Below are 72089 nucleotides of genomic sequence, written 5' to 3' on the forward strand. Positions count from 1 at the left end.
GCCGCGTGGACAGTCAAACGGCTATCAGCATCGGCCGCCGGCTTCATGGGCGTCCGCATAACTTTTTTCAAGGGGGGGCAAAATTTTAGGGTCACCCATGCGCCGCCCCTTTTCGACAATGTCATTATCAGATTATCATGGTCAGAGACTGCAGACTTAGTACAATCCCTAGGATAGGTAATGGATAATGGCCAACAGGCCCTCTTACCAGACCCAGCGAAACAACACCAGTGATCCCTCTGGCTGGAAGATCGCTCACGCGCCACGGGGGCGACTCTGGTCAGTAGTGTAGCATGTATGTACCCTGGCAGTGACTTAGTCTTTCTCTCTCTGGTGGTGCTGGGCAGCATGGCTCTCTCTGGTGGCATGGGGCAGTGTAGTTCTCTCTCTGGTGGCGCTGGGCAGCGTGTCTCTCTCTCTCTCTCTCTCTCTGGCTTCTGCCCAGCACAATCCTTGTTCTTTTTCCCGTAGCACTCTCTCCCTTAGCTTTTTTCCCAGGCTACAGTCTCTCAATCTCTCGATCAAGCTGTATCCTCCTCCCTGTGGAAAATGGGACCGCCAATCTTTGGGACTACATGTCCTATGATTCTCTCCTCTCCTAGTCTCTTTTGATTGGCCCTCAGTTATGGCCAATAGGGAAGGAACAGAGCGGGCAGGAAGCTGGGTGAGGAACCTGGTGAGAGCCGTCGTCTCTTCTCCCTGACAAGAAAAAGGAGGGGGTGACCGGGGTAAACCTGATAGCACCGCTGCCGAGTTGTCTGCTGGACTGAGCATGGAAAAGAGCCCGCAGTCACGCTACACTGATGGGGGGGCTTGGCAGAACCTTGATGGTGTCACGCAACTGGCGGGTTGCACATGGGTGTGGGCTGCCCACACCCCGATAGGGATGGAACTGTGTTGAATTTAAGATCTCATCCCTGATTCCAGGGGGGGGCACTTGACCCCCCTTGCCCCTACCTGCGGACGCCCATGGCCGGCTTCCGCCCACACACCGATGCCCTCGCCGGACCTCCTCCATCTCCTCGGCTCAGCTATGCCTCATTCCGCGGCGCTCCACAGGATGGCTCCACAAGCTGGCTCTACAGGCAGGCTCAGATCTCCTCACTCCACTCCGCCAGAGCCCGCAATGATCCACCACAGGAAGGCACAAGCATCCACAGCAGGTCTACAGGTATGGCAGCGTTCGGATTAGCTCTTTCTCTACATGCTTTCCCCCGCCTGGATACAAGCTAGGGCAGCGTCCTAATCCATCCAGCAATATGCTCCAAGCCAAAGCAGCAGCAGCAGCATTAGGTCCACTCTACGGAATAGCCATCTCCACCAGCAGCTCTGTCCCCCTCCTTGGCTCTATGATTCCTTCTGATCGTATCTTAGCTACGGTTTGCACCAGTCTTACTTCTCCTTTGGGTGACAAGATTCTTGCTGCTCAGGTCCATGCTCCTCCTGATAAACCTTGTGACTTCTGCTTTGTCCCAGAGAGTCTTCCTACTGCAGTACTCCAGACTTAACATTCTCCCAAGGCAGCTGGCCATCCTGGGAAGAATCAACTCATTTGGGCCATCTCCCAACAATTCTGGTGGCCTAGTCTACGGGCTGATGTTACTGCTTTCGTAGCTGCCTGTCCCGTGTGTGCTCAGAGTAAGACTCCACGACACCTTCCAGTGGGCCTCCTACAACCCATACCCAATACATACATTACATTTGTATGCTGTACATACATACAACACATGATCGGAGTAATGAATATGCAGATTGATACAAGGGGGTGTGCACGTGCCAATAGCACCAAGCCTAATGCTGGCATATGTGCCCACATGGTATATGTACGTCTGTCAAAGAATATAAAAACATCATAGAGTCTAGTAGTGGTGAATAGATAAATATAAGTTCATATGAGGTACAACTGTGGCATCAAGTAAAGCTCTACGCCTTTCAAGGGTATTCCCAATCGTCAGGAGCAGATGTAGCAGACATTCCTATGGAATATATATAAAGGGAATAGTTGACCAACAACACTCACCAAACCGGACAACAACCACAGTGCGGAGTGGCCGGCCAAGGGCTTTATATGAGTCAATAGCTACGATTTACCTCCATCCCCGATAATTTGGAATAAGAAGAGAGATTTGGGATTTTATATGAGGCACACTGCTACATAACATAATTAGAGCCAATCAATGTAAACATTATTTATTTAGTACACATGGCATACATAACATTGTATAAATAGATTAAAATTGCATAATCAATAATAGGTCACATATAGAACTTGTATGTAAAATCGGTAAATATTACATATTAAACTCAAGACAATAAACATAATAATGGACCTAGGGTATGTAAACCAGATTATGATGGTAACATATAAATATATAAACAATGATGAATTGGTTCATAATATTATTGTGATGATAATCAGGTAAGAAGGTAAAACATGGGAAACTGTGACATTGCATCATAGGAAAGCTCTACGCGTTTCGTGATAATTATATCAATCGTCAGGAGCAGATGCAGATTTTGGGAATGTCTAGAAAAAATTACCAAAAATGATATAGTAAGAAACAAAATGTAAAACATAAAAGGAAGAGAGGGAGGAAAAAAGATCCCAACCATTCTTACCTAGTTGTAGTAAATGAGTAAAAATATTGTAAAGCGTGGCCATAATGGAATATCGCTAGATAAAACGTCATCCCCGGGAACTGAGGTGGTAGATCCCCGAGACACCGCGGTGGCACCAAAGGCCAGAAGGAAAGCATGTAGAAAGGGATCTCCAGTACTTCAGCTGTAATCTTTATAGTAGGTAATATATAGTGTTCAAAATGTAGATAATTACAAAGAGTTTCTATAAAGATAGGTAATTGAACGATCAGCCGATGGTATAGCTGAAAGCTGGACGTTGAGAAAGCAAGTGAGATGGAAAAATGGGTGTGAAAGTGACATAAATCAGACCAAAGGGTGTGACTGAGAATCATTGTGTATTGAGGTAACTAAACAGGATAGCCAATGTGATAAAGAAGTAGCTGTAAAGGAGGGATAAAAACCACAACCAAATGTGCTTGATATATAATGAAATGGTTTGATAGGTAGTATGGTGGCAAACAAGTCAGGTGAAAGAATTGTAATGAGTGATAAAGTATAGGATACCTGGAACGGTAAAAAAGAGGAATGTCTAGCGGTGCAACAGTGAAGGGGAGATAAACAAACCAAGGATGATGGCACAGTGCACTTTCATATATATTTCCTTTATAACAAAGTTCTTAGATCATCAGATACTAATTATAATTATCTCTGTGACCTACAATATCATACATACTTCAATGACTTATAATCACCATATAGGTACTTTTAATATATCTCTGACTTGCACAAACTTCAAATCTTTTCCACCATGTGTTGAGATGGTCTTTGAACAGTTTCAAAAGATGTTTATAGATGGATTGGCTATTCACACAGCTCTTAATTCTAACACAATGGGTTATGTTAGCCAAGGTATTAGCTATATGATAACAGTCCGAATAACCTTTTTGTCTCTATCGCTGTATTTGTCGTTTGTGTTTATCCATTAAAACCAGGTAAATATCTCCTTGTTTTGTGATGAGGGGCTACGAAGTTTGTAAAAACCTTAAATAGTTGATATATTGGAGACTTAAGCTCATTTGTTTTTCTCTGAAATGTTTTCAAGAGCAATAGTTCACTTAATTTTTGAGGCCTACTGGAATTTGACATCTCTGCCAGTAAATATGAAATTTATTATTATTTTTTTTTCTTAATGAATTCACAACAGCACTGATCACTGTATAATTGTCAATCATCCCAAAAATGTGTCAAAAGTGTTCGCCATAATGTCGCAGTCTCGATAAAAATCGCAGATTGCCGCCATTACTATTGAAAAAAAAAAAATAATAATAATAATAAAAATGCCATAAATCTATAACTTTTGAACAAACCAGTCAATATACGCTTATTACAATTTTTATTACCAAAAATATGTAGAAGAATACATATCAGCCTAAACTGAGAAAAAAATTGCTTTTTTTTAAAAAAAAGTGGGGATATTTATTATAGCAAAAAGTACAAAATATTGTGTTTTTTTCCAAAATCGTCGCTCTTTTTTTGTTTATAGCGCAAAAAATAAAAACCACAGAGATGATCAAATACCACCAAAGAAAGCTCTATTTGTGGGAAAAAAAGGAAGTCAATTTTATTTGGGTTCAGCGCCACATGACCACGCAATTCTCAGTTAAAGCGACAAAGTGCCATATTGCAAAAAACAGTCTTGTAGGGGGTTAATGTGTATTTGAAATCTCCTTACATAACAGATTTATATACTGCTAACTTATTTATTGATGACTGCTAAGGAAGGATGCATTCACACTACAGTGCTTTTAATTGTGGGCAGATTTGCCGTGAACCTTCCCATGATTTGACAGCGCCAATGTGTGAATAACAAATCACGAGATGCGCATTCGAGATGCCGTTCGTTGTGAGTTGCCGCAATTGCAGCACAAATTATTGTGCAACAATTGTGGCAGACCCACCCCTTGATTTGAGGAGTAATTCAAATGAATGGAATCTCAAATGGCATCTCGAATCCGCAAACCGTAATTTGGCATTCACACATCAGTGCTGTCAAATTGGCAAATCTGTCTGCGATTCAAAACACTGTAGTGTGAATGCAGCCTAAGGGTAAATGCTGAGAGAGACGTTAGGCAAGATTTTAATTTTTTTTATTTAAAATCAAGGTCATTTAAATGACACCAAATTATCGTACAATAACTTATACCGAAAGCGCCAGAAGTTATCCTTCCAAAACTTTATACACCATATTCTATATAGTCTTGGTAAAAATAACACAACTGTACACAATTCATTGAATAAAGTTTATTGATTAGAGAATAAAGATAGAGTTAAGAGTTTTGTGGCACATGGAAATGTAAGAAATTCAGAAAAAAATTATTGATTTAATTTTTTTTTTTTTTTTGGATTTTTCATTCATGCTGTCCTATTTGTTACGTTTGAAGTTCAAAATGCACCTAAAAAATAAATTTAAATTAGCCATATCAATAAACAAATAAATATAATGCATTCAGTAGTGCAGCATTAAGAATACTTTATGTGTATCTCTTATATGCACATAAAAACATGACAAGAAGAATATACAGAGTTGGAGATATGACTCTGGGAAGTGTTTTGATCAGTAATTGGATTAAATTCAATACATTTAAAAGTGTATGTCTTGTTAACAATATACAGTAATATGTATGAGAAAGAACCTCTTAGTCTTATAACACTGCATCTATTCATATGAGATATTATTGAAATATTTGCTCCTCTGGAAATTCATGAATATTGAATCCAAAACCCTCTTCATCATCAATCTCCCAAAAAAATAAATACCTTGTCAGAAAAGACAGTGGAGGCTGTACATCAAAGTACTGAACTGACAATTTAGCACGGTTCTCCAGCCTACAGACCTAGTAAGTGACGGAGTCATTGTCTATGGAGGCAATGAAGTCTATGCATTTTGTTGTAGAATGTGGTGTTGGTGACCACAAGTGTGATGGTGTCTAAAGTGTTGTGTACCGGAGCTTATAAAAGACACGAAACTGAAAATCTTTATGGTCAATGGCATCACTGATGGGATCCAAGAAGAAAATCATGAGTATTTATTACCCTACTCCATCTCTGCTCTACTCATCCCCTGCTGTGGTTCTCCTATTCTGGCCACCACTCACTCATCAGATTTGTGTCACTTTCTCTATCCTATGAAATTACCAGGCCTTTTGGCCTCCCCTTTCCTTTCTTTTATCATATACATCACTGTACGTGTTTCTCTTCCTTTTACCCCCAGATGTCCCCTCTTCCTCCTCAATACCATGAGGCATTTCCAAGGCATTAGTAATTGTCTCATATTTTGTGCCACCCTGCTTAGAAACCAAATCTGATTTACACTGAGTAGGTCAACCTGTTTGACCAGGTGCAATGCTCTCACCCAAATCCAGCACAACCCCAAGTCCTGTGATACTGGCATCACCTAGAGGAATTAATCTTTTTTTTGCTTTCTGGTTTCAAATGACTCTTCTTTTGGAAGCTGCCCTGGCTTGATGTCACAATGTCATAGTCTGGTGGCTTCCCTGCAACTGTAAGCACGAATATGTGATGTGCTGAACAAAGATGACTATTGTGGAAGTATGAGACTATTCAATGTCTGGAAATAAGAAGAAAGAGCTACTATGTGCTGCATGTGCAGTCTGCTCATCAATACTGCTCCTACTACCTCCCTCACCATTTTTGGTCGTTTGGATTGTAAGTAGCGTGAACATTGGCTTAACCTCTGAAGTGGTAATGTCAAAAATATATTTTTGGGCAGCATAGTAACTAGCACTGATCTCACAAACTCTAGCAGAACAATGAGTGCAAATTCTACTACAAAGTGTTTTAAAGACAATGTCAGAACCTGAATATAAAACAGTCACATGGGGGTTGATTTAATAAAACTGGAGTGTACAGAATCTGGTGAAACTGTGCGTGGTAGCCAATCAGCTTCTAACTTCAGCTTGTTCAATTAAGCTTTGAAAAAATTTAAGCTGATTGGTTTCTAGTGCTGCACCAGATTTTGCACTCTCCGGTTTTAGTAAATCAACTCCATCGTTTTTAGATATAAAGAACCCTTTTTGCCAATCAGTGCTGCTTCAAATACACTAAGATCTTATGAAAAGTGTCAGCAACGGGCTCTAATACAGCATGCAATGCAAGAGGAACAACTATTTTTGCATGAATAGTTGATTTTTTTACAGCAATGAGTTCAAAAAGATGATATCAGCTTTTAGCTATAAAACAACCAGCTCAGGACAGCCCATGGTGGTATACTATGCATGAGAGTACTGGGTGGAGAGAACTAGTGCTAGACTGGAACTCAGTTGGCCAGGAGAAATACCAGAAATCAACAGTTTAGATCATTAATACAAACTCAGACATCTAAGTCATGCACCTAAAGGTATCACTTTAAAAAGTTGTTTGTACAAAGTTACTGCATTGCTAACTGCATAAATACAGGTATCATTTCACATTTATTGATGGAATCTGAGAGTAAGCATTCATTAAAATAAAGTTTCAAACCTTATCATGTTCTGATATTGGAATCTTTGTTAAAGGGAACTTATGTCTCCAATACTTACCTCTGCTCCAATGTTGTCCAGGAACTCCCTCACCAGCAATGACATCCTCACCTGGTCTTCTACAATGTTTGCCATCTTCAATCACGTGATTGGCTGGGCCAGGATGATGTAATTCCCACACACATGCACAGGCATGAATTATTTTCAGCACTGAGGAATGCTGAGGAAGTACACTGAGCTGTACATTCAAAGGAAGTTTGTGAGCAGGCAGGAATGTTTTATAGAAGAAGAGACATAGTGGGGGAAATTTACTAAAATTGCTGTACACAGAATCTGGTGCAGCTGTGCATAGCAACCAATCAGCTTCTAAGTTTTATTGTCAAAGCTTAAAGAGTAACTCCCCTTTTGTTGAGGAAAAAAAAAACATTTCCCTCTGGGTGATCTATGTATATTGCAGGGATTTTAACAAACTTTGTTGCAGATTCCTACCTTTTGTTGTTCTGAGTAAATTGCTATTTGTTTGTGTCTGTATGAAATCTGTATGGAAGCAGTTTTGTAAATGTCAATCAGCTGCTGCACCTGCAGAACTCTAATGAGGAAGGCTGCAGGGTCTACATCCCTTTAACACAATTTCCCTTTGAGAGTTTCACACAGAAAATTACCTATCTGTTGCAGGGAATGCTCATAATCTAACTTGTGTCTTAGAACAGATGTCTGGTAAAGTCAGTGAGCCAATCACACAATCAGGAAATTACATTTCTTGGGGGCGTTCTGTACACCATCTGTGCACAGAACACCTCCAGGTAGCCATATTGCATTTTACAGAAAATTTCAGTGCTGTAGATTGAAAGGGAAAGGTCAGTTTTAATAACATTCAATTACAACATGACTTGTGTCACAACTATATATGCTATATTATTTTTTTTATCTGTTTTTTCCCCCAAAAAGTGGAGCTACCCTTTAAATGAACATGCTTAAATTAGAAGCTGATTACTATGCACAGCTGCACCAGATTATGTGTGTCCCAGTTTAGTAAATCTCCCCCCAGTATGTCTCTGCAATAAAAAGTCTGGATGCTGGCAAATATTTATTCAGGGTAAAGAGATAGATGACCTCTCTGATGCATTGTTACTTACCTTCATCACTCCACCTACCCTCAACCACTTAAGCTGCTATCAGCCAGTGAAAATCTCCTGTGCTTATGGGTATGAGGGATGTGACCTTCTACAGCAGGCATATACAATTAGCGGACCTCCAGCTGTTGCATAACTACAAGTTTCATCATGCCTCTGCCTCTGGGTGTCATGCTTGTGGTTGTCAGAATCTTGCTATGCCACGTGGGAATTGTAGTTCTGCAACAGCTGGAGGTCCGCTAATTGCATATCCCTGTTCTACAGTTACAGTGCTTGGGTCTAGCAATGAATCATTACAGAGGAGTGATGTCACTGCTCCCCCTAGTGTCAGACATGGAGGATTGCGGAGCCAGCTGTGATAGAGGAAGAAGTGGAGAGGGAGGCAAGGTGAGTATCAGTGTGTTGGGGAAGTCCCTTTGCATAGCAAATGTCACTTTGCCCTGAATGGATATTGTGACAGTTTGTCTTTAAGTATATTATTTTATTAGGGTTTGAGGGGAACAATTAGATGATGATAGGAACTTCCGCTGATCAGAACCCCCCCCCCCCCCCCCCCCGGTGTCACAACTGGCACCTTTCAGGGGGGAGGGGGGTGCAGATACCTGTCAAAGACATGTACCCACAGGAGTCTATGCCTCTTCCTGTCCCTGCGCGCTGTCTGCTGGGAAACACACGGGTCCCAGAGACAGCGCGGACAATTCCTATTGCACTACACGACTCGCGCATGCGCAGTAGGGAACCGGGAAGTGAAGCCGCTTCGCTTTACTTCCTGATTCCCTCACCTAGAATGGTGGCGGCAGCAGCTGAGAGCCGAGCGATCGATCGGCCTCGGCTGCCGGCATCGCTGGACCCTTGGACAGGTAAGTGTCCATTTATTAAAAGTCAGCAGCTGCAGTATTTGTAGCTGCTGGCTTTTAATATTTTTTTTCCGCAGTGCAGTCCCGCTTTAAATACCAAGTCAGCATTAGCAGTCCTCATATTTCTGACCTCACAGGTTCCCGTAAGATGAAATGTCTGATTTAATTATTAAGTCCATTTCTCTTATTTCCTTGCAGTAAAATCCTGGTAGATGTATTAAATAATATATATAATAATAAACCTACCACATGGTAATTAATTCAGTACGTAGTTTCCAGCCTAAATTCCTATAGGGATTGGTGGAGGTTCGATCTTGGGAAGAAAAAAAAAATATATATATATAAACATTAACTGTTGATAGAAAACCATATTTCTTCATGTCCGGCTTGCAAAATATGGGCTGTTAAAATATACATAGTTTAAGCAAACAGTTTTTTTCCCTTTGGGATAAAGGTTCTACATAAATAAAAATGTGATCATTGCATGCACCCCTGTCAGTGTTATATGGGTTGTTTCAATCCTCTAACTGCTACATCTGTAGGATAGCTTGTTATGTTGAAAATTAACAGATTTACTAGCAAGATCACCTGATGAAAATAAAGGAAAGAAATTCTAAAAAAAAAAACGAATGCAACCATTACATTTGGGAATTGGTAAGCTGCAATACAATATATGTTTTCTTTTGCGTTTAATAGCACTTTAATTCAGAATACTAGATGTTACTGAAAGATTTTGGCAGAATGATAGCATGGTCAGTTAAATAGCAAATTAATGTTATTATAGCATTAAGCACATAAACCAAGGGAATTGCATTGCCCTTTATTGATTAAGGCAGTAGTTATGCTTTATGATCACATTTTAGGTACTATTGTTTAATAAAGACAAGAAACTGAATACAGAGGCAGGCAACAAAACACATAAAGGTTTTGCACTGGTGGCAGTGCATACTGCCCTCTGAAAAGCGATTTGCAGTGGATCACTTTTCCAAGGGTGGTATAGCAGTGACTGGCAGGCAATCCTGCTACCTCCCGAATGTCTGTTTTTTTATATCAAAGGAGGGTAGTTGTATTAAAAACTGCACAGCAATCATAAGTAAAGCATTGGGCCCACGATTGCAGAGGGCTCACATTGACCTCAACAGTACAGTTCACAGGCGATGTCAACTGTAAGCTGAGTTAAAATGGCCACAGCCACAGCATGTGTACACCCCCTATTTGGCTACAATGTTATTATTTAGGTGGGAGGCCAGGGGAGTGGTTAAACCGCAGCTTAACATTCTATTTTTACTGCCGCCCGGATAAAAAAGCTCTAAAAGATATGGAAAATTGTACCGTGAACTAGACTAGAAAATGCATTTCCTGGAGAAAATGCGTGGGAATGCTGAATAGCATCAAAACTGCCCTATCATATTGCCCCCATCAAAACTGCCCATCATATTCCTCTATTATAAATCAGGTCATGGTGCGTCTGTGCTCTCCTCCACTGCCCATCACTGTGTATAAGAAGTGTTGGTAACCATGGAAACAAAATAGACAACAAAAGTCTGGATGCCCTAAATTTAATGATATTTTCTGAAATGATCACTAAACTTAAACAGCTTTTTCACAAAAACTGTAAAAGATATCAAATTGAAAAGATATAGCCAGATAGCCGAATATGTTGTGAACATTTAAAGTTTGTTTGGCGTCTGTAGGTGAAAGTATAAAGGAGCTGAAACTTTTGGCAGCGGAAGATTTTAAGGATTAAGAGCATGCTCTCATTGACTTAAATGTTAAAAAAAAGTGTTAAAAAGCTTAATATTTTAAAAAGTATAAATAGTAGGAAAAAAGTTGAAGAAGTGCACACATCAGCTGAAAGAGCTGAACATTTTAAAAGTTGAATGGCTTTAATAGCTGAAAGTATGCAGATGTTACGCAGAGCCAAAATTAAAAAGATGATGATGATGATTAATAAATATAAAAAACGAATAACAATAGTGGGACTGCTGAAGCATTCCCCCTAAATATTGGACACTTGAGTATCCTTGGCTTGAAAAAAATGTTGGGAGTAATTTAAGTAAAACATTTATATATGTCAAAAGTGAAAAAAAACACATTGGTGAATTCCTTTTTTATTATAAGGACTTTACAATGTACAAGGGGACATCCGTTGTGTATGGAGGAAAGGAGATTTTATCATTCGTTTATAAAGAATTTCTTTACAGTAAGGGTGTAAGCTGTGTAATGCTTTACTGTATGAATAATAATGACATGAAAATTGAATTTAAAAAAAGAATAAATGATATTCTTGCAACTACAAAAGTCAAAACTAACGGCAGTAATATTTTGGCCCAGGGATTTGATCCAACTCTGAACCAATTCTGTAGGAGCTGATAAAGTTTGTATTTGATAGGCATCAGGTTTGTTTCATTTAATCCAGGGCCAGAGCTGTTTTTGCACTTTTTTGCACACATTTAAAAAATTTTAGGCCTTAAGATTAGTTAAAACCCCCAAAGAATTTTCTATAAACAGAGAATCTGGAGAACAAAATAGTGGTAGCTCCAATTTTTTATGTCACACAACATTAGCACAAAGGTTTATCAAATGCAAATTTTCCGTAAAAATACATATATAAAGTTGTACACTACAGTTAAGTATTCTCTGCATTAAGGTAAAAAGCATTTCATGATCATGTCCCCCCAGTCCCATGAAATACCTGAATTCTATCTTGATCCAGCACTGCTCTCTCTCTCTCTCTTTTATTTTAGTTCACACAAATGCAATATATTACCCAATCTTCTGGTAAAATATAAAAGATTTGATGTGTGTATGTGTGTGTGTGTGTGTGTGTGTGTGTGTATACAAAACCCCCTGCTGATACCAACATATGCCACATGTTGTTGGCAGTAAAGGGGTTAAACATGAATGTAAAATGAATCTGAATTTATATATTGAATGCTGTCGTTATGTATAATAAAGCCAAATGTTAGCCTTCTGTCACTTTAAATCAGGATGGTCCAAACAAACTATCACCTTCACTAAGAGATGGACCAGCTGGAAGTCCTGTATAAACTGTATGTGGCATCAGATTCATATAGTATATAGCGTTGTGTTCAGGCAGTGCAAAAGGGACTTTCCATCAGGCTCCTGGAACAAAATTGAATTTAGCTGAGCATTGCTTTGTATTTTCTGAGTACAAAGCTCCCTGAGATTGGTTGGGGTGAAGATCATGACATCATCAGCCTGCCTCTCCACCACTGGCAATCAGAGGAAGCCTTCTATTCATTCAGAAAATACAAAGTTTCATGTGAATAGCTGAGCAGCACTCATCCAAACTCAATTTTGTTCCGGGAGTGGGATAGGAAGTCCTAGCACTGCTGCTGGAACACAGCGCTGTATACTGTATATAACTGATGCTTCATACAGTTTATACAGCGCTGACAGTGTGTGGATCTGTTAGTTAAGATAATGGTTTGCTTAGGCCTGCTTGATCCAAACTAATTATTTTAAAGTGAGAGAAAGCTGGGGTTAGGCTTTAACACTTTGCTGGTTTCAATATAAGTCATTTTCATGACAGTATTCTTTTCATGACCCTAAGGCTGCATTCACACTAAAAAGTTTTGAATGACGGGCAGATTTGCCATGAATCTGCCTGGGATTTGAAAGTGCTGATGTGTGAATGACAAAATTTGCAGAGTCGCACCACGATTTGAGGTGTCATTCAAATGAATGGCAACTCAAATGCGAGTCCCACAATTTGTCATCCACAAATCGGCCCTTTTAAATCGCAGGCAGATTCGTGGCAAATGCGCCCGCAATTCAAAATGCTGTAGTGTGAATGCAGCCTTAAGCAGGGCAGACACAGACAATAAACCCTTGTGAGGGGTCTGATTTAGGAGATCAGCATATTTGTGTATTAGTAGCTAGTGTATCTTTAGAAATTAGAATTATTGACAGATTAGATTTAGAGATTTCTACAGAGTTATGGAGAAGATTTGGTTTAGACCAGAGTAGTTCTGTGTAGGTGTAGTGGAATGTAATAGTTAACATAAAGGTTGAACAAAATACATTTTTCACCCTCACTTATAACGCAATTGTTATTGTTAGAGTGAACTTTATCTTTGATCACTACTTACTGTTGCTGTAGATAATTTGCACTTAAAGAAATGATTATACTTTGTATATGTATATGATATAGCCAAACCCAAAAGAATCTCAAAATACTGGAAATACTATTTGAAAGACAGCATATTGAAAACCCGTATTTACAAAGGAATGCATTCCAAACTTACCAGGAGACATAATGCACTGCTAACCACTGGGACTTTCTATAATAAATATCAAACAAGATAAAATAAATATCAAATAAATATCAAACAAACAATATCAAACACACTGTGGTAAAGCTATTTAATAAGAGAAATATTGTATTTATACTGTTACATTTTTGCAGCTGTAAACAACATAATAAAGAGGTTACAAGTTTCTTTTTCCTTTAGCTGTAAAGTAGTTTAATTTTTATTCAGGAAGGTGAAATTTTTATTCAGGAAAATATAACTTAAAAAGTGTTCTTCGATTCCTGGCTGCTTTTCTCAATCCCACTATACAGTTCACCCAATGTAATTAGCTGTATACAGCAGAATGAGGAATGAATATACAGTATAAATCACAAACCAACAAAACATTTTACCCCAGTAAGAAGGAGTAGCTCTCCAACCAGTCCCTGAAGATGTTCCTGACTGAGTGCTCCCAGGGATAGTTCCTTAAATAAAACAAATAAATTAGTGAAATCCTAAAACTGTTTTAGAGGTTAATACAAAGTATAATATTTTAACATGTTTACAGCTTTACATCTTTGCTGTATATTTAAAAAAAAATTTTAATATTTAATTATAATTGCTATGATTTTTTGGAGAATTATTTACGGCATTAACTTTGGCATTGTTAGTGCAGTGGTGCTCTGTCTTGGAGCTTTTACTAATTCTTGTTGTGACAGTAGGAAAAAGGTTGTTAAAGAATGACTAATGAAGGTAAAGATATTTCCATTTACTCTACTGAAAAGTACCAAGGGGGAATGAAAAAGACAGTTATGTAATTTACAGAGACATCCGAAAACTGTAATTTTAACAATCTGCTGGAGGGAGCAGTTAAGTCTTTTTCAAAGCTTTCTTGCCATAAGCAATTTGCTAAATTTTCCTCCTTAAACTGCCCATGCCATTCAAAAACAATAGTTTTTTTTCATGGAATTATCACCATAAGCTTGTTGTAACAAAGCTAAATTTTTATTTGCACTTTTGCCAATTTCCATGCAAAATTTGATGTTAAAGCGGGATTCCACCCTAAAGTGGAACCTCCGCTGATCGGAACCCTCCCCCCCTCCGGTGTCACAATTGACACCTTTCAGGGGGGAGGGGGGTGGAGATACCTGTCAAAGACAGGTATTTACACCCACTTCCGGGCATAGACTCCCGTGGGAGTCTACGCCATTTCCTGCCCTGCCGCGCTGTCTGCTGGGACACACACGGGACCCAGTGACAGCGCAGAGATTTCCTATTGCGCGGCGCAACTCGCGCATGCGCAGTAGGGAACCGGGAAGTGAAGCCGATTCGCTTCACTTCCTGATTCCCTCACCTAGAATGGTGGCAGCAGCAGCCGAGGGCCGAACGATCGATCGGCCTCGGCTGCCGGCATCGCTGGAACCCGGGACAGGTGAGTGTCCATTTATTAAAAGTCAGCAGCTGTAGTATTTATAGCTGCTGGCTTTTAATTTTTTTTTTTTTGGTGGAATCCCTCTTTAATCCACTGCTCCAGATTCCTGCAACTCATTTTCTGCCAACAGCGCAATGCACACAAGTACCGTATATATTCACGTATAGGCTGACCCGAATATAAGCTGGGGCACCTACTTTTACCACAAAAAACTGGGAAAATTTATTGACTCGAGTATAAGCCTAGGGTGGCTCATAATATACATTCTACCAGTGCCCATGACATGCAGCCTGCCAGTGGCCATCATGCACAGTCTACCAGTGGCCATCATGTACAGCCTACCAGTGCCCATCATGTACAGCCTACCAGTTCCCATCATGTATAGCCTACCAGTGCCCATCATGTACAACCTGCCAGTGTTCATGAGGTACAGCCTGCCAGTGCCTATCATGTACAGTCTACCAGTCCCCATCAGGTACAGCTTACCAGTGCCCATGAGGTACAGCCTGCCAGTGCCTGGTAGGTGTGATGTCATGCTGTGTGTGTTAGAGCTGGATCTGAATTGCCGTGCTACTGATGTAAGGATGTCCCGCCTCCTATGACACATGGCACAAGGATTCTTAGCATTGGATCAGTGTGCCGTCCATCACAAGAGGCTGTCTAGGAGGCAGGACATCAGTGGCTGCATGGCAATTCAGATCTCTGACACACAGCATGACATCACACTACCAGGCACTGCAGAGGCTGCACATGACACTTGTGAGAGGAGCAGGAGGGAGAGGAAACTGACAGGGGCAGGTCTGGATGATACATGTGTGGCACCCAGCGGGACGGGCCAGTCCCTTTTTCGGCTCCATATTCAGGACTTTTTTTTTCCTAGGTGGGACCCTCACTCGAGTATACGCTGGGGGATGGGTTTCAGCATAAAAAATGTGCTGAAAAACTTGGCTTATACTCGAGTATATATGGTATTATTTCTTCTACTACTCTGAGTGAACTGGTCTAAAACCCAGGTGAGTGCAAGTTAGATCATGTCAGAACAAGCCATGGGAATTTTTGGGAATTTTAGTGCCACATTTCATACTGTGTGCTTACAATTCATCCACATTGGGTCTGTACACCTAAAACTGAACTGCTAGCAGAGCAGGGTGAGAATTTGCCTTATCCTCTAATCATCAGTGTTAGGTGTACTGTCTGAGGATCTGTCTTGTTCATCTTCTCCACTCCTACCCTCAGTATGACTTGTATGGCTATGAGGTCAGGTCTTGTTGGCATAATACTAAGGTTAATCAGTCATTTGCAGTAAGTGGGCACAAGGTAGTTGGCTTAGGGTGGCAGGAAGTATAAATCTCATTCTGGCTCTTAGAATAATTTAAAAAGATATAATTTCCTCAGTTTAGGGCACAGCTTATGAACCAGTTCCATATGTACTCCAATATGTACTTCAAGCATTTTTAAGGAGATGCACCCGATTGGAAAAAATAATCCATTAATAAAGCGGAGTTCCACCCAAAAATGGAACTTCCACTTTAAGTGCAGGTGACTCCCTGACATGCCACATTTTTTTGGGGGGGAGGGCGGATACCGTCTTTTTAGAGGCATCCAACTCACACTTTCTCCGGGGGCTCCGCAGCACTGGAAGGAAGTTCACCTCTCCCCCCTCCCTTCCTGCAATCATCTGGGACACATCACAGAGGGTCTTCTTGCGCTTGCATCTCTGGACCATGGGACAGGTGAGTTTCCGATTATTAAAAGTCAGCAGCTACACTTTTTGTAGCTGCTGACTTTTAATTATTTTTTTTTCACCAGAACTCCACTTCAACAGTGCAATATTTAGCAAATCAAGTCAGATATAAAACAGACCTTACCTTGTTTTTTCTAAAAACACAAGTTATTGTTTGTAAACATTTATACACAAAGGGTACTAATGATCAATGTATACTTGTCAAGGGGTGCAGTACAGGATACAGTGTTCACGGGAAGCAGGATAGGTAAGTATTTTGTTTTCTTCTTTGCAAGCACAGATCTCTTTAAGCAGCTTTTTCTTAAAGTAGAACTAAAGGCAACATTTTTTTGCATTTTGGATAGACTGAGTGAGGATTATAAACCCTGCCAGTTTTTTGCCATATGTGTCCCATTTGGGGGATTTCCCTTCAATTCCTGTCCCATAGCCAGAACAGGAAGTGAGCAGAAATCCCTCCAAAGTGAAGGAATCCCAGAATGTCAGCAGAACTAGTGTCCTCATTGGAAGAGTACCCATATTTTTCTGTTCTGATGTCAAGCCAAAATTTTAAGATTTCTTTTACTTTCGCTTTCGATGATAATGATAAAAAGGGCAAATAGAGAAAGGGGGATATCCCTGATGGGGGTACACACAGCAATAAAATCCTGACAAAACAAAAAAAAAGTTGCGTCATTAAATACTTTGTCACTTTAAGCTGAATTTTGTTAGTGCAGTTCCTATAAAGCCAGAGAAAATGTTCATTGCTTATATGCTTATGATTTTTTAATCTATAGTTTAATTCCAACAGAACCTGCTGGAGAGGTTTCAATAATTAAATTGTAAGAATGAACATTAATTTAAATACATTTTGGAGAACACTCTTACCAGAGATTCCCAATCTGTCAGTCCAAAATCACTCAAGACACATGGAAGGCGTTTCTGTTTTAAAATAGGTAAAAAGGGGTTTCATACATGTATTTTGTATCATATTATAAATATAAATTAAGCTCAAATGTGACACAGTCCAAAGGAAGTATGGTAAAACAGAAAAACAGTAAAATATATAAAAAAAAAATATTATAGCAACTTGCAGAAAAGTATACATGTTGCTATAATATATGGTCTCTGGACCCTATCTGGTAAACAGTCACAATTCAATCTCATGACTAGGGATGAGCCCGATGCTCGAATCGAACAGACGGGTGTCTGTTTGTTCTAAACTGAACCAAACATATGGGGCGTTCGTGGCAAATTTGAGCGTCGCAGAATGCCCCATAATGTACTGCGAGTTTACAGTGAATTGACATCTGATGATTGGCCAAAGCATGCACTTGACCTGCATGCTTTGGCCAATCACAGCACGCTCTGCTGTGAGAGCCATAATTGGTCAAAGGCAGGGTGCCTTTGGCCAATCATGGCTCAGGGGGCTAAGTCCACACCCTGCACTATATACAGTAAGGCTGTAAAGTGTACAGTATATAATACAGTGTATTGAAGTGGTTAAAGAGAACCCTATGACAGAATTAAGAAAATAAATGGCATGGGATCCCCCTCAAAATCCCTACCAGGCCCTTTGGGTCTGGTATATATTTTAAGGGGAACTTCACACCAATTAAAAAAAAAATGGTCCCCCCCTTCACTATCCATACCAGACCCTTATCCGAGCAAGAAGCCTGGCAGGCCAGGAAAGGGGGAATGAGCGAGTGCCTCCCTCCTCCTGAACCTTACAAGGTCACTTGCCCTCAACATGGGGAGGGGGTCAAGGGCCTCATCCCAACAACCCTGGCCTGGTGGTTGTGGGGATCTGCGGGTGGGGGGCTTATCAGAATCTGAAAGCCCCCTTAAACAAGGGGGCCCCCAGATCCCACCTCGCTATGTGAATGGGTAGGGGTACCCCGAAACATTCACCAAAAAAAGTGTCAAAAATGTAAAAAACACAAAAGACAGTTTTTTAACAACTCCTTTATTAACAAAAAAAAAAAGTGTCCCACGATGTCCACCTATCTTCAATCACGCTGCCCGACTTATCCGAAAAAATGGAAGAAAAAAAAGCTTCTCTTCGATGGGAGGTGTCCGCTGACTTCTGTCTCTTGACCATAAGCCGGTGATGTAACCGTTTAAGTCATCGGGTGGCCCCGCCCTTGCCTATGTAACAGCTGTCACAGTGAAAAAGACACCAGTTGGCGGGAGCCCTCTCATTGAGGCAGAGTTTTTTCATTTTTTTTGTTTCCTATTTTTTCTTTTTTGTGTCTGTTGGGTGGCGTGATTGAAGATGGATGGGCATCATGGAACACCTTTTTTTTTCTTTTTTAATAAGGCAATTGTCAAAAACTGTATTTTGTGTTTTTTTACGTTTTGACACTTTTTTTTGGTGAATGGCTAGGGGTACAATGTACCCCATACAAATTCGCATGGGGGAGCGGGATCTGGGGACTCCCTTGTTAAAGGGAGCTTCCAGATTCCGATAAGCCCCCACTCGCAGACCCCCACAACCACCGGGTAAGGGTTGTGGGAATGAGGCCCTTGTCCTCAAGCTGCCTGGTGTGTTCGGATAAGGGTCTGGTATGGATTTTGGGGGGGACCCCACGCCATTTTTTTTTTTACATTTTAGTGTTGAGGTACCCTTAAAATCCATACCAGACCCGAAGGGATTGATAGCAATAAAGTTAGTATGAAAAAGAAAAAGTGTAAAAACAAATTGTATAAAATTAATTTTAAAAAAACATCCCACCATGCTTATGTGCAAATGTGAATGCATACATTACTCCCACATGCATATGTAAATGGTGATTGCACCACACATGAGAGGTATTGTCGCAAACATCAAAGTGAGAGCAATAATTCTAGCACCAGACCTCCTGTGCAACTCTAAATTGGTAACCTGTAAAGGCGTTTAAAGTGTCACCTATGGAGATTTTTAAGTACCGTAGTCTGCTGCCATTCCATAGGCAGACGCTATTTTAAAGCGTGACATGTTAGGTATCTATTTATTTGACATAAGATCATCTTTCACATTATACAAAAAAATTAGGCTAACTTTACTGTTTTGTTTCCCCCCCCCCCAAAAAAATGTGTTTGAAAAAACGCTGCACAAATATTGTGTGACATAAAATATTGCAACACCCACCATTTTATTCTATAGTCTCTGCTAAAAAAAAATATATAATGCTTGGGGGTTCTAAGTAATTTTCTAGCACAAAAAGTATATTTTTACATGTAGGAGCAAAGTGTCAGAAAAGACCTGGGAAGGAGGTTGTTAAACTTAAAAGAGACATTTCAAGTAGAGCAAACTGTATATACAAAATGTATCTACACCTAGCAATCAGATTTCAACTTATTCCCATCAGTTAAGAAATGATTGTTAATTGGTTTCCATTCTTTACAATACTTTGCATTTACATTACAAAATGTTCTTACCAATATGTTTACTATGTTAGCAGCAGCACCAGTTGCACCATCTTTGTTTAACTATAAAACAGAAAATAATGACTGCAAATTAATATTTTATCCAACACAGTGCTAATAACATTCAAAAAACTTAATTATAAGATTTCTATTTTGTTTGCTGGATTTACAAAGCAAATCGATGTTAAATCTAACCCTAACCAACACATGCCTTTAAGCACCAGTGGCACTATGATCTCTATGTCTTTATTTTGAGCCAAGTCTGGCACATCCTTTTCTGGTGGATACTGTAGCTGCTACCTATTTAAAGGGAAAGAGGAAAAGAAGGATTCTGAAAGGAGACCAGTGGTGTCGAGACCCGTTAAAGGGGCAGATGAACAATAAGACCTACAAATGAGATTTTATGGGTCAAAAATAGAGGCGAGCGTGGTGTGAGCACAGAAGGTGATACACGTTTATACTTGAAGCATGAGAGTACTTTTACTTGATGAGGAGCACCAGAGCCGGACTGATCTATTGTATTTTTATAATTTTTTTAATGTTTGTTCTGCATACACTCATTTTTTAGTGATATTTATTAATATTGGTAGACAGAAAAAAAATGACAGCATATGGGACAATTGTATGTTATTGCATATATTTGAATTTGATTTTTTTTTTGTTATTTATAGCAGCACTGTACTTTATGAATTAGCATTTAACAGCCAGAATCCCTAATTCTCTGAGGATTTCATTGGAAAGATTTCTAAGCTGATGTTGCAGGGCTTTACATATGCTGTGGCCGTTGTGAGCTGGTTTGAAAACAACTCCCTTAGCTATTGAATTACAATTTTTCTTTTTTTTTTATATATGAAATGCAGTAGGGGTTTTAGGGACACACAAGGGATTTGGAAACACAATGGGATAGAATGAGTTTGGATTTAAAAAAAAAATATGTAAATAAAAAAAATTGCAGTTTCAGATAGTTTTCAATATTACCTGACAATAAAGTGCTGTCAGATCCTTTACTGCGCCCGTAGCATCAGTCTGAAATGAAATACAGCAGTTCACATAACAACTCATATCCACATGACAAACATTTATTGACAAATCACAAACAATAGCAAAACTGTTTATACCTTCATATACTGTATTCATATACTGTACTTCTCTGAATATTTTATGGCATGCTTTAGAGCTAAGCTCCAGATAAATCTATATACGTTTTCATCTGTCAAGAAGTTTGTCATTGTGTTCATGAAGTTTTGAGATGAAGGCAACCTTAGCAGACCTGACTTTTCTCATCTGTTGGTCACTAACTTTCTACTATTCTGCAGCTCTCTCTGTCAAGAAAATATTTATGAATTGTATTGACTGAATACCTGGATCAAAAAGTGTTTGTTATATCTGCATGGGATTCATCTTGATTAAAATATCATGAAGATGTATTATAATGCTCATTACCCTCTGTGATAAACCTGTAAAGCCCCGTACACACGACCGGACTTTTCAACATCCGAAGTCTGACGGAATGATTCCGGCAGACTATTCGATCGTGTGTGGGCTGCAACGGACTTTTGATTCGCAAAAGTCTGACAGACTTTAGAAATGGAACATGCTTCAAATTTTTCGGCCAGAACTCTGCCGGACCCAGTTCCTACCGAGAAATTCGCTCGTGTGTATGCTATTCCGACGGACTAAAACCGACGCTAGTGCAGCTATTGGCTACTGGCTATGAACTTCCTTATTCGAGTCGAGTCGTACGTCATCACGTTCGAATCCGTCGGAGTTTGGTGTGATTGTGTGTGGCCAAGTCCGCTCATTCGGAAAGTCCGTCAAAACTCTGCCAGAACTCCATCAGAACTCCTTCGAAAGTCTGTCGGACATAAGTCTGGTCGTGTGTACGCGGCATAAAAGTCTCTTCAGTAAAAATCTTAGGCTGTGTTTAGTATTAAACAAATATCCAAATGGTATAAAAGTTCAGATTCTGGTCCCGTAGCAAGCAATAAGTCTAAGGCCGCGTACACACGAGAGGATTGTCCGTCCAACTTAGTCCGCTGAAACGTGTTTCAGCGGACAATCCGCTCGTGTGTGGGCTTCAGCGGACTTTTTCAGCGGACAGTCTGGCGGACTAAGTCTTTCGGAATTTCCGTAATTTTGTCCGTCCAAACTTGGTTTCAGCGGACAGTCCGCTCGTGTGTAGGCAAGTTGGACGGACTAAGTATGGCGCATGCTCAGAAAGGATTTACACGGCCGAAGGTTGCATTGCAGTGTATTGGACGTCGTATTTCTAGTCCCGTCGTACGTGCTGTACACGTCATCGCGCAAGCTTTCAGCGGACTGTCTGTTCATCGTGTGTGGTCAAGTCCGTTCATTCAAAAGTTGGACGGACTGTCTGTCGGATTGTCTGATGAACTTAGTTGGCCAGACAATCCGCCCGTGTGTACGCGGCCTAAGTGTCATTATACAATCTATTATGTCTGCCATTTCTAATTTACAGGTGATATTATATATACATACCCTAAGGGCTTCCTCCAGGCATTTCGATTTTAAAAGTTTCCCTCCCTGTTGAAGAATATTATTTCTAATTAGTATATATGGCTAATTAAAGTTTATACATAAATAAATCATGTACATTTTCATATAATACAGGAAACAGAGAAAAGCATAGGTAAAACACCATTTATTTAATATAATATAAGAAAACATAGTGCTTCCTCATATTGTTGTGTTTAATAAATGATATATGTTTTACATGAGCAGCGTGGCTGATTTCTTCTTCAAAGGGTTGTGATGGTCTCATAGATAAAAGGCTAATTTTTGTTATAGTCACACATATTTCAGTGAGATAATATACTACATTTTATAAATGGTTCTTGTTACTTGCCTAATTAATTAATCTTAATTTACTCAGCAATACACTGGTAAATTTTGCTTAACATAGTAAACAAAATAAAATGTTTTGATCTTACCACTGTACAAACAGCCGTAAACGTGGTTTGATCTAGTTTGAGTGATGCCTAAAAAACAAAAGACCAAAAAAGATCATTAGTATATTTCTTTACAAACATTATAGTGAGGCTTGTACTCTGTCCTCATAGGCTTCAATGGGCTGTCTGCATGCTCCCCCTAGTGGCTCAATCTGCATCAACACACATCCCATTCAGAGACTGCTGGTCTAAATGCCATGTGAATGAGACTTAAAGCGGAGTTCCATCGAAAAAAAAAAAATTAAAGTCAGCAGCTACAAGAAGTGTAGCTACTGACTTTTAATAATCGGACACTCACCTGCCCCATGGTCTAGCGATGCGTACGTACGAAGCCCCGCTCCTCCCCCCTTCTCTGCGCGGTGCCAGCATCACTACTGTGGGCAGGAGCCGCGCTGCACACTGTGATTGGCCAGGCAATCTTCTGGGACCTGTCCCAGAAGATTGCAGGGAGGGAGGGGGGAGAGGTGACTTCCAGTGCCGCGGAGCCCCGGGAGGAAGAGCAGGATGCCTCTAAAAAGAGGGTACCCACTCCCCCCTCCCCAAAACTTGAGATGCCAAATGTGGCATGTCAGGGAGTCACCGTCACTTAAAGCGGAAATTCCATTTTTGGGTGGGACTCCTCTTTAAAACAGAAAAAAATATTCTTTCCCAGGGACAATAATATTACAGTTGGCTTTGTACCCCGATCATCGATTTGTCCCCCTTTGCAAGAGTATGTCAGCTACGTGGCTCTTTCTCATCAGTCTCAGATTTGTTATCTTACTTTCTTCAGACAGGTTGTCTTTATATTGGATTTACTAATGGAATAGAGACGGTTTACATAGCAAATTAAATGTTGCCTCAGCTTAACCCCCCTGACGGTATTCCCGAGTCTGGCTCGGGGTGGAATTTTTATACCAAAAGCGGTAACCCCGAGCCAGACTCGGGACTGCATCGCTGGATCCAGGAGGAGGTTTACTTACCTTCTCCCTCGGATCCAGCGTTGTCTCCCCGCTGTACGAGCGAGCCGTGTCTCGCTCGATCTATCACATCGCCGATCTCCGTTCCCTGTGAGCGTTGCGACGCACGGGGACGGAGATCGGCGCCAAATTCAAAAAGTGAAACACACAGTATACATACAGTATAATGTAATCTTACAGATTACATTGCTGTATGTAAATATTTCACACCCCCTTTGTCCCTAGTGGTCTGCCCAGTGTCCTGCATGCAGTTTTATATTATAAAAACTGTTCTTTATGCCTGGAAACTGGAGATTGTCCATAGCAACCAAAACTGTCCCTTTACATCCAAAATGATTTTAGACCAGCTAGAAAACAGCGATAATAAATTAGAATCACTCGTAGAATTGAGGGATAGCGATTTGTGGGAAGATCCGTCATCAAATACTGAAAAGTAATGACAGTGACAATTCTGCAACTGAGCAAATTTCAGTGTTTTTGATTTGATTACACTATTGAATAATTTTTATTATTGTTATATTATTATTTGGTACAATTATTTATAATTATTTATTATATTATAATTTATGATTTCATTTTTCAAACTTTATTATACCCGGGATATCTGCTAGACTCTGGTTTGGACAGATTTAAGCGAGTTATTTCTAAGAATTGCAGGACTACAATATAAAACGCCAAATTTTCATGCAAAATAATGGTACCGCTTTTAGCACCTAAAATCCGAAATAATCGTACCGCCAGGGAGGTTAAAGTGGTTGTAAAGGTTACTTTTTTTTAGATTAAAATAACAAAAAATACTTACCTGCTCTGTGCAGTGGTTTTGCCCAGAAACATTCCCAATCCTCCTCTTCTCAGGCCCCCCCAATGGTGCTTCTGGCCCCAAATGATTCCTGACAAATTTTCCAAAATTCAAGCCATATGTGGCCTTGCAAGTACAACCCAGATAAAAAAAAAGTAAATGTAAAATTCAACGGAGTCAAGTAGAAAATTATCAGCCCAGCAGTCTTTGCATTGCTAGATGCAGTCACTGTTTGGGTATTCAGGTAGCCGCATGACTGCTGAATACAATAGCCAGCAATGGAGATTCCTTGGAGCAATAGATTGATTTCTTTATTACAGCCTTACATGCCCAATCATGTGCAATGGAAATAAACAAACAACATTTTTGCCTGCATGTGATTGGATGATTAACCACTTCAGCCCCAAAAGAATTTACCCCCTTCCTGACCAGGCCATTTTTTGCGACACTGCACTAACTGACAATTGAGTGATTGTGCGATGTTGTACTCAAACAAAATTGATGTTGTTTTTTTTACCACCAATTTTCTTTTGGTGGTATTTGATTACCTCTGCGTTTTTAATTTTTTGCGCTATTAACAAAAAAAGAGCCACAATTTTGAAAAAAAAACAACACATTTTTTCCTCAGTTTAGGCCGATATGTATTCTTCTACATATTTTTAGTAAAAAAAAATCGCAATAAGCATATATTGATTGGTTTGCGCAAAAGTTATAGCGCCCACAATATAGGTTATTGATTTATGGATTTTATTATATTTATTTTTATTTATTTTAAAATCTGCGATTTTGATTGGTGGACATTGTGGTGGACAAATCGGACACTTAACTTTTTTTTTTTTTTTTTAAACCATTGATATTTATATCAATGGCCACTGATTACTGTATAAATGGCAGTGGCAAGGAAAGGGTTAACACTAGGGGTGATCAAGGGGTTAAATGTGTTCCCTCACTGTGTGTTCTGTGGGGGGATGGGACTGACTGGGGAGGAGAACAATTGGTGTTCCTATATACTAGGAACACAAGCTCTGTCTCCTCGCCCCTGACAGTATGTGGATTTGTGCGTTTACACACACAGATCCACGTTCCTGCTCTTTCATGAGCGATCACGGATGCACATTGGACATCGTTGCCACCGGGTACAAGCATCGGCTCTTCAGTGTCGCGGCGGGTGCACGCGCCTCTATATCCCTTAAAGCGCCCGCCGTACAGCTACGGCGATTCGCGCAGGGTAGCCATTTTGGCAGCGGGCGGTTGGCACGTGGGTAAAGTAAAAACAACTTCACCTTATTCACTAAGCTAAGTGAATAATCTTAATTCCTTTAGTAAATAAAGGATTAGCTTTTACTGTAGTAGAAACAAATCTTACCAGAAATCGTGTTTTGTTTCGATTGGTTATTTACATAAATTAATTTAGTTCAATTTGTTTGATACTTTTATTTCATTTTCAGAAATTTGTTTTATTTATCCATATTCAAATCGATTAGAATTTTCAGAATTCAGAGTCATATCGATTTGAATAGTTTTCGCATTCGAAAACTTTTAGAATGCAAAAGGTTATCAAATTCAAATAGTTTTTTAATTTCCAAAGAGAATAAGATAGAATAGAAAATAAAGGAATAGAACAGAAAAAAATATAATAGAATAGAAAATAATATAACAGAAAATAAAATAATATAATATAATAGAGTAAAACAGAACAAAAAAGAATAGAAAATAAAAGAACAGAATAGAATAGAAATGAATAGACTAGGATAAAAAAGAAGAGAATAAAATAGAAAGAATATAACCATCTTCTGAGAAATCTTTTGAGAAATGGTTATATTCTTTTTATTCTTTTCTATTATTTTTTAATTCTATTTTTTTTTTTATTTGTTTATTCTATTCTATTCTTTTCTATTCTATTCTTTAGGGTGAGTTCAGGGGGTGGTGATAAATGGGGAATACTCAAAATGGTCAGGTGTGGGTAGTGGGGTCCCACAGGGTTCTGTGCTGGGACCAATCCTATTTAAATTATTTATAAACGACCTGGAGGATGGGGTAAACTGTTCAATCTCGGTATTTGCGGACAATACTAAGCTAAGCAGGGCAATAACTTCTCTGTGGGATGTGGAAACCTTGCAAGAAGATCTGAACAAATGAATGGGGTGGGCAACTACATGGCAAATGAGGTTTAATGTAGAAAAATGTAAAATAATGCATTTGGGTGGCAAAAATATGAATGCAATCTATACACCGGGGAGAGAACCTCTGAGGTAATCTAGGATGGAAAAGGACCTGGGGGTCCTAGTAGATGATAGGCTCAGGATGTGTAATTTAAAAAAACTATTAGATAAGCACCAGAACAACCAAAACATACAGGGATATACAAGGTAATACTGACTTATAATCAATCACACACATAGATTGGACTTGATGGACTTTTTTTCAACCTCACCTATAATATAGCTATGTAATTCTTTATTTTCTATTCTTTTTTTTTCTTATGTATTTGAATTCAAATGTATTCTATTTGAAATTGAAAAGATGGTTATATTATTCCTATTTTATTATTTTTTTATTCTATTCTATTTTATTCTGTGTTTTTTTATTTTCTATTTTGTTCTGTTTTACTCTATTCTATTCAATTATTTTATTTTTGTTATATTCTTTTCTATTCTATTCAATTCTTTTTTCTATTCTATTCCTTTATTTTCCATTCTATTTTATTCTCTTTGGAAACTGGAAAACTATTTGAATTCAAAAACATTTGAAACTATTCACATTCAAATTTGAAACTATTCAAATTCGAAAGCTATTTGAAAACTATTAGACAACTATTCAAGTTGATTTGAAATTCAAATTTTATCCAAATGTTTTTGTTTTTTTTCGTTATTTTGGATTCGTTTCAATTCGGTGCTATTGTAATTAATAAATTCAAATACTTCTGCGTTTCTGAAAAATTAAAATTTGCCCCAATTTCAGATGCACTGCCCATGTCTAGGCGCTCTAGAATTCCTGACCTATTGATAAATTCATTACTCCACTTGTTGCTTCCTTGCAGGTCCGGAGAGCAAGCTGTCTTTGGCAAGTGATATTTTGCAGAGTTTTGTCATTATTGGAGTAACAGCACATATACTAAAGGATATATTTTTAACAGAGTGAATATGACATTGACATTCACCACCAGTGAATGTTCAGTGAATGCCATATTTTATAAAAATGCCACTAAATGTGTTCAGATGTCATTTATAAGCATATGATACATACTTTTGGGGGTTTTGCCCTTTTTCTTTTTGTACTTTTTGGGGTTTTGTAATTTTACTCCCTTAAGGCCCATACACACGGCCGACATTCAGCCCGTGTGTACAGCAGCCAGTCTGACAGAAGCCAAGGCAAATGTTTGGCTTCTGTCAAAGGTGCATGTTTGAAAAAGGGCTGCAGATTGGCATCTGATCAGGGCTCTTGATCGGTATGTGTTCCCTGTCATTACACAATAGCTCAGTGTACTAATATCGGATTGTTAGTACAGGATCTCCTCCCAAGCTCTTCAGTTTTTTGTCTTTTTTTCGTTCAGCCCATTGAGTTAAACGAAAAAAACAAAAACTCAAAGTGTTTATTAGGCTTAAGTCAACCAAAGAACCAATGTCTCTGTTGTTGTTTTTTTTTCAATTATGTCTATTTCAATTCTATTTTTTTTTTCTATTTTTAGAAATTGAGAATACTCACACTATAATTTGTATGAATATTCACTTCAATGATCTAATTATGAGAAAAGCAACTCCCTGTTCATGTATTTCATACTACACACATGATCTGGTCATTGAAATGAATATTCAACCATTTATTGGGTGAACATACTTAAAGGTGTTATGAATCCTAATGGTTTTTCACCTTCTTGCATTCTTTGCATGAAGGTGAAAAACCTTTTGTGCTGCAGCAGCCCCCCAGAGCCCCCCTTTTACTTACCTGAGCCAGCGACTGGGACGAGCACAGCCCCTCCAGCCACTGTCTCTGGTCCTCATTGGATAGATAGCAGCAGGAGTCATTGGCTCCCGCTGCTGTCTATCAAATCCAGTTACACGGGAGCCAGGGGGTGAGGCTGAGTCCTGCTGTCTGTGTCAATAGACGCAGCAGCAGGACTCAATATCGCGTCCGTACGAGTGCCCCAGGGAGAGCTGTTCTCCGTGGGGGAGAAGAGGAGGAACCATGAATGCCGCGGGAGGAGGAGGATTGGGGCCACTCTGTGCAAAATCACGGCACAGAGGAGGTAAGCATAGACATGTTTGTTGTTTTAAAAAAAAAATCTTTACAATCACTTTAAATCACCCTCAGTATCTCTCTGACCAGTGGATATGAACAAACAGAATTGAAGCAAGTAAACAAGCAAACTTACCAGAAGGTCTACAACAGCCTGACTGGATTCGCTTCCAGCTTCTCCAATCCCCTTAAAAAGTGCAACCTAAAAACAAAATACAACAGGATTGTGTATGCATGTTAAATATTTCACATAATACATATAAGGTGTAGCTTTACAGATTACAAATGACAAACAAGCTAAACTATCTGAAAAATGAACCCATATTTTATAAATACATGAAAACATTTTGGGCATTGTAATTGTGTGTGTGGTCAGTACTCATTCATGTTTCAAATGTTGGCATTTTTTTTTTTTTTTTGCTTAAATTTAATTAAAATTAAAATTAAATTATTGAATACTTACATTATGAGAATAGAAAGTGACCACAACATCTACAATATTTATAGTAAGAGGACCCAAAACATGGAGATATCTTTGCAGCATTAAGAGCTTTGATGTTTGATGATCATGGACACATACTTCTTATGTCTTTATATTTTTGTCATGTGGGCATTTACTGTTTATGAAAGCTTGTAACTTCTAATATACTGTATATGTGTGTGAGAATGGAATAGTTTATATCTTATATAACTATAGAATATTTATATTTTCTGTACATATAGTTATATAGTGCTGGGATCTCTCCCCTCCAATCCAGTCCTGATGGATGCACACATTACATGAGGTATACCATCTGCCCCCATATGTAGGAAATATTTTACGATACTTGTTCTGCATCACCTCAGGTAACTAATCCAAATATTTGCAAAATATACAGACTTCACATGTGATAAATCCATGTAATGTGTATAACAGTTGTGAGCCGCTCACAGTCCTTCCTCAGGTTTAGTCAGTGGCGGACTCACCATTCGGGCTCTTGGGCACTGCCCAAGGGCCCCATGCCACTAAGGCGCCCCATCAGGGTTGCCAGCTTCAATAAAACCAGGGACAGTATGTAAAAATCTGTGTTTTTAAAAAAATCCAAAGATTATAGCTGCCCCGCCTCTCCAATACCTTTTCAATGTTTGTATGTATATTCTGTGTGTGTATACTGTGTGTGTATATTGTGTGTCTGTGTGACCCCATAATTTATTGCCTGGGTGCCCCATAATCTCCTATTGCTTGGGGGCCCCATAATCTCCTATTGCCTGGTGGCCCCATAATCTTCCCTATTGACCGGGGGCCCCATAATCTTCTATTGCCTGGGGGCCCCATGAGTTGTCAGTCCACCCCTGGGTATAGTATATAAAAAACTGAAACAGATCATCTCCATCGTATATGTTAATTGCAACTGGAAACATGTAACACCTGTGCACACTTCCACCCTCTACTTTGTATGAAAGATCTCACAGAGAATGAATTAAAAAATCATATAGAAAAGAGAAGTCCATATAGACAGTATAGTTGTGGTGGATCTGTTTCTCCATAAAATACAGGCATTGACCTTTTTAGGACCTAAACAGACTGGATATTTTCCATGTATGTCCTGTTTACATTGTTCTAACATGATTGAGGGTTCATCTTTTACACACTCATACTCAGGCAAAAAACAACATCAAAGGGTACAACGCATGTCAGAGCTCTTTTGTAGTTTATGCAGTAAAATGCCCCTGGGGTTTGCACTATATTGGGGAGATGACACGGAGGATGAAATATAGATTATTACAACATAAATCCTTAAAGGGGGGCAGATCAGACAGAGCTCCCTGTTCTCAAACATGTTTCTATGCACAGATATTTCATCTCCCAGCTTAGATTTATAATCATGTTCCTAGATCCCGAGGGGTGGCAACAGGGAACTGCAGCTGAAATGCAGAGAAGTTACATGGATAGCTGAACTGGACACTAAACAACACAAAGGGTTAAATGCTGACTTGGATTTATTCATCTTGGATTTTCTTGTGAGATTCATTAGTATTTATATTTATATTTTTTTACAGATTGTAATATGAATGGAGAATAGAGAATAAACACCAAGATCATTTTTTTTCCAGTTTATTGTACATATTACATAAATGTTATGTTTTTGTGCTCATACACACTGGCGGTTGTGGGACAGTAAAAAAACAACACACATTTGAGCCCCGGCCTTACTGCCCCAACTGCTTCCCCTTTATCTAAAAAGACAGCAACTGGTTTATACATTCTACAGCTGCAATGCTTTGCTTCATGGATACGGTGGGAATTATACCCACTGTCATATCTGGTGGGCACTACTGCCTACTGAATGTGATGCAATCGCCCAACAACTACATGCAATGCACATGGTTGTAGCACAGTGGTGTGGCATTTAGAAAGGTAAATCAGGTGGTGAGGAGGTGAGATATTTCCTTATTATCACCCGTAAAACACGTAATTCTTGTTGCTCTGTAAGGGCGGTTCTTTGATACATAGTGGCGAGACGTGTGCACAGGTGTTACATGTTTCTGATTGCAATTAACATTTAAAAAGGAAATGATCTGTTTCAGTTTTATATATACTTTACCTGAGCAAAGACCGTGACGGTTCAAGAGATTGCATGGATTAATCACATATGACGTTTGTGGATTTTGCAAATATTTAAATACATTTTAATAAATCACCCAAGGTGTTGCAGAACAGATATCATGAGATATTTTCTATATAGATTGATAGTTACACATACATATATGTAGCACTGTGTTTGTATATTTTATGTCAAATAATGGAGATAATCACAAGTTATTTAATTTCTGTCATTTATCAAACGTGTTGCCCAGTAGTCACATTTGTTTGCTCTGAATGATGTAATTCAATGAAAGCCAAATTGTGATTGGTTTGCATAATTACTGCACTTTGTGCATCTTCATTGCTCATTGAACCGGTTTACAGGGGTTGATTTTTCTTGTGGAGCAAAAAACGATCACATTTAAATACAAAATCATGGGAAGAAGCATTTGAAAATAAAATGAAGATTGTGTCTTGTGCATGACTACATGATTCTTTAATGTGTTATTGAATTTGAATTACCAAAATCATTTGGTTTTCTGACACTTGTCAAATTTAAATTGGCTCATGAGCAGGAAATGCGTTGCATACAATATTAGATTTAATATAATACAATACAAATTAGATTTAACAACATATATAGATGAAGAGAGCCTTACCAAATAAGGATCACCTAGAACGTCACCAAGATGGCAGCCTACACACTCCTGCAAAGAAAGTATAAAGTACATTATTAGACATAATAATAATTAAAGATGAACCGAACACCCCCTGGTTCGGTTCGCACCAGAACTTGCAAACAGGCAAAAAATTTATTCAAACATGCAAACACTGTTAAAGTCTATGGGACATGAAAAATCAAAAGTGCTAATTTTAAAGGCTTATATGCAAGTTATTGTCATAAAGAGTGTTTGGGGACCTGGGCCCTGCCCCAGGGGACAGGTATCAATGCAATTTTTTTTTTTAAAAATGCAGTTTTTTGGGAGAAGTGATTTTAATAATGCTTAAAGTGAAACAATTAAAATGAAATATTCCTTTAAATGTCATGCCTGGGGGGTGTCTTTAGTACGTCTGTAAAGTGGCACATTTTTCTCATGTTTAAAACAGTCCCGCAGCATAATAACATTTATAAAGGAAAAAAAGTAATTAAATAAAATAAAACTGATTGCGGCTGTAATGAATTGTCGAGTCTCGGCAATATAGATAAAACTCATTGAATAAAACGGCATGGGTCCGCCCCCCCCCCAGTCGATTACCAGGCCCTTTGGGTCTGGTATTAATATTAAGGGGAACCCCGAACCAAAATTAAAAAAAAGAATTGCGTGGGGATCCCACCAAAATCAATATCAGGCCCTTCAGGTCTAGGAAATCCATAACACCCTTATCTGAGCATGCAACGTGGAAGGCCACAGGAAAAGAGGAGGGGACGAGACAGCGCCTCCCCCCCCCCCTTTCTGAACTGTACCAGGCCACATGCCCTCAACATGGGGAGGGTGCTTTGGAGTTGCCCCCCAAAACACCTTGTCCCCATGTTGATGGGGACAAGGGCCTCATCCCCAAAACCCTTGTCTAGTGGTTGTGGGGGTCTGCGGGCAGGGGGCTTACCCAGATCCAGGTCTCCCTTTATAAATTGGAAAGGGGTACATTGTACCTCTACCATTTCACACAAAAAGTGTCAAAAATAATAAAAAATAAAAATAATAAAAAAGACAGGAGACCCATCGCCTGTAAGAACGATCAAGCGGCGAAACTGCCGTTATGATCATTCTTATGGTGCACAGAATCGCTGGTGGAAAATGAGGATATCTCAATAATGCCTGTAGCTGTAGGCATCATTCAGATATTCCCACTGAAAGTCAAGGATTTCATATGACGGCCTTGGGCTGGAAGTGGTTAATATTCATACCAGGCCCAAAAGGCCTGCAATGGACTGAGGGGGGGGGGGAGTATTCTGTTTTTTTTTTCAATGATTTTTATCCATATTGCCAAGACCCGACAATTAATTAGAGCCACAATCAGTTTTAAATGACTGTTCTTTAGAAATGTAATTTTGCTGCAGGACTGTTCTAAACACAGGAAAACTATAGACACCCCCCCCCCCCCAGGGCACAATATTTAAAGAAATATTTCATTTTTATTGTTTCACCTTAAGCATGATTAAAATCACTGCTCCTGAAAAAACTGTAGTTTTTAAAACTTTTTTTTTGCATTGGTACAGGTCCCCTGGGGCAGGACCCGGGTCCCCAAGCACTTTTTATAGCAATAACTTGCAGATAAGCCTTTAAAATTAGCACTTTTGTTTTTTCATGTTATTGTCCTATAGCCTTATAAACAGTGTTCTGCAGCTTTCGAATTTGCCGCGAACACCGTATAATGTTCGTTGTTCGGCAAACAGACGACCACCCGATGTTTGAGTCAAACTTACGTTTGACTTGAACATCGGGCTCATCCCTAATAATAATATTAGTAATAATAAAATACTTAAATGTAAATGGTAGACGAGGGAATTCCATTCCTGTTTGTGATTTGGGTATCTGTTTTTCATGTCTATAAGCTGTAGCATTAAAGCCTAAGGGCAGCCAACATAAAAAAAGACAGAAAAATCAGCACAAGAGACATAATTTACAGTGAGCAGGATGTGTCCTTTGTGCTCATTTCTTTTCTGGTGAAAACTTCCTCCATCTTCCCCTCAACCCTACCCCTGTTATCTTCCAGTGCAGTGGGGGTTAATACAACTAGACATGCGCAGAATGAAAACATTGCTTTTTTTTTGTTTTGATTCATTATTTATATACATTTTTTTTGTTAAATTTGTTTAATTCATTTTCAGAATTTGTTTTGTTTATTCATATTCAAATTGATTCAAATTTTCCAAATTCCAAACAATTTTAATTTTCCAAATTCTAATTGATTCGAAATTTGAATATTGGATGATGGTTATATTCTTTCTATTCTATTGTTTTTTTTTTATATTCACATTTTTTCATTTCTATTCTATGTATTCCTTTTCTGTTATATTCTATTCTATTCAAATTAGAATCTATTCTATTCTAAATTCGAATTTCAAATGTTTATATTGTTATATACTTTGTATTCTATTCTTTACTGTTTATTTATTCTATTCTATTTTGTTCTTTTCTATTATTTTATTTTCTATTTTATTATATTCAAATTCAAATGTATTCTATTCAAATTTTTAATTTCGGAAGATGGTTATATTCTTTCTATTCTATTCTATTCTATTTTTTATATACTATGCTGTTATTTTCTATTCTATTCTAGTCTATTCTTTTTGGTTATATTTCTTCAATTATATTCTGTTATATTCTATTGTTTTTTAAATTCTATTATTTTCTATTGTATTTGTTTCTTATGCATTCAAATTCGAATGTATTCCATTTGAAATTTCAATTTCAGAAGATGGTTATATTCTTTCTATTTTATTCCATTCTTTTTTATTCTGTTCTATTTGTTTCCAATCTATTCCATTCTTTCTTTTATTTTCTATTCTATTTTGTTGTTTTTAACTCGATTATATTCCATTATTTTATTTTCTGTTATATTCTTTTCTATTCTATTATATTTTTTTCTATTCTATTCCTTTATTTTCTATTTCATTTTATTATCTTTACAAATTGGAAAACAAATCGAAAAGTATTCAAATTTAAGAACCTTTCAAATTCTAAAAACTATTCAAAATTGATTAGAAAACTATTCAAATAGTTTTGAATTCAAATTTTGTCCAATTTTTTTTTTTTTTTTTTTTCGGATTTGTTACTATTGTAATTCAGAAATTCGGATACATCAGAATTTCCGAAAAACAAAAAAATTATCTTCATTTCGGGAACAAAGCGAAATGCACAGATCATGCTATGAATGAAACAGGATCTACGAATGGAGGACGGGCAGATGATTGAAAGGTCTGCCCCTCCATTCATAGAGGCTGTAGTAGCGGCTTCTATGAATGGAGGATCTGGTCAGAAAGTGCAGGTATACCCACTGCAACAGAGGATTACTGTAACAGGAGTGGGAGGGCAGGACAGAGGAGGATTTCTACTAACAGTAGAGGAATCAGTCACACTAACTGTCAGCTATGTCCCTTGTGCTGATTTTGCTATGATTGATTTTGGCTGCATTTAGGCTTTAATATTAACATTTAATATCAACCATACCAGGTCAAATACTCTCAAGGTATGCCTAGGCCATTCTAGTTAGTCAGTGTTATATAGGAATGATTTGTGTTTTATCCTGGTATCATGCTTTACATCAAGAAAATCAGTAAAGACAGATAACATTTTCCTTACGCCTGATCTTAAGTTATACCTAAAAGGGTGCATAATGGAATAAAGGTGATATACAGAACCTGGGCATATAATATCACTATGGGGTATGAAGTTCACAGTACTACAATGACAAGAAAGCTGCACTCTAATGAGGAACAAGGTCATTACTAAGGGTAACCAAGTCCCTTTACAGAGTCACAAGCAACCAGTCAAGGCATGGCACCTTGGTAAGGGGGGGCTTCCTCTGGTAGAGAGGGCATACAAGTCTGGCTCTCCCCCTAGCAGTCCATCTCCCATAGCAACCAGGAGCAGACAGGGGACCCGAGCCTGACCAGTAGGTATGATACAGAAGGAGTTAATACAGAACACACATGAGACCTGCACTATGTGTCCATCGGGATTTCCTTACTGGGAGTGAGGTATAAGAAGTATGCAGACTGGTGGAGTGCTGTAGTTCGGAATGCCACCCGTTATGCAATAAATATAATGCACTGAGAGTAAAGCATTGGGACAGCCCTTGGAAGAGAGAAATATGGCTTTATACTACTTGCAGTGTCAGTTCATCTCTGTGTCGGCAGACCTACTTAGGGTTTGACTTTCCACATCATGGCAGTTCCCACCTTGTCCTGGGTATTGATGAGTGCCCATCTGGCAAAGGTTCCCCTTGGTGCCCAGGTGTGTAGGCTCCCACCCACAAAATGACATAGTCAACGTATCAGCATCCAAACCCTCCACCGCTGACCCCCTCTCTCCTAGATGAGTTACCAGGGAATGACAAGAGGTTTATAGAAAGTCAAATTCAGATATATACACTAATTCATTTTTAAATAGATTTTCAAAATGTATTTTACTGAATAGGTTTTAGAAAATAATTTCCTATGTTCATGGTGGCCACCATTGAAAGAAAAAGAAAATCTCTGATTGAACAGCTAATCTGTACATAATATTTTAAAATTAGTATTCCATACCAGTAAATGAGCAAGTTTTTTCACTGCAGCTTCATAATTGACTTTGTTATTATCCACCTAAAAAAATAACACAAACAAGTTGAATTTACTAAAAAGAAAGTGAATGCATTTATTGTCAATAATCATATAATACACAGCAAATGGTTTGTATAAAATTAATTTTGTTAGATAGTAAGATTGTTTTAGGGATGGTTACTGTTATTATAACTGCCCTAATAAAAGTAGATCTCTAGAAGCAATCTCAGCAAACCAATAACACTTTAATGAAAGTCTTTGGCTGGGTGCCAGCTGGTTTCCGTGCTCCTGTCTGCCGGAATAGTCTATAGTAAGGCCATTGGCCTAAAGTGTCATGGCAAATGAAATTTTAAAAAGAAAGTGACCTAGACACCAAAATGCTTTCAGAACATCTAATCCGATCTGTTGTCAGTTTTTAAAGTGCCCATTTATGAACTGATATATACCACAATAGTGACTATCACTTATCTCCGCTGTACAGCGGTTTATGTGGCTGTGATGAGGAGTGGAGATGTTATTCTGTCTCTCACTGCAGCAAAATCAGAGGAAATGATCTCCCTCCTCACTTCTCCACCTCAGAGATGGTAATAGCAGAGAAAGAGAAGAGAAACAGTCACAATGTGATGAGGGAGCAGATGAATGTTACTGTTTGGCAGTAAAATCACCCGACTCATTCAGGTTATATGTATATATACACATACGGTATGTGTGTGCATGTGTGTATATATACAAATATAAATATACAGTATATGTAGTATATACAGGGGGTCTTCAAAAAGTTTCCACACTTCCGCACAATATATATATAACTTTGTTTAAAAAAGCGTGGAAACTTTTTGCAGAACCCTTGTATATATATATATATATATATATATATATATATATATATATATATTAGTGAAAGGGAACAATATATAACCGTGCCCGTTATGGCTTATAAAGTTTGGGGACTTTTGTCCCCTAAAAAACTCCTAGTGTTTAGGGGATTATTCCCTTTATATTCCCTTTGATATAGTGTGGATATATCCTTACACTAGACCTCAGTATATTCCCGTCCTTTATGTGGGAAGTAAAAATAACAATAATAAAAGTCCTATCGGAGAAGGACCATGCATGAATAAATTGTGTTTTTATTTATATCAGGACATTCTTGTGACAATTGTATTTGTAAAGTCATAAATAAATTTGGTCACAAGTATCACAGGAATGGCTTGATATGAATAAAAACACATTATTCATGTATATTCCCTGAGCAGTATGTCTTTAATTAACAATTTGTTTTATTTTTAACTGTTATTTTTCCTGTTTTCCCTGCTTATTTTATTTGAAGAGAATTTTACTCTTCACTTCCAATGCACATTGTGGCTATTCATTGCATATTCCATTCTTTTATTCTCAGTCAGAGAAAAGAAGTACAATCATTAATAAACATGGTCTCCTCTGAGAGATTTATATATAAAAATATAGTCATGCTATAGCCATATAGCCATGATAAGTAAAGGATAAGGCTAAGGACAGATTGCATCTTGTTAAATGGACACCTAAGCAAAAAAGCAGTGCTTGCAATATTAATTGCAAACATTAAAACCATCATGACCTTTATTTTTAAATCTATTCCCTATCATCTTGGCTTTTTTTATTATTATTTTCTTTATTTTGTAAGTGTTATTAAAGGTTAATAATTTTCTGGATAGGGCCAAAACACAAGTTCTCAAATGGGTCCAGGAGTACTTTTGCTTGTTAAGCTAACACACCATAATAGTACAACATTTTATCAGGTAAAAAATTCTAGATTTTGTAGTATTAAATTAGGATATTTGAGGGAACTTTTTGGTTTAGCATCATAAGCTATGTTCAAAAAAACATATATACACAGTCAGGGGGATGGTGGTGATAAATATAAAGAAAGACAAAGAATACTTAAAGTATATGTATATCCACATTGTTCATTTTGGATTTAGTAGAGAATGATTAGTTCCCCTGCTATTTCTATAACTAAAAAACAAGTAAAAGCTGGGGCTCTGGATACAGATTTTCAATGGAATTATTTCTGGACACAATAGGTCCAGTTCCGTGGCACTTAAGCAAGAAATGGGGGAAAACCCAGAGTTGAGAATCGACATACAGTCCAATGAGAACCCAAATGAACATCCAATAGTTCAACGTTTTTATTGGTAAAATCAGTTAATAGCAGTAAAAGCAAATGTGTTTCTGGGGTCCTAACAGATCCCCATTCATCAAGACTTTTGACACTTGCTGACCGCCAACAGTAAATTTACCGGTACTGGTATGTCACGGTGCCCATGCGCACTGGTGCACACCCTGGGGTAAGCAGCAGCACAATCCTGTGACCGATGTGTCCACACAGTGCTTGCACCTGCCCACTGTGAGGAGCTTGGGTACCTTTTGATTGCTTTTTCCAATCATAGCATTCATATGATAACATATAAGCAAAACTGCCATGAATGGCTTTCATTCATGACAGGTTGCTTACTACTGTGAGGCTGTGATTGGCCCACAGCTATCACATGGCACCTGGGCCAATCACAGCACCCTGTACAATGCGATAGTTGTGGATCAATCACAGCATTACAGTAGTAAACAATGAGTCCTATATGAAAACCATTCATGACAGTTCAAATTATTGCTGTTATAGTGATCTTCACTGTTACAAGCAATCACAGTGCAAAAACAAATTTCCTGATCGCCCCCCTTCCAGTGTAGTAGTGCCACTATGGTGACACTGAACTACTCTAACAACAGTATGTAAAATAATTACAAAATATGAAAAAAAATAAAAAATACAAAAAAAATTTACTTTATGTATTTATTTTTACATACTGTTACTAGTCAGTATTCCTGATTACCTCCACATCAGTCATATGATGACACTCTACTGCACTGGTGACCCCATGTTACAAACAATTGTGAAAAAAATACATTTTTTTTTAAATTTCTTCATTTTGCAAACAATTGTGGCAAAAAATGATAACTTCAAAAAACTTGCCATGCATTTTAATAAATACCTTGGACTATCTACTTCACAAAAAGGGGCCATTTTGGGGGATATCTGTACTGTCTTGGCATTTTAGCAGACTACATGTTGGCCTAAATTTATGAAGAAAGATTATGTGTTTGCAAATTTTCATAACACAGTCTAACAAAATCGTGCGTTTTTCTTCAAAATTTTCAATAATAATAATTTTTTGTTTATATAGCAAAAAATAAAAAAAAACTAGTTATGATTCAGTACCACCAAAAGAATGCTCTATATGTGTGAAAAAAATGGGTACAGTTGCGCATGATGAGCAATCGGCAATTAAATTAGCAAATTAGAAAAGAGCAAGTTCCCTGGTCATTAAGGTGTTAAAACCTCCCAGAGGTCAAGTGGTTAATGGACTATAATAGCAGATATTAGACAAATCTGTGGTTTTCTGCTTGAAACTGTTTTAAAAGGTAAGTTATCCCAATGTTAAAAAGTGCAGCAAAGGACCTAGTGAAGGGGGAGTCTGTGTGACCATTAAAATGCATTGGCTTTTTCTGCTATGAACCAGTTTTTTTTTAGCTTTGGCTGTTCGTTTGGCGTTCTCATTGGACTATATACTCTATATGTTTGTATTATTGTCTGTGTCCTTGCTAAGAAGTTTGATCTTCCCTGTTTATCCGGATGACCATTCTCGCAGCACATAAAATGATGTAAAATGTTACAGCTGGTGCCAGGACAGGAGTTGAGAGGAAATCTTGCAATTTGAGGACACTTGTTTCTATAAGAGCTGTCTAAGAAGAAAATTCCCCCATTTTATAGAGATTTCCTCTCACTTCTTGTTGCACCTCCAGGACAGAAATTAAATGGAAATCTCCCCATTTGTACACAAAGTATAATGGGTAATTATAAACTATTGCCACGTACACACGATCGAATTGTCTGGCGGACTAGGTCCGCCAGACCATAGTACACTGGAAAATTTGATCGTGTGTGGGCTCCAGCGGACTTTTTCATCGTAACGTCCGGCGGACTTAGTAGTAGAAAGTGGTTTTGACTCAAAATTTGTCCGCCGGACTTGGCTTTCAGCGGACAATCCGTTCATCAGTGTGCTAGTCCGGCAGACTAAGAATGACACATGCTCTGAAGCAAGTACGAGAAGGAAGCTATTGGCTACTGGCTATTGAACTTCCTTTTTCTAGTCCCGTCGTACGTGTTGTACGTCATCGCATTAGAAATCACTGGACTTTCAGAGCGTCCGCGTGTGGCCAAGTCCGTTCGTTATAAAGTCCGTCGGATTGTTTGCCGGACCAATTTCGCCAGACAATTCGATCATGTGTACGTGGCATATGAGATATCTTGAAACATTTTGTGATTATTTAGATATATCTTTATTTATATTTTTTTTATTTCTTTAATGATTTTGTTTACTGTCTTGCTTTTAATAGAATAATCTCAAGTGAGCGGATGATGGTGAAATTATTATTTCTTAGAATTAGTCATATCCAGTTTACCAAGAATAACATCTCCTTCACATTACTCACATTTCAGTCTCACTTGTTATTATCTCTCCAATGTTTTACATAAACTGCTTAAAGAGAAAAATAATCAATTTTTTTTTATACCTAGTACTAGTAAACTAGAGCTGAATGTGACTAACTATGACTAGGTATACCATGACCTGGATAATTGAGACGCTCCACAGACATTATTTTTGTTTAGTGGCTCTTGATAAATAGTGCTTTCAAGATAGGGTTATTTTGTAACACTTTGTTATAGTCACAATAAAATGTACCTGAAACTGATTGTATGCACAAACAAATTCTCCAAGAGCAGGCAAAAAACCTGAAACATCCTGAAAATGAATAACATATGTTAGAGATGAATACATCCAACACAAGTAATAGAGCAATGCATTGTAATAGTACAGTAGGGTATAAACAGTTTGATTTGCAAGAGGAAACTGTGAAATGAATAGAATTTAGATTTAGAAAAAGAATAGAGACCGTTTACTTAGTAAAGTGAAGCTTAGTAAAACAGTGCCAATGGGGGTTATTTGCTAAAGGCAAATCCACTTTGCACTGCAAGTGCACTTGAAAGTAAAATTGCTGTAGATCTGAGGGGGACATGCAAGGAAAATAAAAAACAGCATTTTAGCTTGCACATGATTGGATGATAAAATCAGCAGAGCTTCAGCTCATTTAAGAGCTTCCCCTCAGATCTACAGCGAACTACAGCAACTGCACTTTCAGTGCACTTGTAGTCCAAAGTGGATTTGCCTTTAGTTAATCAACTCCACTGTGTTCACTTCAATCATGCAATCACACTTCATTAAATATTGTGTGTATTAAATGTGAACAAAAATTTTCCTTATTCACTTTACTAAGTGAACATCTTCTCTATTCCTTTAGTTCAATGACCTTGTAAAAATTAGGACTTTTTTTTTATAAAACAAACTCAGCATGACAAGTTACAATTAAATATGCAATATTATTATTCAGGATTTATATAGCGCCAACTGTTTGCGCAGCGCTTTATGTATCAGACAAAAATGTAATACAAGATGTATTATTGTTTAACAAAATCAAACAAAATGCAGGTGTAACTAAGAACACTTCTATATCATAGGATATATGGGGCCTATAATCCATTCTACATTCCAATCTTAGAATAAAATTAGAGGTGACATAACATTATTATTTAGTATTGGAGCAGTTGCACTGGATACCACTTACCCATACAATGTATTACCCAGGTTCCGATTGAACTAAATAAAAAATAGTGGGCTCTACCTTGTCTTGATGACTAATTCAACAAATAAAAAAAAAACTAAAAACAGTTGTTTATTTTCATGTTAATTACCACTTTACCTTTAATGCTTTTATCAGACAATTATCGGCATCTGGGTCAGAAACAGGTTTTACTGGACAGGCATCTAGAATTCAATGACAAAACACAGACATCGTTTAATACTAGCAAAAGACCAAATTTTTCTAGCAATATAATACAAATCATATTTAACGATTAATAATGCTCACCTTGGCAGAAGCTCAGACCAAACAGTGCAAAAAGCAGGATGACCTTCATTGTACTGATTGCTGATTTCAACTCAGTGGGTGATTGTCTGTACATCTCAGCTCCTCTTTTATACTTGTTAAAGTCAGTGACGTCATTAAACACATGACCTAGAGCCACGCACACTGGCAAGTGTCCTAGACATCAAAAAACTTTCATGCTGATGAAACATCCAATCAGATTTCTTGGCAGCAGTTAAGAAAACAGGCAGTGCTTGTTAAGACTAAATGTAAACATTGAAGACGAAATTATATTTTTGTTTTAATTCTGTTTCCTACTATCTCATCTTCTGGCATATCATGGCGTTTTTACTATTTTTTTTTATTGTATGGTAATATTATTAAGTGTTAAGAGTTTTCTATACCAGGCTAAACCATTTGTCTTGGCACTTTCTTTGTGATGCAACTAAACTTAATTTCTATATTTTATGGGGAAAATATATTTGGGCCTTACCATAAGGTAATCACCAACAGAGGGTTGCAGAGTAAATACTGAGATTCATTTTTGTACTGAATATTATAAAGTGTATATTTTAGAAAATGATATGATATGGACAGTTGTTAGCGACATCCTAGTACTCTGCAGTCTTTACATATTCATGATCGGCAATGCACCTCACCATTCTCACCATTCTCACCAGCGTAAACTTGTATTTGCAAATGTGTGCTAACTAAACCCCTGTTTTTAACGCAAACTGTTAGACAAGTTAATACAGTTGGTGCTTCCACTATGGAGGCTCTCAAAAATGTATAGAGTTAGGACTGCGGATAATTATGGGGTGCCTTTTTGCGGCCTCCGCAGCTTACGCGTGTATTTGCAAATGTGTTCTAACTGAACCCCTGTTTTTAACGCAAACTGTTAGACAAGTTAATACAGTTGGTGCTTCCACTATGGAGGCTCTCAAAAATGTATAGAGTTAGGACTGCGGATAATTATGGGGTGCCTTGTTGCGGCCTCCGCAGCTTACGCGTGTATTTGCAAATGTGTTCTAATTGAACCCCTGTTTTTAACTCAAACTGGTCAACTCAAATCGGTTGCTAGCAGGCTGGCTGGTGAGTTGAGCTGTGAATTTTTCTTTGGTTTTGTTATACATGTGTTACCCTTCCATGTGCTCCTTGCTGTGAAGGCCAGATATAGGTGGGGGCAGTGGCCATTTGTGTGTACTGTTGAAATACTGGTGAGGGAATGCACTTGACACCTTTGCTGCCATTGTGCTATATGCTGGGTGTCCAATGCACCCCTGTGCCTTTAAGGACAGGTGGGCCCCTTTCCAGGTTCACCTGCCCCCTGCCTATACATTATAATGCATGTGCTTCTACTATGGAGGCTCTAAAAAGAGTTAGGACTGCAGATAATAATGGGGTGTATTTGCAAAAGTGTGCTAACTAAACCCTTGTTTTTAAAGCAAACTGTTAGACAGATTAATGTGGTTGGTAGCAGGCTGGCTGGCGAGTTGAGCTGGGAATTTTTATTTTTATTTTGTTTTACATGTGTTGCCCTTCCATGTGCTCCTTGCTGCAAAGGCCAGTTATAGGTGGGGCAGTGGACATTTGTTTGTACTGTTGGATTTAGAGCATCTACATTTTTAAACGAATATGATATAAAATAATGTGACTTATTAAAAGATAACCAAAACCCTGTAAACCAAAGCCAGTTAACCTAATAGGTGAGAGTGAGAATGGTAAGCAAACAACCAAAACCAACTAACTAAGCTAACTAACTATATACAGATGGCAGGGTAAGAATAAAGAGCTGTCGTCAGTATCAGAGCCAGAGCCATATACAGTAGCCAGTTTATACAGGTGGGCAAATTATCAGGATCAGAAACAGTAACAGGTAACAGTAAGAGGTCATGAGGCACACAAGTCAAGGTCACACAGGCAGAACACCAAGCAAGATGAGTGCCGGAGGAGGGACTAAATAGCCTCCCAGCATCCAGCATGGTCAGTGGCGTCGCTGGGGGGGTGACACCATCCTGAGGGAGGTGGAGGTCCTGGAGGAAGGGCTCTTCAGCCAGAACGTGCAGGCGCCATGTTCGTCCTGAGTGAGACTGCTCACTCCTGCTGCGGTTGCCTCCTTTCATTACATACAAGTGTGCTGCGGCCACCCAGAGAGTGACAGTCTGAGCAACTCTCTGAGCGGCTGAACACCGAATCTTCCACCACCCAGGTGCATGAGGGGGGTCTGCACTGATGGAGGGGGATTTATCCTTTAAGGGGGTCTGCACTGACCAGGGGGGTTATCCTGAGGGGGGTCTGCACTGACCGGGGGGTATCCTGAGGGGAGGTCTGCACTTTTTAGGGGGTTAACCTGAGGGGGGTCTGCACTGATTGGGGAGTTTATCCTGAGGGGGGTCTGCACTTATTGGGGGGTGGTGGTTTATACTGAGGGGGTCTGCACTTATTGGGGGGTTTATCCTGAGGGGGGTCTGCACTTATGGAGGGGGATTTATCCTGAGGGGCAGTCCTCACTTATTGGGGGGTGAACCTGAGGGGGTCTGCACTGTTGGAGGGCGGTCTGCACTGATGTAGGGGGGTTTATCCTGAGGACGGTCTGCACTTATTGGGGGGGTTATCCTGAGGGGAGGGTCTGCACTGATGTGAGGAGGTTTATCCTGAAGGGAGTCTGCATTTATTGGGTGGTGGTTTATCCTGAGGGGGGTCTACACTGATGGAGGAGGAGTTATCCTGAGAGGGGTCTGTACTGATTAAAGGGGGGTTATCCTGAGGGGGGTCTGCACAGATGGTGTTGGAGTTATCCTTAGGGACTCTGTGCTGATGAAGGGGGTTTTATCCTGAGGGGGCATCTGTACTAATGGGGGGTTTATTCTGAGGGGGGTCTGTACTGATGGAGGGGGGGTTTATCCTGAGGGGGATCTGCACTAAGGGGGATCTGCAATGACCAAGAGGGGTTATCCTGAGGTGGGTTCTGCACTAACGGAGGGGGGTTTATCCTGAGGGGCTCTGCACTAACCAAGTGGGGTTATCCTGAGTGGAGGTCTGCACTGACAGAAGGGGGGCTATCCTGAAGGGGGTTCTGCACTTATTGGAGGTTATCCTGGGGGGTCTGCATTTATTGGGGGTGGTGGTTTATCCTGAGGGGGATCTGCACTTATTGGGGGGTTTATCCTGAGGGGGTCTGCATGGGGGGTTATTCTGAGGGGGGTCTGCACTTATTGGGAGGTTATCTTGAGGGGGGTCTGCACTGATGGAGGGGGTGTATTCTGAGGGGGCTGCACTTGTTGGGGGTTATCCTGAGGGGGGCCTGTTCTGCACTGATATTGAGGGATTATCCTGAGGGGAGCTGCACTTATTAGGGGGTTATCCTGAGGGGGGTCTGCACTTATTGGGGGTGCTGGTTTATCCTAAGGGGGCTCTACACTGATGGAGGGGGTAGCCTGGGGGGTCTGTACTGATTGAAGGGGCGTTATCCTGAGAGGGGTCTGCGCTGATGGAGGAGTGTTATCCTGAGGGGGCATCTGTACTAATGGAGGGAGGTTTATCCTAAGGGTGGTCTGTACTGATGGAGGGGGTGTTTTGCCGTGGGGGGGGTCTGTACTGATGGAGGGGTGGTTTGTCCTGAGGGGGGATGTGCACTGACCGAGGGGGGTTATCCTGAGGGGGGTCTGCACTGACCAGGGGAGGGTTATTCTGAGGGGAAGTCTGCACTGACGGAGGGGGGTTATCCTGGAGTGGGGGTCTGCACTGATAGGGGGGTTATACTGAGGGGGTCTGTACTGATTAAAGGGGGCTTATCCTGAGGATGTCTTCATTGATGGTGGGGGGTTATCCTGAGGGGGGTCTGCACTGATGGAGGGGGAGTTTATCCTGAGGGGGGTCTGCACTTATTGGGGGTGCTGGTTTATCCTGAGGGGGCTCTACACTGATGGAGGGGGTAGCCTGGGTGGTCTGTACTGATTGAAGGGGCGTTATCCTGAGAGGGGTCTGCACTGAAGGAGGAGTGTTATCCTGAGGGGGCATCTGTACTAATGCAGGGAGGTTTATCTTGAGGGGGGTCTGTACTGATGGAGGGGGTGTTTTGTCGTGAGGGGGGTCTGTACTGATGGAGGGGTGGTTTGTCCTGAGGGGGGATGTGCACTGACCGAGGGGGGTTATCCTGAGGGGGGTCTGCACTGACCAGGGGAGGGTTATTCTGAGGGGAAGTCTGCACTGACGGAGGGGGGTTATCCTGGAGTGGGGGTCTGCACTGATAGGGGGGTTATACTGAGGGGGTCTGTACTGATTAAAGGGGGCTTATCCTGAGGAGGTCTTCATTGATGGAGGGGGGTTATCCTGAGGGGGTCTGCACTGATGGAGGGGGAGTTTATCCTGAGGGGGCGTCTGTACTAATGGAGGAGGAGTTAATCATGAGGGGTGTCTGTACTTATGGAGGGGGGTGGTTTGTCCTGAGGGGGGTCTGTCCTGATGGAGGGGGATGTTTGTTCGGAGGGGGGGTCTGTACTGATGGAGGGGGTGGTTTGTCCTGAGGGGAGATCTGCACTGATGGGGTTATACTGAAGGGTGTCTGCATTTGTTGGGGGTTTTCTTGAGGGGGTCTGCACTTATTGGGGGGTTCATCCTGAGGGGGGTCTGCTCTTATTGGGCGGTTTATCCTGAGGGGGATCTGCACTGATGGAGTGGGTTTATCCTGAGGGGGTCTGCACTTATTGATGGTGTAATCCTGAGGGGGTCTGCACTGATGGAGGAGGGTTTATCCTGAGGGGGTCTGCACTGATGGAGGGGGGTTTATCTGAGGGGGTCTGCATGTATTGGGGGTGGTGGTTTATCCTGAGGGGGTCTGCACTAATGGAGGGGGGATCATCCTGAGGGGGGTCTGCACTTATTGGGGGGTTGGTGATTTATCCTGAGGGGGTTGTACACTGATGGAGGGGGTTATCCTGAGGGGGTCTGCACTGATGGAGGGGGTAATCCTGAGGGAGGTCTGCACTGATGGAGGGGGTTATCCTGAGGGAGCATCTGTACCAATGGAGCGGGGTTTATCCTGAGGGGAGTTTGTACTGATGGAGGGGATGATTTGTCCTGAAGGGGGTCTGTACTGATGGAGGGGGTGGTTTGTTTTCAGTGGGGGGTGTGTACTGATGGAGTGGGTCTATCCTGGGGGTTATCCTGAGGGGGGTCTGCACTGATGGAGGGGGTTTATCCTGAGGGGGTATGCACTCATTAGTGGGTTTATCCTGAGGGGGGTCTGCATTCATTGGGGGGGTTTATCCTGAGGGGGTCTGCACTTATTGGGGGTGGTAGTTTATCCTGAGGGGGTCTACACTTATTGAGGGGGTTTATCCTGAGGGTGGTCTGCACTGATGGGGGTTATCCTGAGGGGGGAGTCTGGTGATGACTAATTGCTAGGAACTGCTGGTTGCTGAGAGACATCAGCTGATGGGCACTGGAACTACAACCAATGGGTCTGAGAGCCATAGTACAACCAGCAGGTGATCCAATTTCTGACAGTTCCCATCCTTTACGAAGCGACCTCTGGACATTCCAACCATCCTTAGTTATACAGGTTCATAAGAGATATCAACCTGCCGAATAAGTCCAAAGGGAAAGTTTCTCAAAAAAAGTGCCAGATTCCCAAGGAGAGGTTCTGCTGCCAGGATCAAATAACAGGCTAGATGTTCCTCTGCCAGGGTCTGACAACTGATTGGGTACAGCAACAGCAACAGATTCTCAGGGAGTTACAAAATGTGATACTTCAAGTCTCTCAAAACAGCTGGTACAGCAACTCTGGGATACCACTGGTTATCAGCAAACTTAACCATGGGGTCATTTGACAACACTGTACAGCTACGTACACACGATAGGATTTTCTGGCAACAAAACCATGGATTTTTTTCCGATGGCTGTTGGGTCAAACTTGTCTTGCATACACACGGTCACACAAATGTTGTTGGAAATTCCAATCGGCAAGAACGCACTATAAAAAGGAAGTTCAATAGCCAGTGCACCACCCTTTGGGCTCCTTCTGATAATCTTGTGTTAGTAGAAGTTTGGAGAGAGACGATTCGTCCTTTTCAGCCTCATGCTTTTCAGTTCATGTCTGTTCTTCAGTTTGTGCTTGTGGGTTTGTTTCTGTCTTTCAGTGCATGTCGTCAGTTCGTATTTGTTTCTCAGTGCATTTTTGTACGCTCGTTTCTGATTTTCAGATCGTTCTTCTCAGGTTCTTTCTGATTTTCAGTGCGTTCTGACCAGCTGATCATTTTCTAGCCATGTTGCGGGTACGTGCTCGTTGTAGAGTTAGTGCTGTGCAGGGGCTTGGTGTTGGAGTTCTTTCTTTGACCCAAGTCCAGTCCATGAACAGGGCGAGGAGGAGTTTATGGACAAAGAATTGGTTGCTCCAGCATGACCAATTCTCTCACATGCCTTTAGTGTGGGAGATCCAGGAGAATAATCCTGATGATTTTAGGAATAATCTCCAGATGACGGACCCGTTTTTTTACCGTCGGTTGGCTTTGCTAACCCCTTATATTACTAAGCAGGACACCTGCATGTGGCAAGCCATCACTCCCTTGCGGTATTTGGCGACGGGGAGAAGTCTGTAGGACATCAAGTTCTCAACTGGCATCTCCCCCCAGGCTCTGGGAATCTTTATTCCAGATACCTGTTCTGCCAACATACAGGTCCTGCAGAAGGACTATATTAAGGTAAGTTTTATCCTTTAACATCACATTCTATGTATTTAAAGTGGTTGTAAACCCTTACAAACCACTTTGACCTACAGGTAAGCCTAGATTAAGGCTTACCTGTAGGTCCAAGCAATATCTCCTAAACCTATATGGTTTAGGAGATATTTGCCCGAAAACGGGCACCGCTGTCTATGGTGCATGCACCGTAGACAGCGGTGCGCAGGCGCACTGAGCGCGGGTGTCGGCTCCCGTGTCGGCTCCCGTGCGTATGCGCGGGAGTGACGTCATCGCGGCTTCGCCGAATGACAGCGGCGGAGCTGTGAGACCCCACCAACAAGATGGATGCGGCGGACTACAGGGGACAGCGGCGACTTCGCTGGCTCCTGTGTCAGGTAAGTGACACATAATGGGCTACTATGCGATGCATAGTAGTCCATTATGCTTTCCCTTTGCAGGGAATGAAAGAGGAAGTAAACTCATCAGGGTTTACTTCCTCTTTAATGTTTGCTAATATATTGTATTTATTTCATCATGCCATAATTACCATGATTGTTGTAATATGCTGTGAATGTCCTCTTTGTCCTCATGCATGCTGGAAGCTTTTATGCCCCGTACACACGATTGGACTTTCCGGCAGACTTGGTCCGGTGGACAATTTGATTGTGTTTCTTCCCAAAAGTCAGACGGACCTAGAAATAAAACATGTTTTAAATCTTCCTGCCAGCAGTCCGCCGGACCTAGTTCCTATCGGGAAGCCTGTTCGTCTGTATGCTGGTCTGACAGACCAAATACGATGCAAGGGAAGCTACAGCACCTTCCAGCTAGAATGTTTCCAGCGTGATCCTATCACGCTGGTTCTCGGCTGCAGGATACTGTACATCTCGCACGCGCTGCAATAGGGAAAAACACATTAGTCTGGTATGGATTTTAGGAGGAACCCCCTACGCCGAAAAAATGGTGTGGGGGTCCCCCCAAAGTCCATACCAGACCCTTATCCGAGCAGGCAGCCTGGTCTGTCAGGAAAGGGGGTGGGGACGAGCAAACGCCCCCCCCCCCCGAACCGTACCAGGCCACATGCCCTCAACCCCAAAGCACCTTGTCTCCATGTTGACGAGGACAAGCTCCTCTTCCCAACAACCTTGGCCGTTGGTTGTCGGGGTCTGCGAGCGGGGGGCTTATCGGAATCCGGGAGCCCCCTTTAATCACATGGAGCAGAGATCAGTGTTCACTAACACAAAGCCCAGACCCCCACAGTTAGTAACACACCCCTAGGAACACTTAACCCCTACACTGCCACCCCCTGGTTAACCCCTTCACTGCCAGTGTCATTTACACAGGAATCACTGCATTTGTGTAGCACTGATTGCTGTATAAATGACAATGGTCCCAAAAATGTGTAAAAAATGTCCGATGTGTCCGCCATAATGTCGCAGTCACAATAAAAATCGCTGATCACCGTCATTACTAGTAAAAAAAAAAGATTAATAAAAAGGCCATAAAACTATCCCCTATTTTGTAAACGCTATAACTTTTGCCCAAACCAATCAATAATCGCCTATTGCGATTTTTTTTTTTTTTACCAAAAATATGTAGAAGAATACGTATTGGCCTAAACTGAGGGAAAAAAATGTTTTTTTTATATATTTTTGGGGGATATTTATTATAACAAAAAGTAAAAAATAATGCGTTTTTTTCAAAATTGTCGCTCTATTTTTGTTTATAGCACAAAAAATAAAAACCGCAGGGGTGAGCAAATACCACCAAAAGAAAGCTCTATTTGTGGGAAAAAAAGGACATAATTTTTTTTTGGGAGCCACGTCGCATAACCGTGCAATTGTCAGTTACAGCGACGCAGTGCTGAATCGCAAAAAGTGGTCTGGTCTTAAGCCAGCAAAATGGTCTAGTCTGAAAGTGGTTAAAAAGGGTGTCCTACACTAGGGCTCCTGTGATCAGATGTGTAAACAGCTGCTGAGGGTCCTCTCCTTACACTGAATCAAGTTTGCATTTCATTCTAGTTACAAACCCATCTAGACAACAATGTACTAAACTTCTTTTCATACAAATAAGCCTGAACAAATGTAGTTAACCTGCATCTGCAAAAAACATCGTATTAAGGGTCAAATGATATTTACTGTGAACGAACAATGTTTACTGTGAACGAACAATGTTTATTATGAATGACGATTACTGTCCCCACGCCATTTTAAAATGTACAACAGTAAAGAAAATGTCAAGTCCTTGGTGCAAGGCCAGATTGCTGAGAGGGCGCCCCTTGTGGCTAAGTGCAGCGTACCCCTGGGAGTGAGACAGGGAGCACGGTGCCCAAAGGTGCACTGATTGCCGAATGCTGTTTGCTGGGTATCTGTGGGCAGCTGGGGTGCGCTGGTAAAGCAGATTGGGCAGACGTGCATGGAGGAATCTCAGTGTCCTCAGAGAGCCCCCTCATACAACAGTGTCCTCAAAGAGCCTCCCTACTTACATCAGAGTCTGCAGTATTGCCCTTTACATAAGAGTCCCCCTTGCACTGTAAGGTAAAATTCTGCAGACTATGATGTAAAGGGGAACTCTGGGAATGTGGGGAGGACTCTGGTGACCAGAGAAAGAAAACACTAAGATAAAGGGGTAAAGAAGCAAGGATGGGGAAGGTTGCGCTACGGAACCAATTAATGTGTCTGTGGTATGAGCAGCCTCTATTTAATTTGCCACCCTGTATAGGTGGAAATAATTGTATGGAAGAAAGGGGAATAGATTTGGCGCTATACCTTTAAATTTAAATGCTAGGTGGTGAAAAAAATAAAAATTGTGAAAAAACTGTAAAATGACTAGTGTATAAATTGTCAGCATGCTGGTAAATAATAATAAACCCAAAAAAAAGGTTAAATCTTTCCAAATATCCTTGTATCAGGTGTTGGTGTCTAGTGTCATTAGAAAAATTCCATATAAAATCACATGCATTTATGTGTAAATACAATAAAAGTGCAAGCCTATCTATGAATTAGATGAGTGAACATTCAATTGCAAAAGATATTGAAAATGCAAGTGAAAACAGTACAAGTCCCAAGTGAAGTTTAAACATAAAGTATGACAAATAATTACCACAAACTATTTGAAATTCCAATCAGTGAAAGTCCCACGTTTATAAAAAGTCAATGTGCTAAGTGTCAAAACATAAATGACAGGTGAATAATAATGATGAATAGTGAATGGTGAGAATCCTCCGTGATTATCTTCAGAAAATATATGCAACTGCTGCTCCCAGTGCACAGTGAATGATAATGTGATTGCTCTCACCAAAACTCTTACCCCATCCGGGGTGGATCAGCCTCCACAGTATGAGCCACTGTGCTGCTCTCTGGCAAAAATTTGCTGTTATCCTGGGAGACACCTGTTCTTCCACTGGTATTACGTGCCCTGTTATATGTAGTAAGGAAAAAGCATATCCATGGTGCAGTATGTATTGACAAGGAGTTTTATTCATAAAGTAAATAAACTACTCACAAACAACAGGTGATCAATCGCTTTTTGCGACAGAAGGTTTTAAAAGTCCCGCCGGCCATATTGCCATCTGTGTAAGAAGTGCATGCTGTCTGGCCACGCCCTACACGTTTCGTCACACCGACGTCATCTGGAGCAGCCATCTTCGTGCACCTTTTACCTTATATAGGGTGAAGTGCTCTACTTCGCCTGCGCAGACAACCGCCGCCATTTTTAGTGAGGGAATGCCCTCTGCCTACATTTTGTAATGCTATCTGCGCATGACAGGGGAAATGTCCACTGGTTATTCATTTATTGCGCCTGCGCGGCCACTCGCCGCCGTTTTTGTTAAGGGAATATCCCTAATAGGTGACGAAGGAGACTGGGCACTGCTACCCGATATATACACATTTCTTCAGAGGCTGCTGAGGGCCAGTGAATTCTCATTCTCAAGCCGGCGGCCTCGGAACCACATAGGTTACAAATATAAACATAACAATATAGCGAAATATAGTGGTTAAAAAATTTATTAAAAACCCAAAAATGTGAAATTAGGAGATTACAGGAACGTTAAAAAAGCACATCATATAAGGGAACCTAATTCCAAAGAAGGTCAGGGAAAATGAGATCAGAAAAGATGTAAAAATATAAAAATAAATACATTTTAATGTTAAAATTATTCTGTTTATTAAAAATTTAATTGTTTTTGTTTTAAAATGAATCTGTATATATTTTAAAAAGGTTTTTATTGAATTTAAAAGAGAGAGTATTAAGTGGCCTGGATAACTGTACACCTATCTGGTGTTTAAACTTATCCGATATGTAGGGGTTAATATTGTTAATACGTTAGACCTTTCCATAAGGTGTGTTAATAAATAAGTCCTATAGAAACAGTATCTGATAGAGAGCCCCCTGTATCTTTTTGTGAGGAAGAAAGGAAAAATCTTTTTGAATATATTACATTCGACCCATACCTGCCTACATATTCCTGAAAAGGTCATTCGGATGTTGTTCTCAGAACCATATTCAAGCTCCTTAGGAGGGCGTGCATAACCTATTGGTTCTTAGGGGGCAAGTATTAGTAGTGGGGCCTGACTTTTTTCAGATTTACAGATATTTGAAGAAATATGGTCTTACCCCGAACCTGGATCTATCCCTGGGGCTATGTTAAGTATGTATGAACCTACCCTAGGGGTGTAGGATTTTTGATTAGATCTCCTATGTCCAAGGGTAATGGTAGGGTTATTGTTCTCAAACGTTACATTTTTAAAAAAAAATTAGTTAAAAAACAGTTGAGGTCCAAATCTATATTCATTCCTGCCGGTTGTAAAGTGTCCAGATTAAAAATCCATCTAGTTTCATTTTGTGAGACTTTGATAGTCTTATCCTCACCCCTACAGTGTCCTTTGATCTTATCTATCTCATAGAATGTCATCTGGCTCGAGTCCCGATTATGGAAGTCTCTGAAGTGTCGTGATACGCTATGTTTGTCGTAACCATTTTTGATGTTAGTGATGTGCTCCCTGAGCCTATCATGCAATTCACATGTAGTTCGTCCCACGTATTGTTTACGACAGGGGCACTCAATGACGTATGTAACATGGGTACTGTTACAGGTGATCAATTCATATAATATTCCGAGACACCAGAACAGATATTCCCCCCTTAGGGAACACCCTCGCGACACCTCATTCAGAAATCAACATCAGGGTAGAGGTTTTTTTCACAGGGGACAGGGACACAGACCACCAGGAAATACCCCATATGGACCCAGGAGGGGATGGAGACCATTCCGGTATCCAATAAGAACTCAATACCAGGGACAACCCAGAAGGAATGGGGGTTGGAACCCCAGATGGACTGGACCAGAAAATATGAGAAGAGATCATACGAATACCAGGAAAACCGAGAAGACCAGAGGAGGGAATACAGACCTCCAAGATGGGAAAGAGAAAACGAAAGAGAGGAAAGAGAGGAGGCCTCAAGAAAAAGAAGAGAATACTAGGTAAGGGCATTTATAATTTAAGTCAGGCCACTTTTAGTGAAGAAGAGTTAAGAGTATTGGATTTGGGCCTAAAATTTGCACCAGATAAAGACCTGGACAAATTTGAAGCCTATATTGATTTACAGAAATTTGTGAGAAAACTAAACATCAAGAAATTCTTTGCCTCCAAGGGATATACTAAGAAAGATAGTGAAGAGACATTTTTTAAACATTCTCAACTGAAGAACAATTCCACTTTCAACCCCAATCAACAACAAAATGAGGGGATAAAAGTCTTCAAGAAGATGGTAGAAAAAGATATAAGAGATCTGCCAATCAAATCTTCCAAAAGAAAGGGAATATGGAAAACCATTAAACAAATTGAAAAGAAGAAAAATATTGTTATCAGACCGGCAGATAAGGGAGGTGGACTGGTTATACTGAACACAACAGACTATGAGAAGGAAATGACAAATCTACTGAATATACCAGATACATACAAAAAACTGAAGAGAAATCCGAAAGAAGAATATGACAAAATATTGAAAAAGTATGTCAACAAAGGACAAACTAAAGGTATCCTTAACAAAAAGGAAGCAAGATATCTGACACCCAACACAGCCAAGACTCCCGTAATATATTATGTTCCGAAAATCCACAAGGACCAAACCCACCCTCCAGGAAGACCAATAGTCAGTGGCATAGACTCCTTATTTTCGAGATTAGGTGCCTATGTGGACGGATATTTACAGCCTCTGGTGGCTGAAGGAAAATCATACTTGAAAGATAGTAGACAATTAATAGGAGAACTCCAAGACATTAAGGTAAGGGAGAAGGACATATTAGTAACAATTGATGTGAATTCCCTATACACGAACATCAAACAGAAAAATGGATTAAACAGTGTCGAGTGGGCACTTCACAAACAGTCTAAACTAAAACAGGAGAAGATTGAATATATACTAGAAGGATTGGAATTGGTAATGAGCCATAATTATTTTTGGTATCAAGGCAAGTATTATGTTCAAACCAAAGGGGTAGCTATGGGGGCAAAATATGCACCCAGTGTGGCAAACCTTTTCTTAAACCACTGGGAAGAAGAACAAATATACGGAGTGCCTAGGAAGAACCTCAAGATGTACAAAAGGTACATAGATGATATTATTATTATCTGGGAGGGCACGCATGAAGAACTGCAGTCCTTTTTTGATGAAATCAACCAAAATATTTATGGAATAACGTTTACAGAAAACTGGGATAACCAGAGTATCGACTATTTAGACTTACAGATATTTAAATCTGAAGGATCCCTGGGCACAAGAACTTTTTTCAAAACTACTGACCGCAATGGGTACATCCCGACTTCAAGTTGTCATCATCCACGATGGATTGGGAACATACCCAAGGGACAACTCATGCGGTTATATAGGAATTGCAGCAATATGGTGGATTTTGAAAAACAGGCAGAAGTCATTATTGGAAGATTTATAGCAAAAGGGTATAAAGAAACACACCTACAACTTCTCAAAGAAAAAGTAATCAAGATAGAAAGAAAAAAACTGTTTGAAAGTACAAAAACCACCAATAAATCAAAGAATATAGAGACTGATTTTTTCACAGGTTTTAACAGACAACACAAAGAAATAGAAAAAATTATAAAGAAACATTGGCCTATTTTAAAGACGGATGATACACTGAAGAAGATATTGCCAAACAATGCTTCTTTTATCTATAGGAAGGCCCCCACTTTGAGAAATAAACTAGTAAGGAACACAATTGATCCTCCACGGGAAATCAAGATAGCTAAGAATCTAAGAGGGTTCTTCAAATGTGGAAAATGCCTCCCCTGCCGCCAAAGTAACAAAACCAGTAGAAAAACGAGTACCTTCACTTCAACCACCAATGGGAGGGAATATGCAATCAAGGAATTGATCACCTGTAACAGTACCCATGTTACATACGTCATTGAGTGCCCCTGTCGTAAACAATACGTGGGATGAACTACACGTGAATTGCATGATTAGGATCAGGGAGCACATCACTAACATCAAAAATGGTTACGACAAACATAGCGTCTCACGACACTTCAGAGACTTCCATAATCGGGACTCGAGCCAGATGACATTCTATGTGATAGATAAGATCAAAGGACACTGGAGGGGTGAGGATAAGACTATCAAAGTCTCACAAAATGAAACTAGATGGATTTTTAATCTGGACACTTTACAACCGGCAGGAATGAATATAGATTTGGACCTCAACTGTTTTTTAACAAATTTTTACAAATTTTTGAGAACAATAACCCTACCATTACCCCTAATCAAGATCCTACACCCCTAGGGTAGGTGCATACATACTTAACATAGCCCCAGGGATAGATCCAGGTTCGGGGTAAGACCATATTTCTTCAAATATCAAATATCTGTAAATCTGAAAAAAGTCAGGCCCCACTACTAATACTTGCCCCCTAAGAACCAATAGGTTATGCTCGCCCTCCTAAGGAGCTTGAATATGGTTCTGAGAACAACATCCGAATTACCTTTTCAGGAATATGTAGGCAGGTATGGGTCGAATGTAATATATTCAAAAAGATTTTTCTTTTCTTCCTCACAAAAAGATACAGGGGGCTCTCTATCAGATACTGTTTCTATAGCACTTATTTATTAACACACCTTATGGAAAGGTCTAACGTATTAACAATATTAACCCCTACATACCGGATAAGTTTAAACACCAGATAGGTGTACAGTTATCCAGGCCACTTAATACTCTCTCTTTTAAATTCAATAAAAATCTTTGTAAAATACATACAGATTAATTTTAAAACAAAAGCAATTTAATTTTTAATAAACAGAATAATTTTAACATTAAAATTTATTTATTTTTATATTTTTACATCTTTTCTGATCTCATTTTCCCTGACCTTCTTTGGAATTAGGTTCCCTGGTATGATGTGCTTTTTTAACGTTCCTGTAATCTCCTAATTTCACATTTTTGGATTTTTAAATAATTTTTTAACCGCTATATTTCGCTATATTGTTATGTTTATATTTGTAACCTATGTGGTTCCGAGGCCGCCGGCTTGAGAATGAGAATTCACTGGCCCTCAGCGGCCTCTGAAGAAATGTGTATATATCGGGTAGCAGTGCCCAGTCTCCTTCGTCACCTATTAGGGATATTCCCTTAACAAAAACGGCGGCGAGTGGCCGCGCAGGCGCAATAAATGAATAACCAGTGGATATTTCCCCTGTCATGCGCAGATAGCATTACAAAATGTAGGCAGAGGGCATTCCCTCACTAAAAATGGCGGCGGTTGTCCGCGCAGGCGAAGTAGAGCACTGCACCCTATATAAGGTAAAAGGTGCACGAAGATGGCCGCTCCAGATGATGTCGGTGTGACGAAACGCGTAGGGCGTGGCCAGACAGCGTGCACTTCTTACACAGACGGCAATATGGCCGGCGGGACTTTTAAAACCTTCTGTCACAAAAAGCGATTGATCACCTGTTGTTTGTGAGTAGTTTATTTACTTTATGAATAAAACTCCTTGTCAATACATACTGCAGCATGGATATGCTTTTTCCTTACTACATAAATTGGGGCACGTAATACCAGTGGAAGAACAGGTGTCTCCCAGGATAACAGCAAATTTTTGCCAGAGAGCAGCACAGTGGCTCATACTGTGGAGGCTGATCCACCCCGGATGGGGTAAGAGTTTTGGTGAGAGCAATCACATTATCATTCACTGTGCACTGGGAGCAGCAGTTGCATATATTTTCTGAAGATAATCACGGAGGATTCTCACCATTCACTATTCATCATTATTATTCACCTGTCATGTATGTTTTGACACTTACCACATTGACTTTTTATAAACGTTGGACTTTCACTGATTTGAATTTCAAATAGTTTGTGATAATTTTTATTTTTATTTTTATTTGTCATACTTTATGTTTAAACCTCACTTGGGGCTTGTACTGTTTTCACTTGCATTTTCAATATCTTTTGTAATTGAATATTCACTCATCTTTATTTGTCTAATTCATAGTTAGGCTTGCACTTTTATTGTATTTACACATAAATGCATGTGATTTTATATGGAATTTTTCTAATGACACTAGACACACCTGATACAAGGATATTTGGAAAGATTTAACCTTTTTTGGGTTTATTATTATTTACCAGCGTGCTGACAATTTATACACTAGTCATTTTACAGTTTTTTCACAATTATTTTTTTTTTTTTTTTTACCACATAGCATTTAAATTTAAAGGTATAGCACCAAATCTATTCCCCTTTCTTCCATACTAAGATAAGGGGGTTTACTGATATAAAGGGGAAACCTTTATATCAGTACCCCCTTACAATATTGTATTGACTCCCCCTCAGACTGACCTGGCGGTGCTGTCACTGACTTCCTCTCAGGTGCACCGTGCAGGGCTCAGTCAGTCGGCTCCAGCTTGGTGGCTCTGGTTTTATCCCATAGTTTCCTCTTCACAGTCCACACATGTCTGACTTCTCCCATGATCCCATCCTGGCAGCACTCCCACTCTTGACTCCTCTCCAGACCTGATATAAGACAAGAGATGGCCAGAGGCTGGGGATGGTACAGGGGAAGTCAGAGGCTGCGGATGGTACAGGGGAGGTCAGAGGCTGCAGATGGTACAGGGGAGGTCAGAGGCTGCGGAGAGGACAACAGGAGAGATCAGAGGCTGTGGGGGGGCAACAGGAGAGGTCAGAGGCTGCAGGGGGGGGCGACAGGAGAGGTCAGAGCCTGCAGGGGACGAAAGGAGGTCAGAGGCTGTGGGGGTGACAGGAGTTCAGAGGCTGCGAGGGGGGTGTCAGGAGGTCAGAGGCTGCGGGGGGGGGGGGGGGGCGACAGGTGGTCAAAGGCTGCAGGGGGGCAGAAGATCAGAGGCTGCGAGGGGGGACAAGAGGTCAGAGGCTGTGAGGGGACAGTGGTGGTGTGGGGGGTATCAGTGGAAGCAATGGTGGTGCCGGGGGTAGCAGTGGTGGTGCCGGGGGTATCAGTGGATGCAGTGGTGATGCCAGGGGTATCAGTGGCAGCAGTGCTGGTGCGGGGGGTATCAGTGGCAGCAGTGATGGTGCCGGGGCTATCAGTGGCAGCAGTGGTGGTGTGTGGGGTAATATCCGTGGCAGTTGCAGTGGTGTGTGGAGGGGTATCAGTGGCAGTTGTGGTGGTGTGTGGAGGGGTATCAGTGGCAGTGGTGGTGTTGTGTGGAGGGGTATCAGTGGCAGTTGTGGTGGTGTGTGGGGTATCAGTGGCAGTTGTGGTGGTGTGGGGGTATCAGTGGCAGTTGTGGTGGTGTGGGGGTATCAGTGAAAGCAGTGGTGGTGTTGGGGGTATCAGTGGCAGTTGTGGTAGTGTGGGGGGTATCAATGGCAGTAGTGGTGGTGTGGGGGGTATCAGTGGCAGTAGTGGTGGTGTGGGGGGTATCAGTGGCAGTAGTGGTGGTGTGGGGGGGGGATCAGTGGGAGCAATGGTGTGGAGGGGGGGATCAGTGGCAGCAGTGGTGTGGAGGGGGATCAGTGGCAGCAATGGTGTGGAGGGGGGATCAATGGCAGCAGTGGTGTGGAGGGGGGATCAGTGGCAGCAGTGGTGCCGAAGGGGATCAGTGGCAGCATTGGTGTGGAGGGGGAATCGGTGGCAGTGTTGTTATTAAGGAATGGGTGCCACTCACTTGCAGATCATTTGTTTCCCCCTCCTTGCTCAGTCTTGCTTGGGCAATCAGAGATCCTGGACGGGGCCTGTGAGTGAAAGTGTGGCTGGAGAAGATGGGTGGAGCGGGTGGGGACAGAGAAGATGGGTGGAGACTGTGTGGGCAGAGGGAATGGGCAGAGAGGATGGGCGAAGCAGGTGGAGACTGTCCCCGTGAGTGCGGGAGCAGAGCATGGGTGGGGAGGATGGGCGGAGCTTACGGGACTTTGCGTAAATGACTATCTCCCGGGCAGCGGCGGGCCCCCCTACAGTGACGGAACTCAAGGTCCCAGTTGCAGATGCGACTGGTGCGACTCTGATAATTCTGCCACTGAGTGGGTTGATGGATGTGTAGTACATGTTTTTGAACTTGCTAAGGGCAGCTGGGGTGCGCTGGTAAAGCAGATTGGGCAGCCATGCATGGAGGGATCTCAGTTTCCTCAGAGAGCCCCCCCATACATCAGTGTCCTCAAAGAGCCTCCCTACTTACATCAGGGTCTGCAGTATTGCCCTGTGAGGTGGAATCCTGCAGACTATGATGTAAAGGGGAACTCTGGGAATGTGGTGAGGACTCTGGTGACCAGGGAAAGAAAACACTAAGATAAGGGGGTTTACTGATATAAGGGGGGAACCTTTATATCAGTGCCCCCTTACAACATTGTATTGACTCCCCCTCAGACTGGCCTGGCGGTGCTGTCACTGACTTCCTCTCAGGTGCACTGTGCAGGGCTCAGTCAGTCGGCGTCAGCTTGGTGGCTCTGGTTTTATCCCATAGTTTCCTCTCCACAGTCCACACATGCCTGACTTCTCCCATCACCCCCATCCTGGCGGCACACCCACTTTTCACTCCTCTCCAGACGTGATATAAGACAAGAGATGGGCAGAGGCTGTGGGTGGTACAGGGGAGGTCAGAGGCTGTGGATGGTACAGGGGAGGTCAGAGGCTGTGGATGGTACAGGGGAGATCAGAGGCTGCAGATGGTACAGGGGAGGTCAGAGGCTGCGGATGGTACAGGGGAGGTCAGAGGCTGCGGATAGTACAGGGGAGGTCAGAGGCTGCAGGGGGTGACAGGAGGTCAGAGGCTGTAGGGGTGACAGGAGCTCAGAGACTGCGAGGGGGGGAGACAGGAGGTCAGAGGCTGTGAGGGGGTGACAGGTGGTCAAAGGCTGCGGGGGGGCAGGAGATCAGAGGCTGCGAGGGGGGGACAAGAGGTCAGAGGCTGCGCAGGGACAGTGGTGGTGTGGGGGGTATCAGTGGAAGCAATGGTGGTGCCGGGGGTATCAGTGGAAGCAATGGTGGTGCCGGGGGTATCAGTGGCAGCAGTGGTGGTGCCGGGGGTATCAGTGGATGCAGTGGTGCTGCCAGGGGTATCAGTGGCAGCAGTGCTGGTGCCGGGGGTATCAGTGGCAGCAGTGGTGGTGCCAGGGGTATCAGTGGCATTAGTGGTGGTGTGTGGGGGTATCAGTGGCAGTAGTGGTGGTGTGTGCGGTGATATCAGTGGCAGTAGTGGTGGTTTGTGGGGGGTATCAGTGGCAGTAGTGGTGGTGTGTGCGGTGATATCAGTGGCAGTAGTGGTGGTTTGTGGGGGGTATCAGTGGCAGTAGTGGTGGTGTGTGTGGGGTATCTGTGGCAGTTGTAGTGGTGTGTGGAGGGGTATCAGTGGCAGTTGTGGTGGTGTGTGGAGGGGTATCCGTGGCAGTGGTGGTGTTGTGTGGAGGGGTATCAGTGGCAGTTGTGGTGGTGTGTGGGGTATCAGTGGCAGTTGTGGTGGTGTGGGGGTATCAGTGGCAGTTGTGGTGGTGTGGGGGTATCAGTGACAGCAGTGGTGGTGTTGGGGGTATCAGTGGCAGTTGTGGGGGTGTGGGGGGTATCAGTGGCAGTAGTGGTGGTGTGGGGGGTATCGGTGGCAGTAGTGGTGGTGTGGGGGGTATCGGTGGCAGTAGTGGTGGTGTGGGGGGGTATCGGTGGCAGTAGTGGTGGTGTGGGGGGGATCAGTGGCAGCAATGGTGTGGAGGGGAGATCAGTGGCAGCAGTGGTGTGGAGGGGGGATCAGTGGCAGCAATGGTGTGGAGGGGGGATCAATGGCAGCAGTGGTGTGGAGGGGGGATCAGTGGTAGCAGTGGTGCCGAAGGGGATCAGTGGCAGCATTGGTGTGGAGGGGGGATCAGTGGCAGTGTTGTTATTAAGGAATGGGTGCCACTCACTTGCAGATCATTTGTTTCCCCCTCCTTGCTTGGTCTTGCTTGGGCAAGCAGAGATCCTGGGCGGGGCCTGTGAGTGAAAGTGTGGCTGGAGAAGATGGGCGGAGCGGGTGGGGACAGAGAAGATGGGTGAAGACTGTGTGGGCAGAGGGAATGGGCGGAGAGGATGGGCGAAGCGGGTGGGGACTGTCCCCGTGAGTGCGGGAGCAGAGCATGGGTGGGGAGGATGGGCGGAGCTTACCAGGACTTTGCGTAAATGACTATCTCCCGGGCAGCGGCGGGCCCCCCTACAGTGACGGAACTCAAGGTCCCAGTTGCAGATGCGACTGGTGCGACCCTGATAATTCTGCCACTGAGTGAATTGATGGATGTGTAGTACATGCTTTTGCGGTTAAAATTCTCATGCCTGTTTTTGAACTTGCTAAGGGCAGCTGGGGTGCGCTGGTAAAGCAGATTGGGCAGCCGTGCATGGAGGGATCTCAGTGTCCTCAGAGAGCCCCCCCATACATCAGTGTCCTCAAATAGCCTCCCTACTTACATCAGGGTCTGCAGTATTGCCCTGTGAGGTGGAATCCTGCAGACTATGATGTAAAGGGGAACTCTGGGAATGTGGGGAGGACTCTGGTGACCAGGGAAAGAAAACACTAAGATAAGGGGGTTTACTGATATAAGGGGGAAACCTTTATATCAGTGCCCCCTTACAACATTGTATTGACTCCCCCTCAGACTGGCCTGGCGGTGCTGTCACTGACTTCCTCTCAGGTGCACCGTGCAGGGCTCAGTCAGTCGGCGTCAGCTTGGTGGCTCTGGTTTTATCCCATAGTTTCCTCTCCACAGTCCACACATGCCTGACTTCTCCCATGACCCCATCCTGGCGGCACACCCACTTTTCACTCCTCTCCAGACGTGATATAAGACAAGAGATGGGCAGATGCTGTGGGTGGTACAGGGGAGGTCAGAGGCTGTGGGTGGTACAGGGGAGGTCAGAGGCTGCGGATGGTACAGGGGAGGTCAGAGGCTGCGGATGGTACAGGGGAGGTCAGAGGCTGCGGATAGTACAGGGGAGGTCAGAGGCTGCAGAGGGGACAACCGGAGAGATCAGAGGCTGTGGGGGGGCAACAAGAGAGGTCAGAGGCTGCGGGGCGGCGACAGGAGAGGTTAGAGGCTGCGGGGGCGACAGGAGGTCAGAGGCTGTGGGGGTGACAGGAGCTCAGAGGCTGCGGGGGGGGTGACAGGAGGTCAGAGGCTGTGGGGGGCGACAGGTGGTCAAAGGTGCGGGGGGGCAGGAGGTCAGAGGCTTCGAGGGGGGGACAGGAGGTCAGAGGCTGCGAGGGGACAGTGGTGGTGTGGGGGGTATCAGTGGCAGCAGTGGTGGTACCGGAGGGTATCAGTGGCAGCAGTGGTGGTGCCAGGGGTATCAGTGGCAGCAGTGGTGGTGCCAGGGGTATCAGTGGCAGCAGTGGTGCTGCCAGGGGTATCAGTGGCAGTAGTGGAGGTATGTGGGGGTATCAGTGGCAGTAGTAGTGGTGTATGGGGGGTATCAGTGGCAGGAATGGTGGTGTGTGGAGGGGTATCAGTGGCAGTTGTAGTGGTGTGTGGAGGGGTATCAGTGGCAGTTGTGGTGGTGTGTGGAGGGGTATCAGTGGAAGTTGTGGTGGTGTGTAGAGGGGTATCAGTGGCAGTTGTGGTGGTGTGGGGGTATCAGTAGCAGTAGTAGTGGTGTGGGGACATGAGTGGGAGTTGTGGTGGTGTGGGGGTATCAATGACAGTTGTGGTGGTGTTGGGGGTATCTGTGGCAGTTGAGGTGGTGTTGGGGGTTTTCAGTGGCAGTAGTGGGGGTATTAGTGACAGTTGTGGTAGTGTGGGGGGTATCAGTGGAAGTAGTGGTGGTGGGGGGGGTATAAGTGGCAGTAGTGGTGGTGTGGGGGGGATCAGAGGCAGCAGTGGTGGTGTGGGGGGGATCAGTGGCAGCAGTGGTGTGGAGGGGGGATCAGTGCAGCAGTGGTACCAGGGGGGATCAGTGGCAACAGTGGTGTGGAGGGGGGAATCAGTGGCAGCAGTGGTGTGGAGGGGGGGATCAGTGGCAGCAGTGGTGCCGAAGGGGATCAGTGGCAGCATCTGTGTGGAGGGGGGATCAGAGGCTAGTACAGGGCAGGTCAGAGGTTGCAGATGGTACAGGGGAGATCAGAGGCTGCGGAGGGGACAACAGGAGAGGTCAGAGGCTGCGGGGGGGGCGACAGGAGAGGTCAGAGGCTGCAGGGGGCGACAGGAGGGGTCAGAGGCTGTGGGGGGTGACAGGAGGTCAGAGGCTGTGGGGGTGACAGGAGCTCAGAGGCTGCGAGTAGGGCGACAGGAGGTCAGAGGCTTCAGGGGGCAACAGGTGGTCAAAGGCTGCGGGGGGGGGGGGGCAGGAGGTCAGAGGCTGCGGGGGGGGCAGTGGTGGTGTGGGTAAAGTTCAGTGGTAAAGTTCAGGTCCATATGGATACGGTTAGATCCCTGCAAGGCAAAGTCAGAGCTATAGCTAGGGAAGATTGGGTCTTACTGTTACTGCTACCTACCTATATTAATTTAGCCCAATATAGCATCTATATAACTGTATTTAGCACAATATAGCATGCTATATTACTATATAGCAACTAATTCTCCCTATACACAGACTGTCAGATCTCCCTAAACTACTCCAACACACACTGATAAATGGCTGCTGGGTACCCACCCTTTTATAGTGAAGGGCTTGGCACATAACAAAGCTCCCATTAACGGCCCTTCTAAGTCCTTGTACACACGGTCGGAGAATCTGTCGGAATGAGTCTTATCGGACCGTGTCATCAGATAATCCGACTGTGTGTGGTATGCATCGGACTGATTCCGTCCGAATCTCCATCCTACCCAATTTTCCAACATGTTGGAAAGATTTCCCGACCAACTGGGCCGGACGGACCTAATCCGATCATGTGTAGAGCATTTTCATCGGACCAAGTGCCACGCATGCTCAGATCAAATTCCTACATCAAAGCTATTGGCTGCTAGCCTGAATGTAGTCCCATCATAACGAAATTACGTCATCACGTTCTGAAAGATGGGATTTTTCGCCAACTTGGCCCGACCGTGTGTATGCAACAGTTTCGGACACAATCCGTCGGACTAAATCCGACGGATTTGGTTGGCAAAATCTCCGACCGCGTGTACGTGGGCTAAGTCACCCGACCTAAGGCTATGCAGTGAACAAACCGTTTAATTCCTATAATATTTTTTCCAGGCCTGTGAACCTCAAATACACAAGACTCACCGTAAACCCATGGTAGTACCAAACCCCATCCCTTATACTGTGTCCTGTAACAATGTGTGGGTAAACAGGAGGAACTAGTGAGAAATGTGGGGGACCCGGAACTTCAACACTCCTGAAAGTGTTGGTTTCCCTGTGGACATCACATGAAGTTATAGCTTATATTAGATTTTGGTGCTTGGGTTTACATACTGTATTTTTTAACCACTTGCTGCCCGCCCACCATCAAATCATAGAGGAGCAGTCTGGCTCTTGTTCTGGGACTGACAGAGTTTGTAGCGACGAGAGACAATCAGCGGCATCTCCCCACAGGGGGACATCTACACATGTAATTAGGGCACTGATCATCAGTACCCTGATGACAATATAGCACCAGAAGTGACAGAAATCAGTGCCCGCCAGTGCTAGCAATCGGTGCCCACCAGTGCCCACACGTGCCACCAATCAGTGCCCATTAGTGATGTCAGTCAGTGCTGCCTATCAGTACCACCTATCAGTGCTGTCCATCAATGCCCATCATTGCTACCCATCAATGCCCATCACAGTCGCCCAACAGTACCACCCATAATTGCCCATCAGTGCTGCCTATCCGTGCCGTCTATCTGTGTCCACCAGTGCTGCCTATCAGTACCCATCAATGCCACCTATCATTGTTCATCAGTGCCACCTATCAGTGCCCATAAGTGTGGCATATTAGTGCCTCCTCATCAGTGCCACCTAATCAGTGACAATAAGCGCCGCCTCATCAATGCCCATAAGTGCCACTTCATCAGTGCCCATCAGTGCCACCTCATCAGCACACATCAGTGAAGGAGAAAAATTACTTATTTACAAAATTTACTGACAGAAACTAAGAAAAACTTTATTTTTTCAAAATGTTTAGTCTTTTTTTTGTAAAAAATAAAAAACCCAGCAGTGATTAAATACCGCCAAAAGAAATCGTTAAAAATGTCACATAGTTACAGTGTAGCATGACCAAGCAATTGTCATTTAAAGTGTGACAGCGCTGAAAGCTGAAAAATGGCCTGGGCAGGCCATTGTATTGCCCTGTATTGAGGTGGTTTATAAACTATAAGGTTTTGTCCGTACATCAAGTCATACAGTAATGGGTATGAGAAAATGTTCTCAATGTGCAGGGGTTAACCAGTTCTCTATGTTGCTTTAACTGGCAGGTATACATCTCATAAGGTGTGCCATAAAGGAACCCGGACCTGGTAGCAAAGAAAACCCATTAGTCTTTCAGACGTGACATTTATATTATAAACAAATAAACTTAAAAATGCCTAGAGTATTTGTTTTAATAAATGTTCTGTACACAAAATGTTAATGAGAAAGATGAGTTAGGGCGTCTTGGTGGAACATGAAAGATATGGAAGCTTCCTCAATCGGGATTCATTTGGCAGCAATGGCATTCAAACATCCTGGAGAGATGCTGGCAGAGGTAATCACAAAATGTACTTTTGTTGCATCAGACTTTGTTAACTGAGAAAAAATGCCATCATTATAGAGATGACAAAAGACACGACCAGATCTTACATTTAAAATAAAAGTTTGTGAAAGAAAAAGAAAAGTCCCTCCACCTTGTATACAACAGTTGTCATTCCCCAGAACGTTGCCTTTCGGGCATTGACATGGATCTGTATCACTGAATGACGTAACTGACAATGTACTTACAAGGGACCATTAATTAAGGACTTCTCAAATACATGGGTGTCTATTTATAGGGCTTTAACTTTTTTGTGACTGAGTAGGGGTATTATGTAGCCCAAACTTATTTACACAGGGGAAAAAAATATCTGGGTGCCCTCTTATTGTTAAAAGTGACTTACAGATTCTGATAATCCTTCTTTAGACCCCCAAAATCATCAGGCCATGGTTGTGGGTTAGAGGTCCTTGTACTCAGCAACATGGTGAGGGCGTGTGGCCTTGTATGATTCAGGAGGGCGAGGAGCACATGCTTGTCGCTCTCCCATTTCCTGGTCAGCCAGGCTGCATGCTCAGATTAAGGATGTGGTATTGATTTTTTTAGGGAGGCCTCACACTTTTTTTTTTATGGGCGGTACCCCTCAAATCCATACCAAACTACGCTTTTAAAAAAAATTCTTGCTGTAAGAGGTGCTAAAGTGAAAATTAAATTTACAAATAGAAAAATGTTACAGTTTAAGCCCTTGTTCACAGTTAAAAATCGCATGACAAGTCGCACCCCATTGCCTGCAATGCAACCAGTCATATCGCTGTGACTCATGTCGCAGCAATTATGAAAAAGGTTGCTGCACTACTTTTTTTCTGATTTCATTGTGGCTTGCATAGACTTCTGTTAAATGAAGTTGCAAGCATAATGTACTATGTTCATTGATGGTTATGACTGCCAATATCCTGAAGAGCCCATTTGCTCTTTCAGGGGACCGGTTACTGTTATATAAATGTTTTTTTGTATATCCCACAGTGATGTAATTTTTGTGATGTATACACTATTTTTGGACTACTAGTGCTGATCTACTGTAATGTATGTTGTTTTTGTGGTTAAGGTTGTAACTGTTGTATATACTACTGTATACTGTATACCTTGTTAAAAGCAATAAACAGGATTTTCCAAAAAAATTTAAAATGAAATCGCAAGCCACAATTAAATCAGCCATGCAAATATCACTGATCTGCGGTTTTGAAATCATGCTAAAGTAGGACGATTTCAAAGCCCCACCACTGTGAGCAGGGCCGGCCCTACCATGGGACCCGATGGAGCGATGGCTCCAGGTGGCACTTTCAGGGGGATGGCAAGAAACCCAGGCACAACATATTTCCAGCTCCTCTGTGTCCAACTTTCTTCTCTCCCGCCCTGCGCTTGCCGCCCCTACCCTTCTCACATTATCTACTTTGAAGTCATTGGCAGCTGTGTCCTAGCAACCAATGACGCTTGCCGATGCTTGGTCCACCTCAGCTCCGCCCCCTAATTTTGGCTCCCTCAGTCCCTCTCTGCATGCAGAGCAAAGCAGCAGCCATCCTGAACCCCTCGCCCCTGTCAATGCAGCACTTCTTGCAGGAGCACAGCAGAAGGAGCAGCCAATGTACAGGGAGCAAGTGCAACCCACAGCTTACAGAACGGGACAGCAGGAGAGAGGTATGTACAGTTCATTACTGAGCACCACTGTCCCTCTGTCCATCACACTGTCCCTCTGTCCATCCCACTGTCCCTCTGTCCATCCCACTGTCCCTCTGTTCATCCCACTGTCCCTCTGTCCATCCCACTATCCCCCTATCCATCCCATTGTCCCCCTATCTATCCCACTGTCCCTCTGTCCATCCCACTGTCCCTCTGTCCATCCCACTGTTCTCCTGTGCATCCCACTGCTCCCCTGTCCATCCCACTGTCCCACTGTCCTCCTGTCCATCCCATGGTCCCCCTATCCATCCCACTGTCCCTCTGTCCATCCGACTGTCCCCCTGTCTCCATCCCACTGTCCCCCTGTTCATCCCACTGTCCCTCTGTCCATCCCACTATCCCCCTGTCCATCCCACTGCCCCACTGTCCTCCTGTCCACCTCATGGTCCCCCTATCGATCCCACTGTCCCACTGTCCCCCTGTCCATCCCACTGTTCTCCTGTCCATCCCACTGTCCCTCTGTCCATCCCAATTTTCTCCTGTGCATCCCAATGTCCCCCTGTCCATCCCACTGCCCCTCTGACTACTCTACGGCCCCCTGACTACTCTGCAGCCCCCCCCCCCCCCCCCACACACACACTCCTATATACATGTATAGAGCCATGACAGGTCCAATTTAGTGATCATGATATAAAATAATGAATGTGGGGGCATTTTGGTGGGAGTGATTTTTTTCTTTTTTTGGGGGGCGGGGGGGGGGGGGTGGAGGTAGCATTTCATTCTTGGTACCAGGCAGCACAATGTCTTGGGCCGGCACTGACTGTGAGTCAACTTCTTAATAAAATAAAAAAATCACACAGACCCCACAAAGCAACCCCAAAATACATATCAGACCCTTGGGGGTCTGTATGCAGTTTCTTTGTAAAATGTTATTGCTGCTGCAGCAATTTCTATACAACACAGAAATGTGTCCCTTCACAGCTCCTCACAGATCACGGTATATAGCTAATCACAGAAACTCTTTACCATGAGATCACTGTGTCCAATCAGAGCCCATCACAATGTAAGCAACATCCATTTCTTGCACAGTACTTGCAAACCAGTGCAGGCATCATCAGTGCCCTGATCAGCCACACCAGTGCAGGCAGTGCTCTCATCAATCAGTGTACCTGTCACACCAGTGCAGTTGTCATCAGTAACCTGATCAGCCAGTGTACCTGTCACAGCAGTGCATCCATCATCAGTGCCAAGGTTAGCTACACCAGTGCAGGCATCATGAGTGCTATCATTAGTCAGTGTACCTGTCACAGCAGTGCAGGTGTCATCAGTTCCCTAATCAGCCAGTCTACCTGTCACACCAGTGCATCCATGCACTCTGTCCCTAATTGCAGCCACACCTCTCCCAGTGTCACCAGGGCCATCATATGCCATGTCCAAAAAAGTAAACAGCAGTGAGGAGGCAATTCAAATCCCTAGCATGACAGTTGAGAGCAGCGGGGAGCTCTTAATATCAGATTCCGATTCTGAGTATGAACCCGTGGAGAGCAGTCGTCAGTAATTGAATGGGAGGAATGAATGAAAGGATGCCTGTAAAAAGGATGAATTGTTCTGAACAGCAGGCAACCACCAGTAGCACTGAACATCGTCCTAGTGAAGTGGTGAGCACCATCAGTCCTGTACCATTGGATAAAAGGCCCACTACTAGCAATGGTGTGACATCAGCCACCAAGAATTGGGGCCTATACACGTCCCAGAGGCACTTGCAAATGGTTTCCCTCTAAATCAGGATCAGCTATTGCTCCCCGCACTGCCAGGTGTTCAGGCCAACACATAAAATGTTACACAAATTGAATTTTTAAAATGTAATTTTCACAGGCAATTAATTCCATTTAATCGTGGACCAGAACAATATTTTTGCCCAGAAATACATCACAAATAATCCAAATTCATCTTATGCCCACCCATTTGAATGGAGCTCTGTTACAGTAGAAGAATTCTAAATATTTTTGGGCCTCACACATACCATGGGATTACAAAAAAAAAAATGAAGTACACACCTACTGATCCACAAACCTTATTCATCACATGCCATTGTATACATCTGTTATGACAATGTCTTGCTATGGAACGATTATGCGCTTCTTCCCTTTTAAGGACAATACACTGCCACCCCCAAAATTACCCTGGATATTATAAGCTTCACAAATTCGCACACTTATTATTATTTTTTTTCCCAGAAATTTGATCAGTTGTATATGCCTGTCCAGTTTACCGGCAGGCTGGGAACCAAACAGTATATCCCCATTAAAAGGGACAGATATGGGTAAAGTTATACAAACTCTGTAACAGGGTCATGGGGTATGGGTATGCCTTCTGCATTTATGCAGAGGCATAACTAGGGTCTCCAGCGACCTTGGCGAGAATCTGTATCCTATCCAGGTCCTGTTGCCCCTGGGATCAGTGGGAAGGGCCCTGGACAGAGGTCAGGGGGGCCCTCCATGGTTTCTTGCATCGGGGCCCTGTAGGTTCTAGTTACACCACTGTCATGTACAAAGAGTGTACATAGTTCTGTCCCAAATTGACTATTCTAAAATTCTACTGGGCATCCCATCTATTCTCAACCCTATCCAAGTTCAAAATCCCTCAATAAAAATACAAAAACAAGCACGTGGACTGTTGATTGTCTCCCAGATGATTGGGAAGTGAATGCTGGGCTGGGCAGGGTGACAGGTGGACCACAACTTTCAGCAGCCCCTATGGAGGTACCGCTACACATGGAAGACATGGTCTAATGCAAAAGCTTGAGTGCATATATGATTACAATAGGTTCATGGGAGGTATGGATTACAATGGCCAAATGTTACAGTCCTATCTAGCAAACAGAAGCTCCCGCTACTGGTACAAAA

The 72089-nt window shown here is 41.9% G+C and overlaps 1 protein-coding gene across 1 annotated transcript; it reads right to left on the reverse strand.

The window, feature by feature from the left end:
- Positions 1-4930: 4930 nt before the first annotated feature.
- Positions 4931-43552, reverse strand: LOC143928284 (ranaspumin-like). Its single transcript, XM_077453075.1, has 15 exons — positions 42741-43552; positions 42573-42637; positions 41498-41557; positions 36705-36761; positions 32113-32160; positions 29024-29089; positions 22876-22923; positions 22424-22468; positions 20903-20950; positions 19937-19987; positions 17405-17458; positions 13778-13849; positions 13380-13415; positions 9355-9421; positions 4931-5033 (listed from the first exon to the last, which is right to left on the reverse strand). Exons 1-14 carry the CDS (start codon positions 42832-42834, stop codon positions 9389-9391), a joined length of 777 nt encoding a protein of 258 aa, XP_077309201.1. The 5' UTR covers positions 42835-43552; the 3' UTR covers positions 4931-5033; positions 9355-9388.
- Positions 43553-72089: the final 28537 nt, after the last annotated feature.

Source organism: Lithobates pipiens, unplaced genomic scaffold, assembly GCF_037356315.1.
Source record: "Lithobates pipiens isolate NorthernLeopardFrog02 unplaced genomic scaffold, aLitPip1_a1.2 Scaffold_23, whole genome shotgun sequence".
Lineage (NCBI taxonomy): Eukaryota > Metazoa > Chordata > Amphibia > Anura > Ranidae > Lithobates > Lithobates pipiens.

Excerpts from the sequence above, each read along its gene's own strand:
- LOC143928284 (XM_077453075.1), bottom strand. The coding sequence starts at position 42,834 with ATGTACAGACAATCACCCACTGAGTTGAAATCAGCAATCAGTACAATG. Across the intron at positions 22,469-22,875 it reads TTACGGCTGTTTGTACAGTG|GGAGGGAAACTTTTAAAATC; the intron begins GTAAGATCAAAA and ends ATTCTTCAACAG. Across the intron at positions 19,988-20,902 it reads TGACAGCACTTTATTGTCAG|TTAAACAAAGATGGTGCAAC; the intron begins GTAATATTGAAA and ends TCTGTTTTATAG.